The sequence below is a fragment of the Porites lutea genome, chromosome 14 (assembly GCF_958299795.1).
Source record: "Porites lutea chromosome 14, jaPorLute2.1, whole genome shotgun sequence".
NCBI lineage: Eukaryota > Metazoa > Cnidaria > Anthozoa > Scleractinia > Poritidae > Porites > Porites lutea.
The window spans coordinates 382,694-453,248 of NC_133214.1; the positions used below are offsets into that span (position 1 = coordinate 382,694).

At 38.4% G+C, this 70,555-nt stretch overlaps 6 protein-coding genes across 11 annotated transcripts; 4 read left to right on the forward strand and 2 right to left on the reverse strand.

The window, feature by feature from the left end:
- Positions 1-780: 780 nt before the first annotated feature.
- On the forward strand, positions 781-7,103 carry LOC140925186 (uncharacterized). Its single transcript, XM_073375149.1, has 11 exons — positions 781-1,025; positions 1,730-1,798; positions 2,601-2,672; positions 3,142-3,216; positions 3,753-3,904; positions 4,309-4,431; positions 4,709-4,837; positions 5,438-5,557; positions 6,198-6,350; positions 6,618-6,726; positions 6,839-7,103. Exons 1-11 carry the CDS (start codon positions 829-831, stop codon positions 7,011-7,013), a joined length of 1,374 nt encoding a protein of 457 aa, XP_073231250.1. The 5' UTR covers positions 781-828; the 3' UTR covers positions 7,014-7,103.
- A 7,621-nt stretch (positions 7,104-14,724) lies between these two features.
- Positions 14,725-29,303, forward strand: LOC140924409 (hypoxia-inducible factor 1-alpha-like). Of its 4 annotated transcripts, none has more exons than XM_073374441.1 (11): positions 14,725-14,851; positions 18,231-18,470; positions 22,256-22,452; positions 23,024-23,088; positions 23,414-23,503; positions 23,914-24,186; positions 24,465-24,658; positions 25,221-25,327; positions 25,538-25,685; positions 26,026-26,329; positions 26,702-29,303. In XM_073374441.1, the coding sequence occupies exons 2-11, from the start codon at positions 18,445-18,447 to the stop codon at positions 27,338-27,340; spliced, it is 2,043 nt and encodes a 680-aa protein (XP_073230542.1). In that variant the 5' UTR covers positions 14,725-14,851; positions 18,231-18,444; the 3' UTR covers positions 27,341-29,303. The 4 variants fall into 4 exon arrangements, with proteins under 4 accessions (XP_073230542.1, XP_073230544.1, XP_073230543.1 ...); XM_073374443.1 differs by having other exon boundaries at positions 14,841-14,859; XM_073374440.1 differs by lacking the exon at positions 14,725-14,851 and adding an exon at positions 17,719-18,065.
- LOC140924411 (methenyltetrahydrofolate synthase domain-containing protein-like) lies at positions 28,745-33,594 on the reverse strand. Its single transcript, XM_073374444.1, has 3 exons — positions 33,064-33,594; positions 31,436-31,593; positions 28,745-30,551 (listed from the first exon to the last, which is right to left on the reverse strand). The coding sequence occupies exons 1-3, from the start codon at positions 33,506-33,508 to the stop codon at positions 30,375-30,377; spliced, it is 780 nt and encodes a 259-aa protein (XP_073230545.1). The 5' UTR covers positions 33,509-33,594; the 3' UTR covers positions 28,745-30,374.
- A 1,647-nt stretch (positions 33,595-35,241) lies between these two features.
- Positions 35,242-37,126, reverse strand: LOC140924575 (G-protein coupled receptor 135-like). Its single transcript, XM_073374595.1, has one exon. It carries the CDS (start codon positions 36,806-36,808, stop codon positions 35,720-35,722), a length of 1,089 nt encoding a protein of 362 aa, XP_073230696.1. The 5' UTR covers positions 36,809-37,126; the 3' UTR covers positions 35,242-35,719.
- A 2,431-nt stretch (positions 37,127-39,557) lies between these two features.
- On the forward strand, positions 39,558-51,723 carry LOC140924506 (kelch domain-containing protein 3-like). The gene is made up of 12 exons (XM_073374527.1): positions 39,558-39,863; positions 40,778-40,945; positions 42,472-42,587; positions 43,248-43,319; positions 45,989-46,064; positions 46,273-46,341; positions 46,778-46,846; positions 47,147-47,233; positions 48,122-48,230; positions 48,858-48,931; positions 49,754-49,832; positions 50,205-51,723. Exons 1-12 carry the CDS (start codon positions 39,704-39,706, stop codon positions 50,260-50,262), a joined length of 1,137 nt encoding a protein of 378 aa, XP_073230628.1. The 5' UTR covers positions 39,558-39,703; the 3' UTR covers positions 50,263-51,723.
- Positions 51,724-54,157: 2,434 nt separating this feature from the next.
- On the forward strand, positions 54,158-66,925 carry LOC140924325 (NFX1-type zinc finger-containing protein 1-like). 3 transcript variants are annotated; one of them, XM_073374354.1, is made up of 6 exons: positions 54,158-54,268; positions 55,693-57,985; positions 58,811-61,433; positions 61,997-62,406; positions 64,059-64,332; positions 65,510-66,925. In XM_073374354.1, the coding sequence occupies exons 2-6, from the start codon at positions 55,732-55,734 to the stop codon at positions 65,805-65,807; spliced, it is 5,859 nt and encodes a 1,952-aa protein (XP_073230455.1). In that variant the 5' UTR covers positions 54,158-54,268; positions 55,693-55,731; the 3' UTR covers positions 65,808-66,925. The 3 variants fall into 3 exon arrangements, with proteins under 3 accessions (XP_073230455.1, XP_073230454.1, XP_073230453.1); XM_073374353.1 differs by having other exon boundaries at positions 54,171-54,268; positions 55,667-57,985; XM_073374352.1 differs by lacking the exon at positions 54,158-54,268 and having other exon boundaries at positions 55,479-57,985.
- The last annotated feature ends 3,630 nt before the right edge of the window (positions 66,926-70,555 follow it).

Consider the following 70,555-nt stretch of genomic DNA (forward strand, 5'->3'; position numbering starts at 1 on the left):
TGAGAAAAAAACCGACTGTTTTGCAGTCTACCCATTTCCAGACAAATGATTTGGCGTTTGTTAGGCCTTCTCACTGCAGCTAGCTTGTGCAGTATTTTTAGTGCAATGGTATTACATCTTGTTGCTACCTTGAGCTGCTGATGAATACCGGCATTACTGTCGTGTGATCTACTGTAGCTTATCAGTTACATTACATTATCGTATATTATGTGATCTTCTCTCATGCGCCGTGTACAAATGGCAGATCTAGTTTCTTGACGAACAGTACCTCTTCGATCAAGCTAGACTGCTCACAGTCCACGGTCAAGCTGGTGTTTGTCCTTGTGATTATCTGTTGTCAGTACTTTAGCATCTTTGAGTCTGATTTGATGTTATTTGTCCAAACAAAGGCCTTGCAAAAGACCTTACAAAAATAAACACTTGCACACAAGCTGAGCGAGAAGCGCGAAAATACTAGCCGTAACAGAATACAAAGCGCGCGGTGAGCCGTGAATTAAAGAGAGACGCTGCTTGCAGTAGCGGATCTATGGGAGGGGTCCGGCCGTCCGGGGAGCTCAGGCCCACACCTTATTGTTAGGCCAAACGGGGACCCACAGAACTAAGAAAGTTATGTCCGATTCTGGGCATCCCTCTTAGGGCTTTGGATCTGGATATGGGGTCCTCCACAGAACTGAATCCGCCATTGGCTTCCAAATTTTCCATTGCGCGCGAGTCCTCACGAGTTCGTCACATGACTATTCATTTATCTAATTCACTTCCATTCATTACGTCACAAGCCAAAGTAGCACTCACCGCGTCATCTACCATGATAGACTCAAAGTTAGAACGATGAAGAAATTCCTTTTCCTACTGTACTTTTTGCCTCTGTTTTGTTCGGTTTGCTTTTCAAAGCCAGGGAGGAAATTGAGCTGTTTTGAAAAACAGAATTCCAGGCAAAATTTTAAATGCACTTCAACTAAATACCTCGACAGACGCTATTCTATTAAGAAAATCGTCGGTTTAGTCTCAACGAAAGCTACAAAACTGTAAGTATCTTGTGAAGCAAAACCGCTAAAAAAATTGTTGGGGAAATATGGCAGCACGTCGATAACATATAGCTACGTCGACTGTCTACAGTGATAGTGAATCATTGTAACACGAACCTGAAGAGCATGTTACCACGGCTAGCATGAAGTATTCTTACCGTTCTTAATAGGGCCATTTAAAAGAGGAAAAATATGATGCGTACTCAATATGAAGCAAACCGTCCCGTATAAACGACACATTTCGTCTAAAGTAAAACGCAACCTAGCAGAGACGCATCTTCCCTAAGAACAGGTGTGAAGGGTGTTCGTCGTGTAAATGGCCTTAATGTTACCTTGTACTGATGTCAGTGGTGATAATTTAGTGTACACCTTCATTTCATGTTGTTTCTCAGGACAAGGATAATTATTTTGAAACAAAAATCAACGATATAAATGAAAATTGATGTTGATAACTTGATATTTTACAAGCGGAGTTAATATCCATAGCTTCAATACTGTGGTAAATGAAAATTAAATTATTTCGTATATTTTAGGGCCTTAAAGGTGTACTGATTTATAAGCTCCTTACCTTGTGCCCAAAATACTTCGAAACAGTTGGATTCGCTTAATCTTTAAACAAGGCAACTTATTTAATAAAGTATCTGAATTTCTTGCTGTGCTTTAAAAAGAATATCTTAAGTATTGTTTTGTCTCTTCATTTCAAGGGACCTCAGCAAACTCAAACTAAATCTTACAAGGGGGACCTTCAGTAATTTGACACATTTAGAACTGCTGTGAGTATCGCCTTTATATGTTACTGTTGTCACACTTTACCTTATCACGCCCTAGGCAGAAAAAACTAGGGCAAGATAAATCGTTGCGAGATACTTAAATCAAGGGGCATGCATACACCAACCCACGGCCCGGCCGCGCCAGTAACTCACGCATGCACACAGCTGTATCATATATCGCTCGGTTGTCTTGCGCGCTTACCAAAAGTCAGAGTGGGAAGGAAGGCTGTGCCTTCCAAAATATTGATAAAAATAGATATATATTCCAAACTGTAAAATCAGCCTTGCTTCTTTTGATTTATATTTTCACTTATTGCTGATTAGATTCTTCATTAGGATTCGGTACTTCTTTTTTATAACCTGGTCCTTGCTTAGCCTACGAACAGCAGACATTTCCGGTCGTCGCTTCTCTCCCTCCGGAGGGAGAGAAGCGACGACCGGAAATGCGTCTGCTGTTCGCGGGCTAGTCCTTGCTTTGAAAATTGAAGAATGGAGGAACACTTGCGAAGATTCCGATACTCAACCGAACTGAACTCCACAGAACTTCTGTTAATCCATTTCAAAAAGCTTGTTTCAGATATTTATAGCGATAAACAAGCAATGGAAGGACAAACTTGGTAAAATATAATATAAAATAAATCATTAAGCTTATATGGAGGGACCCTTGCTAAGGTCGAATGTGATTTTAAGACCGATTTTAGTAAAAGGGTTATAACCTCTCTCCATCATGTGTATTTATTTCTTCGTGACCTCTACTTGAAAATTTCAGTTTACCTTAATCCTACCTGTTCTACTTTTCTTTTAGGAACCTCTCAGTTGCACATATATCTGAGATACCAGCGAACACCTTCAAAGGTCTCACATCTCTAAAAACTCTGTAAGTATTTAGCTTATGAAGCAGAGCTAGAATTTTTTTTTCCACTTTTTCTTTACTGAAACTTAGTAGGCCAGCCCCAAATGAGCTCTCCACATGAATTAAATCGATGAGCAATATTCAAATGGGGGATAAACAATGGCAAAGAGCGGCAAAGCAGACCACGAGGGTAAACCTCTGTGGCAATGAGACAAATGCGCATCCGCAAGGCGATCTTCCGCTGAGCAACAGAAAATCTCTCAGTTAACTATGATTATTGATCATCTCATTAAAACTTTTCTTGGGCGGCACTGTTATTAAACTTGGACTTTCAAAATCAGCCCGAGGTCTGCGCTCCAGAGTTTGAATTATGGTCTGAGAACTACTGACAAATAAGTAAATGGATTTGTAAAAGGTCATAAGAACTGTTCTAAACGATGTTACAAGGAACCTTTGATTTGACAAGTATCTATTCTCTCGTTATCACTGACAGGGATTTGTCTAATAATCAACTTGTGATGCTGTCACCGTCTTTCTTTGATGACCTGAAATTTAATAACATAACCCTGTAAGTATGAAGTCATTTTCCTTCAGTATCAGTGCAATAGATTAGGAGTTGATACACATCCTCAAAGTTCATACTCAGGTGAATATAAAGTATATGAAAAGTAAAGAACACTCGTTGTAGTCTGCGTTAAATCTGATTTAACTTAACTTATTTATTAGCTTAGCCAATACCGGTTGCGACAACGTAACACGTATAGACCCCTATCAGTCCCAATACCCACACCACCCATGAGAGATGAGGTTAACTTGTCTGCAAACACTCCATCAAATTAAAGCAAATCAACTCACAAGTGTAAAAGTGATTTTCTACAAGGTACTTTGGCTAATATGAAACGATTGCGATTGACACTGGGTCGGTGTTGGGTCCATTGCATTATGGGTTATTTTTGGACGAATTTTAACCCAGTTTCCTGCGCATCCTCGCAACAGCCCATAAAAGAAGCGAAAGCAATCCCATAGTGCAATTCAACACAAAATCATCCCAGTCTCCCTCGTATTTCTTAAACTAGTATCAATATTCCTTTGTTATTTCCGTAGTTACTTACACAACAATAGGTGGGACTGCAAATGCAGTAACCGCGGTCTTTTGACGCTGCTGAAGAAACATAAGAACATTAAATTGGGATCTGCACCAGCCATATGCCATACACCATATCCACTCAAAGGCAAAAGAATTGATCAGGAATGTGGTAAGCTTCAAATCATACCTAGTGTGAACTTTTAGTTTAGTTGTCTTACCGAGTGAATATAGCTCTTAGTAGATTTCTTGACTGTTAAGGTTTGGTTTGCAAAAAGTAAACAATTGAAACAGCAGGAACAGAGATCCTTACGTTTGTGCCTAATATATTTCTTTCTTACATGAGAAAATGTAACTAAGTGAATTTTTTAGACAGTTACCGAGTATCTAAAATACATCTATTTCTCCCTTTCGTTGCTGGCCTACAAATGAACAGCCGTTGCCTCCTGAGAGTGTGTTAGGGGAGTGCTTGCAGATGTCTTGACAAACACATTGACAATCACGCTCGACCTTGGCGATGGTTAAAAGAAAAAACAACAAGAGAAGCAAATAAAGTCACATACTTTCTCTTTACAGACCGAGACGAGTGCATGGAAGAAAACGATTGTGATGATATGGCAAGGTGTGAAAACACCTATGAAGGCTACAAGTGTTCTTGTGCGGCCAGAGGTTTTAAAGGAACAGGGACAGAATGTACTGGTATGATGACTAACTACCAACTACTATTTCCACTACTAATTTACTAAGAATGCGAGGACGACGCTCACACGCGTAATGACTGGCAACTTTCACCCTTTAACTTACTGTGACGTGAGAAAGAACTCTATACAACAGCTTTCATATGAACTGTCACTCAGACTGTTTAGATAGAAATATATTTTTCTCTCTGTTCATGAAACATTGCAAGTTTTCGTAAATAAGTTTTCAATTTTTCTTTAAGATCAGAGTTTTATCGGCTTTTAACGTCTTTAAACAGATATCGACGAATGTGCTGATAAGAGCACGTCACAGTGTTCGAAGATTGGAGGAAAATGTATCAACACACTGGGCAGTTACAAATGTGAATGCAAAACTGGATATACTGGGGATGGTAAACTATGCAAAGGTAAACACGCGCAACAGAAAAAGAGAGGAAATTTATTTGTATTCTCGTCTTCACTTCTAATCAAATGACTAAATGAATATTGATAGCAGCTATCGTCCAAGTACCATTGACGCAAAGTTGGGAAGAGGTTGGCTGCTTTTGCAGTCTGAACAAAAAGGTCTGAACACTTATTTTACCCGAGTCAACTTTGTGACTTACCGAAAAATTATCACTCTCGCCAAAGGCGGAGTTTCAATTCACCACAGACGGGAACTGGAGTCGAAAGAAATTTGTTCCGCAATGTTTTCTGGGATCGCTACTGGGGACGCGCCTGTCAGCTAGGGCCTGTCTCCAGTAACAAATCCCAGAAGTCTTTGCAAAAGTTGACTCGACCCAGTTTCCATGTCGTTACTGAAGGTCTCACCCTTCTTGCAGTCACGTGATGTGTTCTAGACGGTTTCCATCCTCTTTCGTGTGGTCGACTTGAATGTAACCAGGGAACGAAGTTACGTCGCACCTATCTCACGTCGTTAACGTATTGCCGCAAAACAATATCACCTTTTGTGTGGCGTTTATAAAATTTCTATTAATACTTGAGTTTTTTTCTCTTCTTGATGATAGACGTTGATGAGTGCATGTCTATCGATTGTGGAATGGATGGTGAATGTACCAACACCTTGGGAAGTTTCACATGTGACTGTGATCCGGGATACGTGGCCAATAAAAGCAACATTTGTGTTGGTAGGTGTAACAGTGAAATCTTTAATGGTGTTGCTTGGCAAGGCAATTCTTTCTCTGTTTTCCGGACAAAAATAATCATGCAACGTCCAATGTCCTTCGTTACTCTATGTAAATTGCTCAACAGACATTCTGCGTTAAGCCCAGGGGGTCACGCACCTTTGACTGGAGCGAGTATTGATTGGTTTATCATTATAGGCCCCTTCCGCAAATGTCAATGGCCGTTTCTTAGCTTTCCGTTTAACGGGACACGTTTAAAAGTATTATTAGGCTGATTTAGCAATAGAACGGAAACGTCAGTTGACGACGGCGCGCGCAAATCAAACAACGGGCTTGACCAATGGCAGAGCGGCAAATTGGGTACCGGAAGTCGAGTTTAGTCCTTTCCGCGCGCTTTCCCGTCGTCAAATGACGTTCCCGTTCTGTTGCTAAAGCAAACTATTGTCAAAATCTGGAAGATGTTTAGTTTCAAAGTAGAGAAATACAGTGAGAACGTAATGCTGTTAAGTTCAAGGAGCACCTCTTAAAGAAATTCATCAGGCTAGAAATTGTTTAAAAATGCATAGATACTTAGAATTTGAAAGAATTTAGTTCTGATAAAAACTTAGAAACAAATTTGATAGCCTTCTTCTTTTCTTATTAGACATCGATGAATGCGAGATGAAGACTCACACATGTGACGCTATTGCAAACAGTTATTGCGTCAACGTTAAGACTATTTTACCTTCCGACACCGGCTACACCTGCGAGTGCCAATCAGGATTCAGGAAAGTCGGAAAAAGCTGCATTCATGAAGGTCAGCGGATAATCTTTCAACTAGATATTAACTGGGTCAGTTTTGAGTTGGGTCATTTTTAAGCTCGTCAGGCTATTTAATATTAGAGACGTACTGCTGGAAGACGGAGTGGAGAGAATTTTTGAACATGTTTGCAACTATCCAAGGGAAAGTACAGAGAAAAAAACTGTTGGTTTCTCAATCGTGGCTAAACTTAGACAGATGAGAGGCCTTTGAAAAAAAAGGTTTAAGGAAAGAGTTGTAGATGAATTTTTTAAATTATTATAGGTAGCACAGGAGAGCTAATAAAGATCTTGGCAATGATTATTGGTGGATTTCTTGGGATTCTTTTTCTTATCATAATTGTCGCACTGGTGTACAGAAAAACAAGAAGCAGGTAAGTGAATAGTTCTCTAGTTTCACAACCACTGACATTCCTTTGTTTTGTCACCACCACCACCACCACCACAGTTCTATTAACAACGTCAAATAAAATTTGACTGTTACAGTGAGCCAGAAGAAGAAGAAGAAGAAGAAGAGAAGACAGAGGAGAGCCCTGTAGTAGTGGCTCCTGTCGTTGGTATGCCTCCCCCTGTGGACTTTGCTTACCTGGAGATGCCTCAAAACGATCAAGGACAACAGGAGGAGGAATGGGGCGAAGATGACGAAGAAGACACTGAGTAGCTGCTGACCAGCTGCGGTGGCTCAGATCTGTTTGCTTTGTTCAAAATAAGTTGTCTTTGGTTGTTAATAAAGCCAACGTCTAAGAACTCATGTATTCGAGAATGTCTCAAACGCAAAGGATAGAGTTTAAAACACACCCAGTTTCTTTACATATCCTACTGCCGACTCTTCTGGTTTTTGCTCAGCTATACTGGAATAGTTGGATACCGTTGTCATAAAAATTGTCGCCTGTGATTGAATAGCACGACTGCAATTACTTCTTTGAATGGTTTCAGTCGGAGTCCGCAATATATTGCCGTACTCTTAGTTCATTCTAGTCTCATCGTGAACTGCAATGCTGAAAGTGCCGGAAAACCTTTTGATCAATTCCGTTTTCATTTTTATTTGTATCAGCTTAATTTCATTGAGTTATGTCGGCCTCGACTCACAGCATGCTGCTATACCTTTATAGTCCTTAGGGTGGATTGAACACCCCTTGAAAGTCTCTGGTATCTTGGAGTTGTTCTCATGCTCATATCTCGACCTCGGTTGAATTTTACAGGGCTGATATTCATACATAAGATCACACTTGGATCACGGCTCAATTCTACGTTCATATCAATCTGGTATGATAAGCTGTCAGACTCAGAAAGTCTCAGAGAATGGAAAGGAAATGGCCAAGCCAGTAAAATCAATGCATCCCTGCCTCGTAAAATTGAAATCCCAGGTTAATTGAGATTGCTCCTTTTAACCTTTATTAACATATTCAACAGCCTCTGAGATAAAACAGTGAAATTCCTTGAGTGAATTTCTATTAGGGACAATACTCTACTGACCTATGATATACAACAGCTGTATACAATCACAGATTAATAGTAGACCACCCGATCCAGATCCTCGCGGACATGTATGACTTAACCAATCAAGTTCATCTGCAAGTGCTCTTATAGCGTGGGTGAACAGTTTCGTCTTGTTTACGAAAAAGTGTCCAAGATTGAGAAAATCTCAACGCTGAAACCCGTGTCACTTTACACTGGATGTCCTCTGTGAGGATACTGTAAGTACTGGCTCTGATATCGGCAGAACATTATAAGTGCTTATGTCGGTCAAAAATTGTTGTGAATTGAATAAGAAGTTTAAAAATATTTTTGCCGCTTTTAAATTATCTACCGTTTGAAAACTCCGGTAGCAAAAACATGCATCACCAGAAAAAAGTTTCAGTAAGGTATACTGAAGCAAAGCGCTTTCCCAAAATAATGGATTTGAATTTCTTCTTTTATTCCGACATGCAAATTACACGGCAAAGTTGTTTTGTTTTTCTTTTCAAGCGCCGGCTTAATACGCCTTAAGGGCAAAATATTTCCCACAATATATCTTTTAACGCTTCCCTGTATAGAGGTTTCTAAAATCCTTTCAGTTTGACAGGAAAACTCTCAATGATTACAACCTCCAACAAATTCAGAAAATGAAAACTAAGAAGCATATAAAATAAAATATGTGAAAGAGCAGCAGTCAAATTCAAGAACTGTTTGCTATTGCTTAAATAAGAGTTAATCGAAGTGTTTGCCTCTACACTGTATTACCTCTAATTAATAATAAAGGCCAAATTGTTGAATTTTTTTAAAATTCACAGAGTCGCTAAACGTTTAACGAACAGGCCAGAAACTGATTGCGTTTAGTTTTTAGAGTACTGCCATTAGGAAGAAATTAAACCAAAAAAAGGAATCATATTGTTTGATTCATATCACTTTTTTGGCGGCATTTTAATCAAGGAAATGGTTTCGTCTTTTAATTTCTTCCACGAGCCGCCTTGATGCGTCTTGGGAGAAATGGTTTCCAGAAACATTGTCAAGTACTTATTAATGTATCTGTCCACCATCAGCAATCTACATGCATGTTTTAAAACTTGGGAGACAAAACCAAATTCTGCTTTGCCCACAAAATTAGCATTTTTATTCAGTATTTTTAACCTTTTCATTCCCACACTGAGTCAATTACGAAGAGATGTGATGTGGTTGACTGGATAAAAAAACCTATTGATTTGAAGCCTCTTCTGTAGTTTTTTTTTTTACATGGTCTTATTTTTTTGAGTCCTTTACAAAGTAAAAGTCGTTTTTCTTTAATTGTGAACGAGATAATCAAGCTTCACAACACACGACAAAAGATGTTCTTGATGTAGAATTTTCAAAAAAAGAAAGACTGATGCGGACCTACTGCAAATGGGGCCAAATAGGGCAGAGATGGAAGTAGCTGAGCCTGTGCCTCAAAACAGAAAGAAAGTTTGTTTTTCACCTGTTTATGCATACAGTTTTCAGTTGTTATCTCCTAAGATTGATTTCATGTTGTCTTGAAAATAGACCGCAGGCAAAAAGCTTCAAAACCAAAGAATATGAAAAGATTTGCAAACTGAATAGCATGCAGAAGCCGATATATTGTGCATTTTGCTGCCTATTTTAACCCTTTAAGCCCCAATATCCACATACAAATTCTCCAAACTGATCTCTATACATTTTCTTTAAGAATTAGTCAAGAGAATTTGATAAAAGATCAAAGTATATTCTCTTAGGTGATCATTTTATTAATTCTCATAACCTAATCTCATGATAACGTATGGATATCGTTAGGAGAAATTTGCTGTTGGTCACTATTGGGACTTAAAGGGTTAATAGGTATTGACATGAAGTGTCAGTTAGCCTTAATTGTGTATAAAATTTATTTATGAGAGCTTTATTTGTATGACCATACTATATAATGATATGGGTTACAGGAGATGTGAAGTTTTGAATCGATAGACCTCAGCTGGCCATTGATCTTTCAAGAGGTAATGTAACAGTCGCTTAGCAACACTGTTCATATTTCCTGTGTTGCAAAACATACTCTGTTCATCTGCGTCTAATTGTTCGTAGAGACCTAAAGGCTGGTTTCAAGTGTAGTTATTGATACGCAAGTCACCTTTGTCTCTATAGTTCCATATAAATGTTTATTTTTGCCCCCGGGCATTTCTCATTTCTCAGGTGGGCTGCCAAGTCAACAAATCACTTATAAAGTCTCGAGAGGAGGGCTCTTCGTGGTTCAGGGCGAAAATCAGAGCTGTTAAAATGTAGACGAGAAAATGTTTCTCCGTTTTGTGCCGGAACAATCTCTTGATTGTCATTCGACTAGAGTAAGGGTCATTCACTCCCAAAAGAGCCGAGGGGGAGTACATAAATTAGTCTCAAACAAGCTGTATCCAATTCTGTGTTTTGTGCTAAAATGGGCCCTAAAAGAAAGAGACAGATTGAACCACACAAATGTGGTTTTATCCGTCCCTGAAGGGGCAGCTGCTTCATTCTTGTTGGAACTCTTTAGCATTGCGTATCAAATGTTAAAATAAAGCCAGCAAAAACAAGTAAATCTCACAATAAGCCGTAAATATACATTTATTATACAAAGTCAGTCTTATTACGGATGTAAGCTTTTTTGTCTTGCTCGTTATATTCTTGGATGATGAGATCTTTTCTAAATCCTACGTTTGCTGTCCTTTGCCTTTTACTCTCAAATCTAAGAAATCCGGCTTCGCTTGCTTCTTCTCAACCGCGAGTTGAGAGGCTATTGTTACATGTGCCATGATGCAATGCAATGAATTAAACCTGCCACAGTTGAACGCATACTATCCAATACCAAAACAAGTCTTTTTGTTTAAGGTTACTTTCCAATGTCATCTTTTACCACATAACGAAGTTTATTTTGACCTCACTTCCTTCTACACATTTCTAATAACGAGGAGAGAAGACCTGGGGAGAGCCATGAGGGGGACTGGGTGCGGGCGTAAGGAGACACCTTTCAAGTTTGACTTAGAGAAATGCCCAAAGAAGCTGTTTCTTTAATAGCAGTTGTAGATGCTAATATCATAGAAAAACCAGTTTTCAAACTTAGAAGGATTTTAACAGGCAGTATGACTCCGACAGACCTGCCGACAGCTCAGTCAGTCCTGCTAAGAATACATTCAATTCTCATGGTAGTTCTGATTACCGTTCGTGATAGCAAACTCTTTCCACGCTGTAATTTGACTAATTTGCTCTGACGGGATCTGATATCGACTCTCTGTAAGAAGCTTTTATTTGTGCAGTCACCCTTCTCGTCCAATCGTCTAAACGACATAACGAAAGAATCGAGACCAATCGAAGTATACACAGCTGGAAATAACGATCATATTTAGTCATTCAAATCGTCATATCCTCTTTTGACAAAACCATCTAGGAACTGACACGTTTCTACTCGTCTTTCTTTTCACACGGCACAAAAGCAAGAGGTGGGAAGCTAGATAATCTTTTTATTCAAAATAATTTACTCTTAAGCCTGTTGTATTTAACTGCACGTGTGGTTAACTGAACTGGGCACGTGCGAGAGCATCTATTTCGTGAGTGGGAGCTTCTGGCATCTATTCAGAAGAATCGTTTTTGGTTTGGTAGAACTTGCGTAAGGTATCATTAGCTGTCAGTATTTTTATATTTAAACTACATGTATTGGTGATGGTGAAAAGGATTTCTTTGATTTTTGGAACCTATATAAGGGTTGTCTTCTATGACGCTCACCATAGTTGGAAAATTTAAACCAAAGGCCGTCAGCCCCCCGGGGGGGGGGGAACTCGGCATATGAAAGGGGTGGGGATGCTCGTCGTCTCGCTTATAGGTGTAAATTTCGGATTTTGGTCTCACTTAGGGTGTTCTGGGCAAAACGCCATCATATTAAGCCGTGAAGGTCTCGTTTAGGGTTGCACGCGAAAAAATATAAAAAGACATATTTGATATGTATATTTTTTGGTCTCTTTTAGGGGTTAAAAGAAGCTTGGGCCACACCCAGGTGGGTCTCCTTTAGGGGTTTAATTCAAAATTTCCGAAGAGCATCCCCACCCCTTTAATATGCGGAGTCCCCCCCGGGAGTCATCCATGCAACAACATTTGCCTCCAAACTGACGAAATAGAAAATTTTTAACACAACTATTTCAACTTTTTCTGTGTAAACTATTCAAAAATATATCTTTGATCCAAAGAGATGAGATGCATATAATTACCAACCAAGGAGCATATTATAATAATTGATTAGAGATAATTAATAATTAGAAATAACTCGAAAACCCCTACGTGCTTTATGGTAATTCCACAGGTCTCCTGATCGGTGATCTTTACTCATGAGGGTACATCAACTCAGGAGTATCGAATTGTCGAGTGCTGTATAAAAGATAAAAAAAAATCAATATTGCTTCCTGTATCATGTCAGCGAATTATACGTATATAACAAAGTTAACAAGGTATTTATAGTAGTGTGACGTTTGGTGTGTATTTTTTGTGTGTCATTTTTGCAGCTGAGCTATAAAAGTACAGTATTGCGCAATTCCATTGCGACTGTGAAAAAAAGCGCATATCAGCAAATTTCATTAGATTGAGAGGTAATAATGTACGTGTAGGTATTACTATTGTGACTTGACCTTGAACCAGACTGAATTGACCTTAAATTATCAAACCATCCGGAAATAAAGATAATAAAAAATGGTTCGTTTAAAAACGCGCGTACTAGCTTTTGCGGGGGAGTATAAAATTATTTTTTTAAAAGTTTAAATACTTGTTGCCAAAATCCCAAAACAAAAAGCGACCCCCGAGACCCTGTCAGCAGATATAACCGTCTGAATTTAAGTGAATCACGTAGGCAAATACTACATGAAATAGGAGCTTAAGAAAACAAACGTAACAACAGCTTAGAATGTGGGTTTATCGACTGAATTTTAAAAGAGTAATTGATCATCGTTCTTTTTCTGAAGATTCGCCCTACCAGCGAAAAAATAACGGTGAAATCCAGTTTTGGTGTTAAGCGATCTACTTGCACAGCCGACTGACCACAATTTCTGCACAAGTTTTTTTTCTATTATAAATTATTATTAGCAATTACTGAAAGTTAACGGCAATAATTTTTAATGAGCTGATGTTTATTGTTCATGTGGTTTTCCTTCTAGTTTTAGCACACCATCAATTGTTCATTCTCTCTCCCGAATGAGTCAAGTGCTTAAAAGGGACTTCACAGCAATTTTTGAGGTGAAGCAAATATCACCACAGGAAAATGCTGCTAATAAGCTTTTATCCCATTAAGCAATACCACTGAAACTTGTCAATTACAAACCGTAGTATGAAATATGAAAAAAATTGTTCAAAGCCCTGGAGTCTGTAGACAAAATTATATGGCGTGACCCCATTCGAAATGAAATCATGTCTTCAATATTTATTTCATATCCATGAACTTGATTTTTGGTAGTAATTTCTGACCCCTGGAAGCCTTTGATGGCCACGCCCGACAAAATGTCATTTTCAAACTGTCACACGTTTGCTAGCGGTGAGGACGTGTTTGAAGGAGGCGTAAGAGGGTAGGGGTTCGAAAACCTCAAAACCACAAAGAAAATGTGAAATTTAGCAAAACTGATAAAAACTCTAAACTCCCAAACAATGGAAACATTTTAACTGCTGGTGATTATAATTGTCTATTACTTGTTATAATTGACTAGTTCTGTACTGACATGAGCCATTAATGAGCTCCTGGTACAGACTGCATAGTGAATACCATACCGGAAAGTTATCCTTTACCAGAATTTTTTCTTCAAACTGTTCTGAGGCAAGAGTCACTCAGTGGTTATAAAGTGTTCGGTTATTCCGTACCGGAAACGTCAATTGTTGTCCACGTATTTCTAGTAATAATGACGTTTTTCTTTTTCCTTGGCCAGATTTAGAGCTGAGCTTGAGTTAATCACTGCACTATGTTAATTATCCTTATCGCCAGTAATATTACTGGAGTGCATTGGTATTCTTTTCAAATTACTGCGTACTCAATTGAAACTCGTAACGTTTGTAGTCATTTGTTTGAGTAAAAGGGTGAAAAGATCAAAATACACCGGAAGCGGAGAGCATCAGTAAGTATGAACAAGTTAGCCTATGAACAGGCTCTCTGTTTGGGGAAAGGGTGAAAAAATCCCGAGTTCCCCTCCTCGACCGAAGGTCTGTTCACAGGCTACAAGTGCGCATGCAGTGTTTCATCATCATAACTGAAGGCGAAGTGCGTTAGTTATCTGGTAATGAAAGGGCGTAATCATTCGTTGAACGCATTGATTTCTCGTGATCAAATACAGTTCTGCTGTTCCAAAATGGATTCGATATGCCTTGTTCATTCCTATCCGTTTTCTGACCCTGGCTCCACCAGGAGTTGATTCTACAGTAACCAGAGTAGGTTCAAAGTGAGATCTTCTTTTTAACGAGAGCTATTTAACCTCAGGTTATCCTGCGTAGGTGGCCTAATCAGCTCAGTCTATTGTTTAGCTGGGTTCAATTTTTGTGAGAAACTAGTCACCACACTTCTCGTGGCTGTACGGCTAGCTAGAAGATATTTGTTGTCTCTGAACATTATGAGTACTTGTCTTTGGCTTTCTCTAATAAATCATGAAGGGTTCCTACGAAAATTTCTTGACAAAAAAGCAAGAAATTAAACGAAAAATTCCAACCTGCGTCTGCATAAACATAAACTCAGAGTTAGAGCGAACCCTGAATGTAATGATCCCTACGATCGCGCGAAATATTATAAAGAACAGCGACAATGTTGCTGCCCCTGAAAATATTTCTGGGGTGGCCACTAGGTTATAACTTGTTTCATTGTCCAGCCTTTGATAAAACGCAGGGTCGCGTGACAAAGCGCTTGTAAGCACGTTTATGTAGAGGAAGCAGTAAGGGGAAATACATTACATTGAGGAACTAAACCCTCCATCTAAACCTGCGTAACTGCTGCAGAAAAAGACCCCTAGCGCAATTACGACAACGGAGCTCTTTGAAAGTCATTTGGAACAGGTGAGGAGGTAAGGTTATTTCTCAAGTGATTATAAAATAGGTAACAAGATTTTGACACTTAAAGCAGAGCTTAGATTGTGCTGCTTTACAATATCCAGGGGTTAAAAGTCATCTTTAAAACGTAGCGGAAAGTGGCAGAGTCTAGCTAAGTATGGATTCGTCTGCAACGCAAGAGTTGCATTTGCCTTTCGGAATTTTATTGCGTTCAACTTAAAAACTATAAAATAGCTATTTATACGCGTACACTTCAGTTGAAAACCACGCGAAAAGTCTATAGTGACTTGTTTTCTTATGAAACAGGTGCAACAGTTTTAGGACCGTTTAGTACGTTTTGTCAGTTCACATCTGCTCAATCTAATTCCATTGGTAATACTTATGCTCTATAACTTGATAAGTTTCTAAACATAAAATGCGCCTCCAATTATTTGAACTTAATCGATGCTTCTTCCCCTATTATGAACATAAATACTTCATATTTTATTCTCTTGTTTTTATGGTAGCATTGCTACCCATTCGTTGGAGCTTCTCGGAAAATAAAATATAATCCGAAAAAAAAGTACAAACAGATAAATTTACACAATGTTATATGGGATCAAATTCGAGTAGCCGCCGGGCAGAAATCTAGAGGTTAGATGATCCGATCTTATGTTACTTTAATTATAATGCATAGTTTTCCCACACGTTTACGCGTACGACTGTAAAACTGCAGAGCTTTAACTCCTATAGTTATAAATAAAGACTGTCTGTCTGCCCGTTCAAGTCAAGGGTGGTGCCATTCAGGATTTGGCTGTTAAAAGAATAAGCGAGGTCAGAAGTTGTAGATACAGATGCAGGCAAGCGTCAACTGTCAGTTCATCTCGAAGAGTAAGTGCTGCAACCTTGCTGCAGCAAGGGTCTTGTTTATCTGAAGTATTTTGGTTATTTTGACTATTCAGTTTTTTTTTAAATTTAACGCCCTTAATAAAAAACAGTGAGAAACGCATTTTGTATGTCTTGTTAGTGATGTCCTTTATAATACTTTGCTACACTCGGAATTCCAACTGTAGTTTATATTGGCTCTCCTTTATTTGTTTGGACATCCGAAACTTTGAAAATCTACATAGTAATACTGTGGCAAATGGTGAAAAGAGAAAAAAAGTATTTCGAATCACTCTCTTCTATCGCCGAAATTCTCCAGTTCACTAGTTGTTGCAATTTCAGCGGTTTCTTGTGTAAAGCCGTGCGATTCCCTTGTTACCGAAGCGCAGATTTCTTTTGAGCATGTGTGTGAGTGTTAAATACATCAGCGTTCTGATTTCCAGTTTCCGGTGTCTAGAACAGTTCAGCAAGTTCCTACAAAAAGGTTGTTTTTTCCGCTTAGTTTTCCTGTCATTCCAGAGAAACGTTTGTGCGGGCCAAGTTTGATTAACTCCCAGACCTGTGAGCTAAGCATGAAATGAATGGCAAGGATTCGCTCTGCCTCGTTGCAACAAAGAAATTGATCTGGAAAAATGTATTAGAAAAATACAACACAATCTATCACAAAAAAGCGATCACTTAGAAATAAGGCGTACGGGAACGGGAAAACAGCTCTTTATCCAGTTTCAGGAAATCAGTTTCAAACATTAGTAGTACTTTGGATGAAAAAGAGGCTAATTCATGGTCATAATTATGTTAGTACACATGGCACGTGGCACGTGTGGGCCTGAGGTAAGCGAGTGACAAAGCGCACGAAATGTTGTTGTTGAGGTCGTTGCACGTGATGATAAAAAGAGTTCCTCACGTGCTCATAAAAAAAAAAAAACTGTAAAAGACTAATTGGTTTAACCGTAATAGAAAGTTGTGATGCGCCTTCAATAATTTAATGATATATTCCTAAGTCCTAGGCAGAATGCCTAAATCGTTTATAGTCAGAGGACTAAGGAAGTGGCCGGAGTAGAAAATATGCTCCCTAAATTTAAATATCAATTCTTCAAGAAGAAACTTCAAAACTTACATTTTTGCCCCATGTCGAGTCTGGGCTCACTACGAACACATTCAGCAGCAAAACTGCTTCTCCGTCCTGGATTCTCGGAAAATTAAGTGTTTCCGGGGCTATGTTCACTCGAATCTGTAATACAATCTGTAATTACAGATTTGTAATAAAAACTATTTTTTAAAAAGTCTACTGGAAAACTCACATGAATAAACGACAATAGTCTTTTATGTATAACAGCCCCAATTTCATGTGCTTGCAATTAAAGCCGTAAACATAGCCTAAGGAACTTTTCTCGTAGAAGCAATTTGCTCCTTGAACAAATATTATTGACATCCCAAACCCTAACCTACATAATTTGTTACGGCCAGTGTTTTGAGTGTTGCTTAAAGTCATGTTAAATCAATAGGAGTGCGTATGTGTGATCTAGTTTGACATTAATATTTTGCATAAAAATAGAAGTGCATTAATGTTAGCTTTCTAAAACTATGGGGTGTTGATTCCCGAATCTTCACATACCGGTTAAAACCGCCTTTAGGTAGCCTCCCTAACCTTGGCTTTAAAAATAAACGCCTTGTAAACAAAACTCCGTGACGTAGTGAATATACCAAAGACTGTGCACTCATTGGATGAGAGCTGTGGACCTTGCCGCCAAAGGAGGTAAACATTGATTCTAGAACTTCGAGAGATGCATTCATTTCTTCGATCTAAATATTTTTTCCTTCGAAATAGTTTGACTTTTGGAGAAACAAAGACTGTACCGATAAAAACTCTTGAAATTGCATGTAGAAAGAGATGCAAACTGTGTAAATGTCAGTGAAAAATACATTGTGTATATTTGTGCCAAAGGCAGGGTTCAGCGTGACGTCATAATCGCCTTTGCAATCTAAGGATTGCAGTAACAAATAATTTGTTTCGACTGTTTTAACAAAGTAACTTGGAAATAGAAAATGTTTTCCAGAATATCGAGAAGTTTGTGTTCTCAGGCTCCATGAATCAGCGATAATGTATCAGAAATTGCCCCGTGTTAACTCCGCGATGCAAATACCACGAATGCCTTGCAATATGGAACATTCAATAATTTGATCCGGAAACAATAGAACTGATTATGATAATTTATGAAAATTTATTCTACGCACGTTTCATGGTGTTGAAGTCACGGGAAATGAACCTCGTCGTTCATTAGAAACCATCACGCGAAGAAAGGATAAACGAGCCATAGAGCGATAAGAGTTTACTTTTACAAAAAGAAGCCATTTTGTAAGTGTGGACATACTTTCTTTATGTTAAAGATTTGTTTATATCGCCTGGCGAAGGAAAAAAGAAAAAGTTTGTTTTTCAACGATGGATGGGTGATTTTACAAATGAAAATCAATCTGCAACCTGCATTTAACATGGCGTCTGTGTGTCTTCTTCGCTCCATAGGAATCGCTGCAAATTGATTTCCAAAGGAACGGATTCCACGAGCAGTTTTAACTCGTCGTTATTGAATCCTTTAGCTCTACCAAGTGAAGAAGGTTTATTGTGCATTCCTCGGCAGGGCTTCGAGATTGTGCGGCAACTTTCCAAACGGGATACAAGAACGACTTCTAATCAGAGACACGACAAGGAGAAAGAGAAGTTATCAACATTTGGTAAAATGGCTTCCAAGACCCTCAGAAACAGGTACCAAACATTTCATTTTACACTTTAAGTGTTAATTTTCTAATTGTGTCTATTGAATGGTGCTTCTCAAGGGATTTAACCCGCCTTGAAAATCACCAAACAAAGGTTCGAGACACATTCGAGAGCGGAAGGATTATAACCCCCTTGTCACAGCTGACTTCTTTTGCCTTTTGCGCAATCCAAAATTCGAAAATAAAATCTAGTTTAGCGGCCATTTTCAGCCGCTCTAGGACATTTAATCGCACGCTTGTCGCATTGCTGGGTTCGTTCTGTCTTTGCAAAAGGTGTTTTTACCAATGGAGTCCTAAACCACATTATCCAAAGTCTTTCGTGACTTCAGCGTACGTAGCACCTAATTTACCTGTTTGATGCACAAGTTTCTCGACTAAACAGGAAAAAAAAGATAAATCGCAATATTATATTTAGCACTAAAGTACTGATTTAAAAATAATTGTAGGTTAAGCTTTGCTAACGAAAGATTTCTCAATGGGAGAAATGGAGTGCAAACGTTTTTGAAGAACATATGCCTCAGTAGAGTAGTTGCATCAGCGACTTAAGGATTAATGGCGAGCATGAAAAGATCTCCGTGATCGAGCTACTGGCTAGAAACTGTTAATTATTCCTAACCTCTTTAAATGGCTTAGATATAGAGTACATACCAGTCGTACAATATGTACTGTTTTTGAGGCCTTTAGTTAGAGTTATCTTTCATTATTGCATGAAGGCAAATGACACTTAACATCAAGCTTTACTAGAAATATTCGTTTGATTTTCACAAGAATACTTCTAGCTGTTCTGAAAAAAAGGTTAAAAAGTCTTTTCCAACGTGTGAAAGTGGTTCTTGAAGCACAAATGTTATGCGCAAGAATAACAAATCTTGAAAACGCGAAATAAAGCATTTGATCCTTTTGTAAGGTTATCCTTTTATTGTAATATTATCTGGAATGCCGTGTTGCTTTCACAAAGATCCATTTCATACATTTTGAAAAGCTTCTGTTGAACTGCTGAATGTCATACACTGATTGTATGGTTATGCAAGCAGCCCTTTTGTCATCATTTTTTGCAAAACCGTGTTTACATATACAAAAGGAAATTTGTCTCCTCTTGCTGTATTTTTTTTTCTAATATAATGATGTGTAATAATGCACATTTGAAAGGGGGATTCAACCTCACTTCTGTAAAATATGTAAACTGATCTTGTCAGCCCTGGAAAGTGACAATAAATTACTTTTTATGACATCATGCAAACAAAGTTGATCCGTTTTTTGACCATTTTTTTTTTCAATTAATTTTTGGTGAATTTTTAGAGCAAATGATAAAAATATCAGTGTTCTTTTTACCAATGAAGCCGCTTAATGTTCAGTCCTTAGTGCAAGGTGCTGCACAGAATTGTCCTCCATTAATAACTGATTTAGAGTGCCACAAACTGTGAGTAAACAATAGCCGCAATTTTAGCAAATAATTTGTTGTCAGTAATTTTAACATGTTATTTGTGGTTACAACATCCAATTTTATTTCCTTACTTGTCTCAATTATTGTTTTTTGCAAAAAATGTCATGAAAGTAGTATGTTTTTTTTCTTGTGTTCTTATTTTGTCAACTGAATTTTTTGATGCTTTTTCAATTTTTAAGTAACTATTCAAAATTGATATGCCCAAAATTTTACTGAAATGTTGAATTATTCAACAATTATTCATGATAAATACCAGGTGTAATCATAAAAAAAATATGACTGCTATTTAAAGGACTACTTTTTGTGTCAGTATCTGTATCTAAAGGATAAAAAACAGCATAGTCAAAGTGCATTTGCTGATTTACATCATTGTTTTGTACTTTGAATATTTTGCATTTTTGCATGACTATTTCAGGGGTGCCCACTTGGAAATAATGCAGATCTTGGGGCCTTTAATGTGAAATGTTTAGTGCTGGCATTGAAGGCACGTCATTTTTTCCACAACAGATTTTTTATTTTAAGAATTTCTGGATAAATAGTCATTTTTTGTTGATGGTCAGTTATTTACTGCAGTTTACTACTGGAGTTTTCTAGAAGGAGAATTATGAACCATGAGACCATAAAATGATATGCCATTTGGAAAGTACTGCTTCAATTGTAGCTTTAGTTGCAACTTTCAGTAGCTTTCCGAGAAGCTAGTAGAACAGTGGTTGTTGTGAGAGAGCACTTCAAAAAACAAACTAAGACAGAGAAAGTTTCAGTTGGTGTAAGATTGATTGATCAAGTCTGGTTAAGGAAGGAAAGGTGAGAAGATTTTATGCCTTCAATGAGCAAACCTGAAAATCTTTTGGTTTTGAAAATTTCAGACAATTAGATGAGATATTGAGCATGTAACAGCAACTTGTACTGGGAAGCTATACCAGCCACTGCTGGATGCATTAACGTTAATACTTTTGAGATTTCACCGATAAAAGCATTAGTATATTGATCACTGGCTGGTAGCTGTACAGTCATTAGTACTGTCACCAAAAAGCTCTTAGTCATACTTGTGTTATATAACATGAATATTGTAATGTAATATAACATCCAAATCGCTTGTGTGTAAATATTTATATATAAAATGACAAACTAAATGACAGTTGTGGAGGAAATGTTTGTTATGAATAGTAATGGTTACTGAACAATGATGATAGGAGGTGAACTCTATAATTCTATTGGAAAGACAAAGCTAGGGTTGTCTGTCAAAGCTGACAGAATCTCAAGTGTGAGCATTTTCATGTTAATAAGTATTTATTGTTATTCAAAGAAAATGGCTCTTCTGCTGCTGACATTCATTACATTATTTTATTCTTGTGGTAAAAATCTGCCCGTATTTAATCATTGAATGTTAGAAGGGTACTTTTGAGGGAATTTTTTTGGGTAAAAAAAAAGCCTTTTTTGTATTTTTGGTTAAGTTGTTGTACAGATTACAAGTGTGTTAGCTTATCAAAACCAGAATATCCAGCTGAATAGTAGCAGAACTTTACTACTGCTACTACTACTGCTACATAATAGGACTGACTGAGGTCCAATTCAGTCTTTTACAGACTGTGAAAGTTCTGTTACTAATTAATCATACCAAACAAGGTTTAAGATAATAATGTGTAACAATTTCAATTTTTAATGAAAAGACAAGAACTTCTGAGAGTTTTTTGGCAAAAGAACTCATTCAAGACCAATTGATCTATATATTGTAGGATGCACAATGGTGCGAACTGTCCAATCACTAAGGCATGATATGTGCTGTACTATTGCACTGTCCTACCCATGCTAAAATAGCAGGGTTGCCAATAACCAATCAGATTGGAGAATTCTGTTATTGTTATGATTATATAATTTTATAACATTTGAGGTGTGGTCTAGTGATTAACATTCAGACTTCTAGGATATGTCAGGCCGTGCAGATTCAATCCTTTCTTTTATGTTATTTCATTAGAAAAGAAACTTTGTTCTCATTAATCTTTCTCCCCCAAGGTCTATAAATGAGTGCCTATGATATATTTCTAGGGGGTAACCCTGCGAAAGACTAGCTTCCCATGTGGGGGTGGGGAGGGTGGGTAGTGATTCTTGTAGGTGCTTCATGGTATTGAAGTGGGATAAACCAGTCATATGGGCCTCACTGGCTTTAGGTATGCCTTTACCTTACCCTCTTCTCTTGGTAATATTTTAATTAAGATTCTCATAGTCTTTGATCTGAGCTGAGCAACTTCTATAAACTGTACATTAGTAGTAGAATGTAGTTCTTTTCATAGTGTAAGAGCTAATCAGGTTTCCTTAATTAACTTCATTGACAGTGAATTTCAAAAGAAGAGACGATCACGAGATGCTGCGAGATCAAGAAGAGGACAACAAAATGATGAGTTTGTTGAGCTGGCCAATCAGCTTCCGTTACCACCTGGCTTGTCATCTCAGCTTGACAGGCTCTGCATCATGCGACTTGTTAACAGCTACATTAAAGTAAAAAACCTTCTTCACTCATATGTCTCAGAAGGTGAGAGGTTTTCCTGGCTTAATGTTACACTTGATTCTTGGTACTTCCAGAGTTATTAACAAAAGCATTAATTGGAACAATTTTGCAGTTGTATTATTGTCTCTGAACATAATCCTCTGGGTAGAGCAATAAGATTCACGTTTTAGCATGGCAGTGTTCTAGCAGTGCACGGCGACCCCTGGGGATTAACAGTTGCCTTTAGGTAACAAGGAAACTTAATCTTTCCAGAAAAAGTATAAGACAACCTAGACTTACTTTATGGCTTTAGGGCTTTTGCAGTTCTTACACCATTTCTTTTGATACATTGGATCCCTGTGGCAGTATTTGTTTTTTTAGTATTATTACAGCTGTAGATAAAGAGTCTGAGATTAGTCTGCCATTTAGCTATAGATAAAGAGTCTGAGATTAGTCTGCTATTTATCAATCTAAAAAGGGTTAAGATAACATGAAATTCTTTAGTTTTGAATTCAATTGCCTTCAAGAGATAACACTGTAAAAAAAATTAATGAATAATATTTTTATTATAAACACTCATAGTAAAATTGCCAATTAATCTTTGTTATGTTTTCAGACATGAAGAAGATTGTTTCTTTCAATGTGGCTGACAGTCCACAATATGAGAAATCTGCACTTCAGGTTAGCTGGACTTAATACTTGTTAATGTGCAATTTCTTGTTAATGTATTTGTATTTCATTGTTGCTCAGGTATTTTCAAAATCAAGCAGCAAATCTTGAGAATTTAGAAACCAATCTTCGACAAAGAGGAATTACAATTCAAAGAAATGTTTCTGCCAAAAAATACAGTTGTTCTGTACAGCCTGGGTGGGGAATTAAATTGGAATAGGGTGGAGATTTTCGGAGTAAATTAAACCAGGATTTTCATGGCAAACTGCCACTGATTGCAGTCTGGTAATAATGAAGGGTTTTAAGGCTTAAAGCTGTTTGTTGTTCTTTATTTTAGGCGCTAGATGGCTTTGTTTTTGTTGTCACTCCTGATGGTCAGTGCATTTATGTATCTGATAACATCACTCATTACATGGGACTCTCTCAGGTAAACACCTACTTTTGAAATGATTTTTAAGCTTTTTATGTTTTGATCCCCAAGTTAGAAGAATGTGTTATGTCACAGTCTTTGTAACACTTTGTTTACCCTAGAGCTCTTTAAAAGTGAAAGGCTTTGAAACACGCTTTAAATAGCTGAAACTATGACAGCATTATTGCCCTTTAAGTCCTTCTTGATCAAGGAACCCCCAGTGTTAGAAACGTTTAAGAAGAAAGAGAGAAAAATCAAGTAGACATCAGTAGATAAGTTGTGGAGGTAGGTTTGGAAGTGGGTGGGGGGTTATCCACCCTCCTTCAGGGGTGAAATAAGCATACTTAGCAAGGAAGAAAAGTTTGAAAATTATTGTGTGCAAAATGTTCATCCATAAATGGTCTGAGCCCAATTTTATTTTCAAACAGATTGAGGTGACTGGAAACAGTTTCTACAAATACATCCACCCATGTGATCATGAAGAACTAGCCAATCAGCTCGGAGGACAGATTCCACTTGAAGACATGGAAATTTTTGATGGATTGTTTTGCTCAGATTCAGTTTTCATGATGAGCAATCACTTGAAAGGAGGATCAAAGAACGTCCTTCATCAGAGTCCTCATAAGTCATTCTTCCTGCGCATGAAAAGCACTTTGACAAGCAGGGGGAAAAGTGTCAACCTTAGAGCATCCACTTATAGGGTAAATATGAAATCCAGATTTACAACATGTAGTTCTTTCCTTTAAGTATTCTGAGTTCAGGATCGTGACCCTGTTGATAAACAGTAATGCCTTCCCTGTGGTACTGTATACATGTGTATATTAGTACTTTATGTAGGGTACTCAGAAGTTAAAGTCTTATATATCAGAAATCACAAGATATTTCTGTGGCAGTAGATTATTTTTTGTAATTACAGTGGACAGTTAGAATCCTCCAGAATAAAATAATGTTAAGTACTGCATTTTTTATTTTTTTAAAGGTTGTTCATTGTACTGGTTGCATGAAGATGACACTCAGAGTATCTGAATCAGGAGAGGAGGAACAAGTTCCATTGTTCATGGTAGCCATTGGTGTTCCTCTTATGTTTTCATCAACATTTGAGGTTCCACTGGATAGAGCAACCTTCACCAGTCGTCACAACCTTGACATGAATTTCCTGTCCTGCGATGAAAGGTTTGTTGTTGCCATATTATATTATCATATTATATTATTATCATGCCTTACTTTGGTTCCATATTTTTCTGCTAATATAAACTATTTATATATGTACTAGTGTTACGCTTTTGTTTCTGTTATTGAGTAAAAGATGAAATAAAAAAAATTCGTAAAAAATTATGAAATTTTGTATCTGATAGAGAGCAGCTGTACTGCTTTTACCTTTGGTGGATGGTCTGTAAATACTTCAATACATTTGGATGTCATTTCTCTAGCATCAAATAAAGGGGTGGAAAGTAGCTCTTAGTAATGTCTGAGTAACTGCTAAGGTTCCCTGACATTAAATTGCCTCATGTTTGCTTGCTAGGCAAGGGAAAAATATCATATAAGAATGAAACTCAGTTGGGACTTTTTTTCTATGCACCCTGTCATTTAAGATAACGACATTGAAATATCATTTTATTTAAGACCTTACTTATAAACTTATAAATTAGTACCTTAAGAAGGGGGTATTAAAGAGGAGGCTAAGAGGATTTTCAATAAGATATTAAAAAGTATGATATTATTGTTCTGTTAATAGTGTTGCCAGCCTGTTGGGATTCAATCCTGCAGAGATTGTTGGCAAGTCTTGGTACCATTTCCAACATGCCTGTGACTTGGACTCTACCCTGACCTGTCACAAAACATGTAAGTTAAAAAACCTTGAGGTCATTACAGCCAACTCTTTTCTTCTGAAGAAAGTTTAGACCACTTCTGTACATTTTATCTATCCATAAAAATAATTATTGACTCTTGAGCAGAAAAGGGTAAAACCCTATAATCTTAAAGTTCAACAGTAGGTTTTCTACTTTTATTTCAAGTGTTAATGTCCTTTATTTTACGTTTTTTTTTTTACAGTGTTGACCAAGGGACAGTCAGTAAGCAAGTATTACCGGTTCCTGGTGCGCACTGGAGGCTGGGTGTGGTTACAAACAAAGGCCAATATAGTGTATGACAGCAAGACTTGCCAGCCGCAGTTTGTACTCTGCACAAACTACATCATCTCGTACGTGTTGCCTACTTTTGTGTATAACTTGACTTGTTTTCTTAAACTTTGTATGTAACCAGCACTGCTTAAAAAGTACATTTTCTTCAATATTTAACATTTTTTGCTGAATGAATCCTCGTTGGATTAAGAAGTTAGAAAACTGTGACCGAGAACAGCATGAAAAGTGGGATGACTTTGAGTGAATATGCATAGTGGTTTTCTTACACAAGCTCAAGAGAGGGAACAATGTAGTACCGTTGTATTCCTTTTTTCATGGACAAGAGTCAGTATTGATTTAAATATGATCCTGCTTGGTACAAAAACTCTCTTTAACATTCTTTTTGTGGGGATTTTGTAGGAGGGCAGACCAACCGCAGCACATCCTCTCCACTGAACAAGTAAACCCTGTTCCAGCTCCTCTGGGACTGGACTTGGTAGTGAAGAAGGAACAACCCCAAAAACATGGAACAAGGAGAAAGCATTCTATTGTTCTGGAAGAACGAACCAAGGTACTGAAGGCTGCAGCACATGAGCAGCGAGATGTTGTAGCTAAACAGGAGGTGGACTTGAGCAGCTGTTGTGTGAAGAAAGCTCCCACAAGGATTGCAAAGAAAACGTGTAAATGTTTGGAAGATGTTGATTGTGAACACATGAATTTCCAGGTGAGAAGATGTGAAGTTTAATATTATAGTTATAATCATCAATAAAAACAGTAATATTTTTATTCATAACAATAAAACAAAGCTAAAAAGAGGATTTTAAATATGGATTATTAGGATTCAATGTTCTTGTTGTGGTCAAAGTAACTGGTGCTTAAAGCTGGTAAATTACCGCCTTTTCCCAAACAGTGTTATAACAAGGTTATTTGTCACCCTAAGTTTTGAATCAGGACAAAATCCCATGGAACCTCTTTTGCAGAACTTTAGACATACAAGTGAATAAGGATATTTTAAGATTAAAACTGTACTTTGTTTCTTTTTACCTGCTAGAACCTTTATCCAACATAATAATATGTTTTTTTTTTGGCTCTATAGGATTGCCTACCAGTAGCATGGGACACCAATGATGACCTCATTGAACAACAGGAGAAGTACGAACAGATGCTACGTACTCACTATGGTAACAAGCCTGGTACCCCTCCAGGAAGTAGTGGTGGAGAAAACAGAACGCCATTTATTCCGTCACCAAGTGCCGACCAGAACATCAGTTCTGATAAAGACAAGGATGATGATGAGGTGGAAAACTACGATGAACGAGCGCCATTCATCCCACTCACAATTGACTCGGAACTGGATTGTGATGATGAACTACTAGTTGAAATACCATTCATTGATTCACCCATGACGCCATCACCCTCATCCTGGCTTCTTAATGCAGATGAGAGTATTCCATCCCCAGGTAGTGCATCCACATTTTTGCCACCAATTTTATCGAGCAAAGCTATCAGACCAACAAGCCTTTCTGCATCATCTTCACCAGAGACTGCACGAAAAGGAGTTCCCACAGCTGTGAAGAAAAATAGTTATGTCACAAATGAAATTCCATCAAAAGGAAAAGCTTGTTTCCCCTACGTTTCGTCATGGGATGCTGAGGTGAATGCACCTGTTCAGCACTGTGGACTCCTGCAGGGTGATGAACTTATTAGAGCTCTTGAGTGTGGAAATTTCCTGTGAACTGCACACTTAAAACAGGAATGTTTCAGTGGGTGATTTCATTGACACCAGTAGTGGTGATTGGACTTTATAACAAAGTTGCAGTTGTCTTGAAGACATTGTAGATAGGTTCATTGTTTACTTGCACTTAGTCATAAAATGACTAGAAAAATTTAGTCATAAACTGACTATAATCTTGTCAGGGAGGACCTAAGAGGGGCCCTGTTGCATTGTATAATAATTTCCATACCTATATACCATACTTACCGTTTAGTTTTGAAGTCAGTCTGGAACGAGTTTTCTTCAGTTGTCAATGTTAACATAGTTTATGGTGTTAAATTGTTTGCAGTAAAAACTCATGTACCAGAACCTATATTTTCCGAGGTTATCCTCATAAGACTTTTTTTTGTATTTTGTTTCTTGTCTATTGAGATTCAAGGCTCCTTATGCCAAACTTTAGAAAAGGTGCTTGCTGCTGGTTCAAACATGTTCCAGGTGTCCTTCTAAGTTAAGAGAAACTTAATATTATGTCTAAAAGTAAATCCTACTAAATATGAGGCTACATCACCATTTACATTTTTCAAGTTTTCCAAATAGAACCTTTTTGGTGGAACTCGCTCTCATTTACATAGGGTTTTGCCTACAGTTTCTTAATCACAAGGTTCTCATAGGTGGGTTTTTACTGCATTGTTGATTTGCATGGAGATGCATTTCAATGTTTAACATTTACAGCTATATCCCAATGTCAAAGGTTTTAAATTCTTCTTTGTTATCTCCATTCTTTCAACGTACAGTACAAATACATGTATCAAGAGAATCCAGCTGTTGATTCATGATTCACAATACAACGAGGAGAAGATTGGTTTGATCCCTGTTGAGATTGAAATAGGGTCAGGCACTTGTTTGTTATTAATATTAAAATCCAGCAAAAGCAGTCAAGTACAACAGACAAAGAGGGGACCTAGCAAAGGTTCATGACAAAGAACATTAACTTTCCATGTTTTTAAGGTTGATTGGAAGTTTTTTCTTAGTATGACTTTAAATCAGTATTTCAAACAGTATTTCATTAAACAGTGGAACCTCCTATGGACAACCGCTCCAAAAATGTGACAATTTGCTAGTCACCTTGCAGAAATTTCGTACAAATTATATTAATTTTGTAGATTTGACTGGGAATAAAAATTGGGAGTGTTTTGGGTAATTGGTGGCTAAATAGAAGTGACTCTACCTTGTGATGTGTCATTGTGTAGTCATCAAAATTAATACTTGTAGGTAGTAATGACAAAAGTTTTGCATCTGGTTTTATGTAAAATTATTTTTTGTCATTTCATGGGTATGTGTAAGGGAGTTAAATTTATTTGGTTGTTGTAGGATCATGCTGACATGAGAACATTTATTTTTTAGCTTTTAATAACTGTAAGAGAGTGTTAATGTGCACAAAATATGCTATTTTTACTCTGTGCTCTTTATCTTGAGAATAGGAAGTTCTACTGCCATAAAACAGGTTTTCTGTTAGTTTATCAGTAGGCTTATCTTCTCTTTGTGTTTTTTTTTTTTCAAAAGTTAGTCTTGATTACTCTTAAGAGTTACCATTATAAAGCATTTTTTACAAACATACACCACACAGTTGCTTTTATCCTGAAAAAAAAATATTATTACCGCCATGCGCTATAAACAGAAGTATATTTGACTCGTATTTAACCTCATACAGATTTGTTTTGTAAGGATGTTCTGTTCCATGGCTGTTTAGTATACACCTATTTTGTTATAATCGTGTTCCTCTAGGGCTTTTTATTAAGATTTCACTTTGATAACAGAAAATTACATTAATGGTCTACTAGCAGTTAATACTATTAATTGAGGTTTTAGCTTTTACTATGTGTTGTAATAACATAATGCCCAACCGTATAATTCAGTGTTCACATTATAAGGTTATGTTGTATTTGAATGTACTCAAAGTGATATTAAATACATCAGTGATAAATTCTGCTATCTTACTGGGTATAATAAAATATATTTAAGCCTACAGTGCTAGTTTACCCATTACCCTGTTTTTTTTAATTATTTCACCAGTGGAAAGTAGGTAAAAGTGAAGAGGAGCTCCCCTAAAAGTCTGTCGGCCGACAGTATACCAACAGTTTACCGACACTGAAAAAAAAAAAGTGTTGTCGTCACTCGACGCTTACTATGCATTCTCTTAGAATCAGTCTCATCAAGTCTCCCAAGAATTGAGTAGGGGTAGGTAAATTTGATTCTCTTTGTAATGGCGACGAACGATTTTGATTCCCTCCTCCTGGGGGATGTCAGTGCAGAGAGAACACACGTCTAATGTAGCTAAAATTCTTCATCGTAACCGGTAAACGACAGTCGACTGTTGGCCAACAGTTTTTTCGGGGAGCTGTTCTTCACTTTTTCTGGAAAGTACAGCACATGTGGTTTAAGTTATAGGAATTGCCTATGTGTGTAGTAGCCACTACATGAATGATTTGTGTGTTAGTTAACTTTGAATACACTAAGGCTCTTAATTCAAATTCAGAACCCAGTTCTCAATTTAAGAGATATCATGTCATGCGTGAAGGGCCTGCAAAAGGAGAACTTTATCTTTAGGCTTTCTTCACTTGTAACTTGAAAAGGAAAGCTTGCTCTCACGCAACCCAAACTCTTCCAAAAACCTTGTGAGCTAATTTTTACCCAAGAGTTATGGCTTATGTTTTCACCTAGAAGGTGCTTGTTTTGTACCAAAGGTTTGTTATTGCCATTTCTAAGAGCTAAAACCTGGACATTCCTCCAAACAAAAACCACAAAGAGAGTAGACTTGAATTGGATTGACTTTGCTTTTCCATCTGCTATACTCTGACCCATTTCTTCAGGTAAAAAATTTATTTTCCTATGTTCACTAATAATATTATTGTTTAAAGGTACGGTGCATTAATGGTGCCAGTTTCCCCTCTCTTGCAGCCAGTGGCCTCTAAACAATAATTATTAATTTCGCATTGGAAATGCTAAAACTTCAATAAATGCTGCAGCATTCAAACCGGTTAATAGGGCAGTCAAACTATTCCTTTAAAGAAATGTCTCTTCCAAGCTTCCTCTCTCTTTCTCTAAGATCTCTTAAGATGGGGATGTCCTTTAACTTTTGTGGTGTGATTCTTGACCATTGTATTCCAGTTGGCCTCAGCTGTCTTTCCACTTTACATTGGATTACTCTTGTTGGTGTTATGATGTAATCCACCTGTAAACAGCAGGAAAAGAACAATGTGTGACCAAATGCCACTAGCTAGCCTGGTACTGTTATTTTGAATTTTCATTCTTAAACACTGCTTTGCACCATAATGATGAGGACAGGCCCTCGTGCTTTATGCTGACAGGTGCCTGCTTAATGTCACAAGGATATTGCTGTTTAAGGTTAATTCTGTACTGAATGCGTGACATATCCCCTTCAAGTGCAGATTCATTATTGGCCCTGATGTTGTTGTGTACATGTGCCAGGGTTGTTCAAAATCATCTAACCTCTGCTTAAATGTAATTTATTGAGGGATTAAAGGATCATTCGTTTTTCATGTTACCTTAGCTTGGTGATTTGACTTTCATACATTTTTTTTTCACATCCTTGTTGCAAAGTGGCAAACTACTTTGTCAGTTAGTAGTCTCCAACAGAGTTATTCAATCCTAAAAACCCTGAAGAAAATATTCTTCAATTATTCCAATGACTTTCCCCAGCTTCCCCATCTCAATTTTGAACATACCCTCTAATTTGTGTCCTAAGATTCCCTCATGAAGAGAGCCATGGCCATAGTTGGGTAGGAAAAGTGCCATAGACATTACTGCTGTGTGTGTTTAATCAAAATTTCCTACCAGACATTTTAAGGAAATGCATCTCACTTTCCTTGTGTCTTGCCTCTATGAAATGGATCCCAAAGCATGAAAATTGCTAAATTGCTAAATTTTACATCCTGTTCATATTTTCCAAATCTTTCTCCCCTCTTCCTCTTGATCTACAGCAGATGCCAGAAGCCTTTATGTAACCCCATTCCCACGGTCATTTATGGAGACTTGTGAGGGAGTTCTCCCTCAGCTTATGATCTAATGGACATCAGTTGATAAATTTTGATTTACCATCAAATCATGATCATCTGTCAGCTCATCTGGAATATCCACTATTTGACAATCATGGACAGTTGTAATAACAACAGTGTGATGATTGACAGCTCCCATGGTAACCATCATTGCATATTCCATATCAGCATATCCTTCACCTTTACCAATGCGATACCCTGTAAGTTGGAACAGAAAAGCTAAGGGATAGTTGACTGTTTAAGTTACAAGAGTGACCAACATCAATTTTCTCCAAACAATATTTATACGTTATCAAGATGAAAGCTTATGAGAATTAATAAAATAAAATACAATAAAATACAATGCAATACTTTATTCAAGAGATAAAAACTAAAATTACAAAATATCTCTTGAAAGGGGAAATCTAGAGGTTAGTCCTATGTAAAAGATTCCCCAAAATAAAAGATGACAAGGTAAAATCTAGAATCTAAACTATTATATACAGAGAGAAATACCCAAAACCTAAAAACTAGAACATCATTTGCATATCATAATTTTGAAACTATTTACCGTTGTATTAATCAGTATTCATATAAATCCTTAATGTGCTGCAAAATAAAATCAGTGACCCAGCGTGTAAAACATCTTTAGGCAAGTTATTCTACGCATTAACGATCCGTACAAAGAAAGAATATTTGTGGCAGTGGTCAAATGGTCAAATGCAATGATCAAATGAATTATAAAAATAGTTAATGCTTTGATCTTTTATCATATTCCCTGAACTTATCCTTTAAGATAATGCATGGAGATCAGTTCTTAGAATATTGTATTTGGATATGGGCTTAATTAAAGGGTTTAGAAAACAAAAAAGAGAAACATAATGGGAAAAAGCATTTAGGGATTGTCTATTACATAGAAAGAATGGAAAATATGAGAGTAGAGTTGAACTTCTTCATTCCTGCCTCAAAAATGTTTCATTCTTTTGCATATATTGGTCAAATCAAAATAAATCCATTGACGAAGCTCATTTGGTCAAGATAGCTAGACATGTTTGCATGTTTTTTTAGAAGGGGTAAAGACTTTTCCTTACTCCTCGGGGTAGAATAATCCCCTAAATTTCTCATGGGGCCTGACTGGTTCTAGACAAGACACCTCTGTTCTGAAGAAAATATGCTATCTTCACTTGACTGTGAAAAAAAAATTACTTAATGTGTCAGGGAGAAATCTTGAATGGTGCTCCTGGAGTGTCAGGGAGAGAAAACCATACCCTGTCATTTGGCACATCCCCATATAGCCCATAATGGGAGTACCCCCGGCAGAGTACTCTCCCTGGAGCACCCTGGCGGAGTACCCCCTTTCAGGTCCCTATTTTTCCTCATAAAGTAAGCAGTTTTCATACGCGCTAGTGTATTTTCCCTGCAAAATATAGGAAGCTAATAATTAGAAAAAATGAAAGCTAGTCTACATATTATTATGGTCTAGCTTTCATTTTTTCCTGCCCAAAATACAAATTGTCAAATGAATTTCTAGCCATGATCTAAGACTGTAACTCCCTTCTTTCCATCAGACCATTTGAGAGTGACACTACATCTGAGTTATTTTGCATGGCCAGCAATGCTTCCACATGCATGCATGCATGCACAATAATTCTTAGAAAGAGCTATAACTGTCTGCGAACAGTACTTTACCTTTTGTTGACACTGCAACAGACCCTATAACAATAAGATCAATGTTGACTTTATGATCCAGACCAACAGGAGTACTATGGTTTGTAATACCCTCTTTAGTTGCACACTTCTTAAGTGTGGCAGTGTTACCATCAAAAGGTGGAATAATGCGATTGAACAAACCATTTTTTAATCTTGGCGTAGGAACCAATAAGACTTTATTTTCCTCTAATGCCTTGTATCTCACAAATTCTTGCGGTTTATCTGGGTTAACCTTCACAGTTTTAGCATTTTTGAATGTTTCCATAGCAACAACCTTTTCTCCAGCTGCGTTTGCACCCTCAAAATTCGGGATTCGGTGGTGAACAGGTCGAGGATAGTTGGCAAGATCGTTCCTTTCAATATGATCCCATATACGCTGACGAATGGCAGCTTTTGTTGTTGTATTTGCTGCCTTATCGTTCATTTTGAATAACAAAAATAATAAAGAAACACTTTCTATGGCTAGAAATGAAGTTTTTTTCTTCAAAATTTTAGAGGAGCGGCGCCATATTGCGGATGTGAAAAGTACAAAAGAAGAAGTACTGGGTTCCAGCGCTTGGTCGTGCCTAGGTCTCCGCGGGGCTGAGCTGGGTTCAAAGTTTAATGAAATCAATGCGTTTCAAGGAAGCTGACCCCGAATTTTTTTTAACAGTTCACCATTTTCACACATAGTAAACATTGTAAAATACTCAGTTACACCTGAACATCTGTACTTATACTCCTCCCATTCTATAAAATTGCTATAAAAATTATCAAATGAGAAGTTCTGTATTTGACGGATTATCAAACTGTAAGTAAATAATTAAAACGAAGCATCGAAAAAAGCAAAACAAGACCTATCTCAAATGTGTTCAGGCGGTTTCAGTTTGACCCCTTCGTGAGTGAAAAAAAAAAAAAAAAAAGACAGAAAAGGCCTTTGGGGGCCGAAAGGTTTTCTGGACTTGAAAACAGGCTCTCGTGTTTGGGTTTTGTACTGGCTATGGTGCGAGGAGTTTTCACCTGGAAAGGTATTTTGGGTGTCTCGGGATAAACACAGGAGACAATTATAGACAGACATTAAGAGCTTTAGCAAAGGCGTTTTTGAGCGACGTCCGTCAACAGGAAGTAAGACCTTTTTTGTTTTGACCCGACAATTTGGGCAAAACCAGAAGTGCAAAGAGTATACCACATGCGTCGCTTAAAAACGCCTTTGCTTATCTAGGCTTCCATGTGTCGGCCGGCGAAGCTATGATCATGGAAAAAAGTCCCCTTGCTGTTCTCGGATAGAAACGCCGGTTACTAACCCACCAGGTTTAGCATGAAAAATTTTCAACTCTCTTTCGAAACCAACTTTTTTCGAATCTCCGAAGAAAAACCGAGCAAGAACTGTCCGAACTGTGGCAATATTGTCACCTAGTTTAGTGCCTAAAAATTGTTTCTCGAATTTTGAGATATGTCCAGCTTAAAATTGATATTTAACTGAGAAATTTGGCTTTGAACAATTTTCCATCTCCTTGCTGTTTCTGATCTTCTTCGTATTTGTCATATAACGCATTTCTTGACCTGTCAGGTGATCAAACTTCGAGGTAAAAAAAAATTGATATGAGACTTAAATCAAGTAGATTTTGGGACAAATTTTTAACGCGGCAGGGCCTTCAATTAATCTGATTAATTGGGAAATGAAATGCAATTGAGTTTTTAACTTGACTGATAAAGACGTAACGTGAAAAAAGCAACCTTGTATTGCACCTATTTCTTGGTTCATTTTTTAAATATCAATAGCATGATTTCACTGATCATTCCCTCTTTTATCTCAAAGAGGAATTCCCATATCTCTCAATTATTTCTTTAAAAGCCCAAAATCTGAAGAAGATAACGCCAGTCCGTAAAATCAGTTATCTCTCATCGCAAGATCAGTTATTACTGGATATGGCAAAACTTCTCGTCTGATAGACCGCGGCAGTGTGAGGGACAAGTCACCAAAGGGAAAAAATATCTTTTTAAAAAAAATGGAAAACACTAACTTTGACCTATCTAAATCAAGTCATAGTAATTATGATCAGACTAAAACGCAGTAAATTTCAAAACAGATCTAATTATTTTTCGTGTTAACGTTCTTTATTACTTGAGTGGACCTTTTTTAAATCGATGTTTTTTGCTAATTTAAATTAAATAAACTTTTAAAGCCGACTAACAATTTATATCAGGATAATTTCTCTCGGTTCCTGACTGAGAACTAACGCCCCGTAACAATGAATTAACCTGTCAGCCAAAACAAAATTATCGATAAATACTGATCACAATGGATTGAGGAAAGATTTTTTGCGGAACACCTGTCTCGCATAAAACGTTCCGGATACGCGCAACCGATCAGCATCGACAAGGCGAACGAATAAACCCTTTAAACACCTCTAAAACCGGCAAGTTTATAGAATCACTAGTAAATGCATTATCTGTGTTTCGTAAAAAATTACTCCCAGAGATCGACGGAATTATGTAGGAACATTAAATATGATAACTGATTTAAACGCAAGCCATTAAGCGGAAGTGTTGTTTTCTTCTAGCGTTGTTTGTTTATTAGTAATTTTACTGTTCAAGATACAAAACTTTACCCTAGAACATTGTTTTATCTAGAGTTGAAGTCCTTAGCGATAATTTAACACGAAGATGTGGTAGTCGTTAAGGTTTCCTCGCTTTTGAAAATGTTTGTCGCTTTAACTGTTTTTCCGCCAAGCTTTTCTTGATTGCTGTGAAAGTGAACTCTCTTTTTCCTGCGTCGCTTTATCTGTCTAAATATGATGCTCAAACGGGGATTTCGTAACGCGTATATCAGCGGATTAACACATGAAGACGCGAAGGCGAGACATACGATTAATACTTTTGCCTTCGTCATTTTGCGGCCAGCTGGTTCAGCCTGTCGATGTAACGAGATGTATAACGACACTACACAAATTGGCAACCAGCAACAAAGGTGAAGAACCGATATAAAAAATATAGTGCGCGCAGTTTTAAGTTCCGCGAAAAAGCGAATCGTTCGCTGATTGCCAACACCTAAAGGTCGTATGCTGTGAGAACCTCTTCCAAGCGTCCTGGACATTTTTAAGAATAATGAAACCATTAAGGCCGTCGGAAATAAAAGGCAAATGATCACATAGATTATGTTGAAAATCCTTAATGTTTCTTTGCCTCGATAGCTGAATAAAGGAAAACAAAAAAGTGCATAAGAAACATTTAGAGCTGTTGAACATTGATCCTTAGCTGGTTTTTCTCCTAATACAGCCCACACAACAGCAAAACCAAGGGCCCATAAAGATGCAATAAATATAACCGTCCCCGTTGTTTTTGCAGAAATTTTTTTACTGCCTGAATGTTTTACCACGTAGTACCGTTCAATGGTCATAAGTGTGAGAGCAAGGTTCGAAAGTGCGGCGAACCACTCGAAGAAAAATCCAATAAAAACGCAGATCCATTGATTGGACAAAAGGGATCCATTGCTCAGTGACACGGCTCTTAGATACGGTGGTATTGAAAACAATGCAAAGAGGAACTGAACTACTGCAGTATTCACAAAATAAGCGTTGGTCACCGTGTGTAATTGATAGTGTCGTGAAACTATTATACAGACAGCACTATTACCCAAAACACTCAAAATCAAGATGACGAGCAAGAAAGCGTTCACGGCCCTCTCCGAGATTTCTTGCGGCACATCGTCGCATAGTGAAGTGTTTGTGTCCAATGCGACCATCACTGAGCTGTTAATCTCCGTAATAAAGCGAGCCACGCTAAAATGTTGAGAAATGCTTTTGAAGGTGAAGAATATAATACGAGTGGATTCGCGTTTTGAAGCCACCAAAAGAGGATACTCAAAAATGACACTGAAGACTTTGACTTCGCCGGGAGGCGTTCAGCTACAACAGTCTTGCGTCGTGAACAGGTTCATGTACGGTGTGATTTACGCGATGCGGGTAAAAATAGTGCTTTAAAATTTATATTAATCGAAGGAAGTTAGCTAGCTTGGGTGTTTTTTGTAAATTCAAAGCACGATGCACAAAAAATAAGGAGGCAAAATTTGAATATTGAGCTGTCAATGAATAATAAAAAGTGACGTCAAAAATGGAAAAAAAAAACATTAGAAAATTATTGGTGGATAAACATACGCAGCTCGCATGTGTACTTTTTCATTGAAAAAGGATTTTATTATAATGTGAACAGATGTTAGCAAACAGGAAACTGTCAGGCGAAAACTAATTACACCTAATACCTTTAAAAAGCTCTTAAAAATATACATATGGCGAAATAAAAAGTAAAATCAGAACCCCTTTCGAATTTTCTTGCTTAACCAATTTAACTTAGACCAATTAACCATATAAAGACAAGAGGTTATAGAAATGTGGATGCAAAATTTTCCCACGCTGAAAATTGATTTTGTATTAACAATATTTCATAAATTATTTACTGAATTTTAATTTCGCCTTTTCCTTTCTTCTCTTTGAAATTCAAAAGGGACATATGGCTAAATGCAGCCTCTTTTGGCCTTTGAAGTTTCCCACCATGCAAATTTGGTTCTCTTAATGTTTGCTTGGATGATTACTCACTATACTGTTTATGAAAACGAATGCTTCGGCGTATATCTTTTGGCGTATATGGTAAAAAAAACTGAAGGCCTATAGATAAAAGAATCGTAGATAAAAAACAAATAAATAAATGAATGAAAATCATATTTTCCACCTCCTATGTAAGCAATTGTGTTTCCCTGTTTTGTGATATTTATTAAGGTTGCCAGGGAGTGTTATCATGGCCAAAGCAGCGATTTAACTGCTTCCCAGTTCCCGAGCTGTTCGTTTTTGCGGGCAAGCGGGACCGAAGGGAGACACGGGAAGGGGAGAAACCCGCTCGTGCCTCCTCGTGCCTCCTCGTGCTCGTCCGAGGAAACAAGCGACATTTCACGACGCCACTACTGGTTTCCCCGCGCGAAATGACCTTTGAGAAACGAGCGCAATACTGATGACGTGTCACTACGCAGATCTGGGTAGTGCTTCTGACTGGCAACGTTTTTGTTAGTCTGACTGGTTGAAGCAAATTTACCATGCGGCTTGACCAAAAAAAAAATCTTTCTTCCGTTTCTTTGAGTGTCAATGCATTTAGCACGAAAGCACTAATTGGGGACACTATTTTTACGTCTCCTACTGGAGACGAGACCGCCATTTTACGTGGTCATCCAAGCCACGCGAAGGTCCAGCCATTTGCAGAGCAAAGGCAGTACCTTCATTTCTCAGTTATTTTAAGACCCTGAGTATTGATCCGGTCCCGGGAATCGAACTCGCGACCTCCTGCTCTGCCGTCAAGCGCTCTACCGACTGAGCTAGTCCTGCCGCGGTTGATCAATCAGAAGTACTACCCAGATCTCGGCAGTTCACCAGTATTGAATTCTCAGACGTCATTTCACGGGAAAACCAGTGGTAGCTTCGTGAATTTTGGCTGTTTTTCTAGGCTACGCGCTCGTTCCTTGGAACGGATGATTGGTACCATCTAACTTGTCACTGTTTTGTTTTTACATTCCTTTGTTTGTTTGTTTTTTTTTTTCCGCCACAGACGGGACTCGCGATAGCCTGCAAACCACAGACGTATTTCCGGTCGTCGCTTCTCTCCCTGCGAAAAAATAATTTTTCGGACGGAGAGAAGCGACGACCGGAAATACGTCTCCGGTTCGCAGGCTAGACTCGCCACGGAGCGTGGGTAAAACTATGACGAGCGGTGTCACCCAACTTTACAGTTTGGTATAGTATTTGATAGAGCCGAAACTAATTGTGGAATTGCACACCATATGTGACATATAGATATTTCAAGCAGCAAAAATGTGCTGACCTTCCCCTTTGAACATGAGATGTTTTTACCTTTCTACATCTACCGTAATTTTATTGAAAATTTGCAAGCTAAAAATACATTGTTAGTGTGTAGGAAGAAAAAAGAACAATAATAAATAAGTAAATAAATAGAATAAAAACTGAAGTCCCCTTTGAATTGAGTCATTGAGAAGTCGAAACTTTTTGGAGCATAATATGAGGCAAACAGGTATTCAACGGTGGCGGACAAAACACTGACCCCCAGTCCATGGACTGCCCCCACGGACTACCCTAAAATGGACTATGCCTGCTGAAGTTTAGTGAATCACGTTTCAGGTCCGTTTTCCCCCTATAATGATCCTAAATGGATACTGATGCACTTAGTTTCCTAACCCTAATCACCAAACTTCAGCAGCGTAGTCAATTTTGGGTGGTCCATATGGGTAGTCCAACAGGTTAGTCCATGGACTAGTGGTCAGTGTCTCGTTCACCACTAATTTGCTGGTTATCAAACTTCGGAACTGTAGGCCTGGATTCAATCCCCCAAGAGAAAACGTTTTGATATTGGTCAACCTTGTTGGACACCTTACCACGATTTACTTGCGGTAAATATTGTTCCCCAAAATCAACGGCTTCCGCTGACCACAAATGCCTAATGGCTTTGCAAAGGAGGCACACCACCACTGCAATAAGTGCAATACAGCGGCTCCAAAGTAAAACGTTTTGGTTGTATTTATTTTAGCCAAACATTTTTAACAGTTTGTAAGAACTAAGCTCATAATTAGCGTTAGTCAATTATGGCAATAAGATGGACGCAAGAAGTCGATGGAGGCCCTCGAAGAGTAAATCATGCTGCGGTGGCAATTCGGAATCGTTTTATTTTTAGCTTTGGAGGTTATTGTACTGGAGAGGAATATAACCAAATTGTCAAGATAGATGTGCACGTTTTCGATACAGGTAAGGCTGTATAATTACAATTTATACAGCGGAGACAGCGCCTGAAAATTGATGACGAGTGTTGGCTAAGTGTTTTGCGGAACGTGTTGGTTTACATCTTAATATTGAGGAGGGTCGAAAACGTACCGGAAATGTATTGTTTTCGGACTATGCACGACAAATATTTGCATAAAATCACTGCTTTGTGTTTCCAGAGGTTTTAACAGGTTGTTGATAATTTTCAAGCATACATTCGTATCCTATTTAGGTATTTAGAATTTTCCTAAACGTCCATTTTGACATGTGAGATGCACTTGAGCGAGCGTGTTTATTTCGGATTCGAATGCTCTCAACTTATTAGTTTGTGATTAATAAATTATGCCACCACAAGCAAGTGGGCAGATTGTGTTATTTTTGTTCTTAAAAGAATAGCACACAGTAGGTAAGATAAAACACCGCAATTATTCGAGGCATAAAAAATGTTCAGACTAGCTATTTCATTAAGTTGTTGGAACATTTGTTAATCTGTTTGTCACTAAACATTTTTTCTCATGAGTGCAATACTCGTCTTATTACGGATGTGAATCAAATCGTTTATGCCAAAGCTGGATAGTTTTTTACTTGCTCTATTCACAGCTTTGTGTCTTTAAGTTCTTTTGTAAAGGTTATTTTTGCTTGAAACATTGATTTTATGATGTGAATCTTAGAAAAAACTTAAATCAGTGAACTTTCAATCAGATTGTCCCATGCATCTCCAAATTTGTCATGCATCAACAAAGTTAGTAACAGCAGCATGTACCTGTATATAAAAAATGTGCCATTATTATTTACTGATGGCATTCTTTTGCTAATCTCCACGTCTGAACTCATTAGTGCTTTCTCTGATTTACAAGTACTCATAGTAAACATATACATTCCCTTAAATTTCTAAACAGTACCATGCCGATGGATGAAGATCTCTGCTTCTTCTCCAGAAGGTCACGAGTCCATTCCATACATGAGATATGGTCACAGTGCGTCAGCTATTGGGGACTTAGTTTATATATTTGGTGGAAGGAATGACACCTATGGAGCCTGTAATACTCTCTTCTGCTTTGACACAGGTGATCCTTTTGACTGAGGGCCTGTTTACATGGAGGTGGAGGACCCCAGATAGGTGCGGTAACATGTGATGGGTCACACCACCTATCATGTTAACGTGATCAAAGTAAAATGAGGGATTACATGGACACGCAGGTTACCCCACTTCACCCTTTAAGTCCCAATAGTGACCAACAGGAATTTTCTCCCAACAATGTCCATACATTGTCAAGAGATAAGGTTGTGAGAATATAAAAAAATGATCAGGAAAGAGAAAATGCCTTGATTTCTATTAAATTCTCTCAGCTAATTTTTAAAGGAAATGTATGGAGATCAGTTTGGAGAATTTGTATGTGGATATTGGGGCTTAAAGGGTTAAGCAGGTTACCTCACCTACCTGGGCTCCCCCACCTCCATGCAAACAGGCCCTAACTGTTAAACAGTACTATGGTTCTATGTCTAGTGGACTTAGGTTATGTTCACACTAAAGCAAATAGTTTTGCACTGCCACAAAAATCATAGCGGAAAGGGCTTGTGCTCACTCACAAGAACGATTGTGGTGGCGCGATTTCTGTGATGGAACAAAGCTGCGCAGTGCTAATCTCGAGAGTAGACGGTACATATTGGATAGGTTTTGTGCCATACTTTGGTACAGTGTGAACACATATCCGGCCCATCACAGAAGTAAATAAGAAGCAGTGAGGACTGGAACCCATTTTGATGGAAGTAAATAACTAGGAATGAGAACTGGAATTTAGTGCACCAAATGTCTTGGCCAATGCAGCAGCGCGATGTTCAATGTGTGTGAAAGACTTGTACTGTAGTGCCCCTGAGCTGTTGCTGTTTTTATTTTAACTAGATAACTTTTTGTAATGTCATGAAAAGCTTAAATGTGAACAGTGGTCCTGTTGCATCACTCTGCATGCCTGTGACAGTGGCGGCTGCTGACCAGCATTGTTTCGCATTTAACGTAGCTTAAATAACATTTAGCCACATCATAAGTTATTGTTGTTTCTGTCGTACTCAGAAAACTGTGAGCACCTGAAATATTTCAGAAATGTTTTATTGTGTTGTGACCAATCACAACAAAGATCAGGGCATGCGAGCAAGCCACAAAACAACAAACTTATTGCTGTCATTAATTGCAGTTTAGCTTAATTCTGACAACTGATTGGCTTTTTCCTTGCAACTCAATAAAATGAGAGCATGACCAAGCAGTTAGAGTAGTTAGGGCACTACATTAATTATTTGTTATTTAGAAGCCCCAACTTCAAGTTTCCAAGACTGCTAACTAGATTTGTTCTTGGTAGTCTAGAGTTCAAATCATCGGCTACGCTTGTAAAATCGCTGACTGGTTAACCTGGTACCAGTTTGAAATGTTAACCATGTTATGTTCCATTTAAATTATTTGTTTTATTTATCCCTGGAAAGCACCATAAGGGAAGTGGATAATGAACTATTTAAATTTATATTTTTAAAGATTCCAGAAATATCTCTGGTGTCCACGATTTTCTGAGTTTCACAATAAAGTTCTGTGACCTGTTTGTAGAAACTTGCAGCTGGTCCAGACCTAAAGTGAATGGAAGACCTCCAGCTGCACGTGATGGACATACAGCTTGCGTTATTGATTCAAGGATTTATATTTTTGGTGGTTACGAAGAAGAGGTATGATCCTGACCCTTTCTTGTCTACATTTTTTGCAGTTGATAGGGAAATGTGTAGATTTTAAGAGATTTCTGTTAACTCTGCCTTAACTAAGACCTCTGGCTATAAGATTTACTAATTTACTAAGGTGCACCAATTTTTGGCAGGTTTACTGCAACAGCGTCAATACTACACCGATGTACGGGCCTGTAAGAGTCCATCCCCCCATGAAAGATAGACCATACCACCGGGGACTGGTTTTTTCCCCCGTTTTTTATGAGCAATGTGTGGGTTCTTTTATTAATGTCCTACAGAATTCAAATTTACATGTGCAAGGGTTGTGAGACAGGTTTATTGTCCTTATCCAAGAAGACAAAAGACCCTGATTGTTGGTCCAGCCAGGGTTTCAACCAGCCGCCTCCCCTTCGGCAGACTGGTGCTTATCCAACTGAGGTATTAACTGGGTGGCAGTAAAGATGAACTCCTCCCTAAGATGGTCACTCAGTGCTGTTTCCAACAGGGTTAGTTTTAGGAAGAACTGAATCTCTACATGATACTAGAGCTGTGAGTTAACTGTAGTCCTTAAAGGGGGTGTGTTTCGGCTGGCTACTTCATGTTGTTTATAATTCTAGTTATACCTAATCCTTTAAAGTTATAACTGTATGACTCTATTTTTTTAAGGGGGAGTGTTTCTCCAACACTGTGGAATATCTGGACACTCAAACATTCACATGGCATGCACCCAGAGTAATGGTAAGTTAATTGTAAAATCTTTCTATTGTGGGTAATTTATTTGCAAGGATATCAGTACTTAACACCGTAATCACCATTATCAGTATTGTTATGAATAAAATGACCACAGATCTCTGTAGTGTTGCACATGTAGATATGATTTGAGTGGTTAGCATCATGTTAGGTTTAAGACAAACATATCAGTGTAATATGGCTTACTGCATAACTGTATAATGGTACCTTAAATATAACCTACAATCACAGACAAAATTAGTTGGGAAGGTTGTACAACTTAACAGTAGTCCATTTTAATCCTGAAAAAACAGAGTTTTCTCTTTTGCTAAATATCCCCCGTACCCCCTATTCAATGTTGGGATATAACAGAACAATTGCGCGCACAAACATTAACGTTTTGATCAACATTGGGCCAGGGGTGGGGGGAGGAAGAAAAAGAAGAGGTAAAAAAGGCAACCTTCCCAACACTTTTGACGATGATTGTAAGAGAATAGGAAATCAACTTTAAACGCTTATAAAACTTGTCGCATTTAACATTTGGTTGAGATATCTCGCCCTGGAACTGTACTGATAATGCACTTTCCAAACTATATAAAAAATATAATAAAGGTTATATTTCGGTAAAATCATAAATACATGTAGGAGAATTTTGCATCTGACGCGCGTGACATTTCATAGCGTGACCACAAAATCCACTGGGTGAAATCGCTTTCTTCTAAGAACGCCAGAAGAAAACATTTAAGGTCTTTAATTTTCCTCATGAAGCAAGAGGACGTTTCCTTCGCGTGGACTATGTAGAAGGAATGGCCACAGGTTGTCTGTTTCACCAGATTTAGCGAAAAGTCATGAGGGTATTTTTAAGTAAAACAATACTATACGATTGCAGTCGTTGTCATGTATACATGCATCTTTTTCATCAGCGGTATTATTCCTGGTTAACTTTTGCTGTTTCCTATCAGCCAAATGTTTTGAAAGATGTTACAAATAGAAATGGCATAAAGGCTGCCACAATAAAGTTGTTTTTTTTCATTCCGGCGGTGTTAAACTATCCTAGAAAAACATGATGTTTGTAGTTGCGAGGGAGGAGTGAGATAAGTGCTGAATTAAAATCTTCTAGACTTTATTTTCGTAAGGCCTGAAGGTAATACGGAACCTCTATAAAAGAGTTTATTCAGCCATGTTCAGAGTTCATACAGAAATTGCTGTGCTACCGTCGCCTGTCAATCATTCAGATAATTTGAGAACAGTAAACAACATGGGTTTCCACATTCCTCCACCACATTACTCCATAAGAAAATGCGAAATATATGCTCAATGAACCAACTTTCAAACAAGAAAAGGGCAAAAACATGTAAACCATGTAAGAATATAGACAGGTTTTGTCGCATTTATCTACGGGGATAAATTTAACAACTGTTTCCCAACATTACTCCATTTAAACAGTGCCCTATAAAGGTCAATTAGCAAAGTTAGTTTAATTTTAACGCTACCCATGGAGTAATGTCGTATTTTACTTAGAATTAAGCTAAAATGTCTATTAAAATTCGTTTGGTTAAGTCCTTGCAAAGCCCCGAACAAGTCAATTAGGCTATTTTGTCGTTAGCACTACTATAAAGGAATTATTTTCGGCTACGAAAATGGAGTAATGTGGTGTGTGATGACTTTGCGTGTGTTATCCTTTTTAATTAGGTTAACGAAGACAATAGACGCCTTAATCTAAATCAAGAGCGTACTTTGTTCTCGTTTTCTGAAACCAGTTTCGAAAAGCGGTGCCACAAGGGCTTAACTAGAGTTATTCAGCCAGAGAAAGTAGCCTCTAGAATTCAGCAAATTTCCACTCAGCCTCATAGTTTGCTCGCGTGGCAAATGGACATGTGCTGAATGTTGTAAAGAATGGGGAGCTGCTAAGGAATATGTCAGCTGCAATGTAGCGATCCGAATGAGTTTTTGGGGAACTGGTGAACGCACTATATCTTGCTTTAACATTTAAAACATATCAGCCTATGCTATAGTCAATAGCTTTCACCGAAAATAATCTTGCATTTGTATTTTGGCTCTTCCTGTGCCCCGGAAAGAGCAATAGTTGTACTTACCGGGTTGCAAAACATGCCGAATATAAACAGGCGTCTGCGCCAAAAATTGTCTTAACAAGGTACGGCAAATATCTTTTTTCAACAGAGTACTGTTTACGAGTGTTTTTTGAAGACGTTTCTACTGACAAAAAGTCGTCGATTTTTGACCTTTTACTGCCACACCCAGAATTTTCAGACAATCACAGACAAAATTAGTTGGGAAGGTTGTACAACTTAACAGTAGTCCATTTTAATCCTGAAAAAACAGAGTTTTCTCTTTTGCTAAATATCCCCCGTCCCCCCTATTCAATGTTGGGATATAACAGAACAATTGCGCGCACAAACATTAACGTTTTGATCAACATTGGGCCAGGGGTGGGGGGAGGAAGAAAAAGAAGAGGTAAAAAAGGCAACCTTCCCAACACTTTTGACGATGATTGTAGGTTAAAAAAATCAAGCTAGGTTATCAAAATTAACCTGAAATCAAATTAGACCTGTAACATATATTCAGGGCAAAAATGATGTACTGGTGTTTGTACAAAATAACTTGAATAACAAAAGCTTGAATAAATATTGGAGAAATTCTTTGTTTCTGTTCTTCAGGGTAAACCAGCCAAATGGCGTGACTTTCACTCAGCAACTGCTGTTGGAACAAACATGTACATTTTTGGAGGAAGAGGTAAGATTGTATTCCTTGTTCAATGTACTGTTTACAACTGAGTATACAATCACACACCCTTGTAAACCACCCACCTGTACCTAAAATACAAAAATCAGAAATTGTTGTCAGAACCTCTTAGGATGTAAGATTTTGGCAGTTTGGGCGGTCAATATTAATTTAGGGAATGTTTCTTATTCATAGAGATCACTGCTTTTTTTTGTTACAGGGGACAGAAGAGGGCATGAACACAGTGGTGAAGAAGTTTATTCCAATTCTGTCAGAGTGTTTGACACAGGTTTGTTGGGTCTGCTTGGTTCCGTGTTATTAGCCAGTTCCTGGTACAAACTGTCTACTTTGGACAACTAGAGAAAAAAATCTGACTAGTAGGAATTAAATGGCACAACGCGTCTCTGGGCGGCACTTTTCCTTCTAGACATAATTTGTATAGCCAACAAAAAAGATTTACATGTGCTGGTAATGTCATTGACACCCAGGGAATAAAGACTTACATGTATGAGTAATGAACCCATCTGTAGAAGAAAAACTGCTCGGAGAACCATTACACAGTAGAAGATCCAGGAAACACCCAACTGTGGTGTTTATTGACCAGTTACAATGTAGAATGAGACACTTGACTACAAAGACTGCTTCCTCATTCAGCACATGTGGTAATGCTACACAATGTACATTATTTGTGTGAAAACACTGTATTCTTGGTTTCATCTTTGCAGTAAAAAACTGTTGGTTTAAACTGAAAACATCTGGAGAGGTACCAGTTGGACGACGCAGTCACTCGGCAGGTTGGTTAATTTACACAAAGTGGTTTCTTGGGAAAAAATTGCTTGCCCTTCTGGAAAGCTGTTGAGGAAGTTTACTTGCCCAGAGGAGTCACACTGGCCCCAAACTGCATTTTGCACTAACATTCACTTATCCCTGCAAATGTTGCTTGCCTATTGAACAACTTTTTAGTAATTAAAACAAGTTAGCCTTATAGGGCAAGCCATTAATCCAGAACTATGACACAGCACTTTTATCCCACCCTGCAAACTAAATACCGGGTAGTAATTTTTATTTATATTTGTTTTATTGTTTGTTTACAGTCGCCTATGGCAAACACATTTTTGTCTTTGGTGGTTACAATGGACTTGAAAGGAAACATCATGGAGAGGTGTATAGTTTAGATGCAGGTGTGAATTCAGTGAAGCAAATATAGATAAGAGTGCTTTTTTTTAGAAAATCAGTGTTTGTTGACATATTTTGGATATTTATACTACGCTGTAGCTGGAATAAAGAACAAAGGACGTTTGACCAAGGAAAGATTTGTTATCATATTTACCCACATTCCTATGCAAAGGTCATCTGTCTGTTTGTGTGACCTTTTATTAAAGATCCATCAGTGTTATTTATGATGTTTATTATTATTGTTAATTTATCAGGCCCTTAAGATACTTTCATAAATACAGTATTAATAGTAAATAATATAATATATTCTATAGAATAATGTATCATTAGGATATCTGATATTCTCTGTGAAGAAGTTATTCTATTGACTGCAGGTGTACAACAGCAATTAAAAGTCTTAATCTGCAATGAGAGACAAAATATTGTTGTCCAGGGTGTGTTGTGTAACATAGAAATCTTTGAACTCCTCTCCACCACAGGCCACCTGACCAGCAGTGTAGCATTACATGATGGATTTTAGGGGGGGGGGGGGGGGGGAGGGAAGGGAGTTACACTTTTGATTACTTGGGGAGCCAATGTGGCTTAGCGGTTACAGCATTGGATTTGTAATCTGGAGGCTCTGAGTTCAAGTCGCTCCCTGACTGCTAGCTGGTTTTGTTGTTGGTAGTTCTCAGTTCAAATCCTCATCCATGCTTGTAACAAAGCCAACTGGTTTGCCCCCCACCAGTTGGGATTCTTAACCACGTCATTTTCCATTTGAATAATAATATTTCTTTCATTATCCCTGATAAGCACCAGGGGAGAGGATAGTCAGTATTTAACTTTTAGTTTACTTTGTGGCAAGTTTGAATGATTGTAAATAATGATTTCTCTTTTTTGCTGTTTTGTGTTAGAAACCAAAGTGTGGGTTAAGCGGAACGTCTCAGGCCATGGTCCGTGTCCACGCCGAAGACACTGCTGTTGTCTCATAGGATCAAAGCTCATGATATTTGGAGGCACAAGGTAAGAGTTTAGCCTGATTATCATCAGTAACATAAGGAAAGGGATTGTACACTTGAACACCCAACATCAATCACCTCCTTACTATCAGGTGCCCCCCCTTACAACCCCTTCACTGACCTGCAATGCATGATGAGTTTGTGTTTTTACAATTCGCGACTTTTTGTAGGTTGAGAATTAAACTTAAGTAGGCCATAATATTTATTTTTCAATTTGTGGTTAATGCTTTAATTCAATATTACCTGTCTCAGTTTTTGTCCACTGCAAAATCATGCATATACAGCTGTAGTATGAAATGATGGATGGCCCCAAGGAGGATTTCCATGGTTTTAATAAAATAAGTGAAGCTCTTGTGAGCACTGTAATGCAAAATTCTTTGTTGAGCCTGGTTTTCTTACTGTTGCTTGTATTCATAGAATGGCCTCCTGTTCTTTTGCATGTTTCCTTAATTTAAACTCTTTCATGTGGAACACTTGTTAGCTTAAAAAAGAGAGAGTGGAATGCTATGTTGTCTGTGGCTTTTGGTACAAGTACAGCGCAAGTACTGTTTATTGTTACTATGTTGCAACATATAAATAATGCAGTTTTTGTTTATGGAAATTTATTTTACTGGTTTTGTTTATGTTATAGTCCTGTTTCTGGAGCTCCAATTGATGATGAGTACAATCTTCAAGATCACTCAGATCTCTACATCCTAGATCTTGGTAAGCAAGGGTTTCATCTTAATAAATTATGATTTTTTTGCTAAATCCGGTTTTGAAGACACTAGAAAAAGAGTTATTGAGATTTTAGGCTGCTTTGGTCTCAAGATTGGATCAAAATAGAGTAATTAATCTCAAATATGTATTGTAGTTGGCCACAGAAGAAAATACCATAATATTCTTTAAACTGTTGTTTGGATGGTGCTTCATGTGAACCTGATGTTTGCATGATGGTTTATACTTTGTATGGCCTGCATGTGCAGCGCATATGCCTTTTTACAAGAAGCTGATGCATTGCACATGCAAACCATGCGAAGAACAAAATAACGTTATTGCAAAAGTGGCTTTGCATGAAGCACCATCCAAATGGAAATTTTAATTAAATGATACTATGGTATTTTACATCTTAGCCAATTTGTAGCAGTGCCAAGTAATTTACTATACCTTTGATATCTCAAGTTGACAGAACTATTAAGCTTGGATGATTTTCCAACAATTTCTGATTTTTTACAATTATGTACTTTTAAGTTGACCAAAAATTAATGTTTCCATCGTAAAAGAAGTGTGAAGACGTTTGAGTGAAACTGACTCAAAGACTTCTGATGATTGCTAGAATGTAACTGAAGAGCACAAGATCATGCTCACAGTATCTTTCCTAACTGCTGACAGCTACGAAAGTGGATATGTAAAGTTATGTTGTTGTTGTTAGTGTTAGCGATATTTGGAATAAAATAGGGGTTTTAAAGGTAAAATCTGATGTCTTTTCTTATCCCGTTTTGCCAGCTGTTGTAAATGCATCTAAACATAGCATGTTCTTCTTCCCAGAGCCATCTCTTCGAACATTGTGCAAACTGGCAGTTATTCAGTATAGACTAGATCAGACACCATTACCCAAAGTGCTCAAGTAAGACGATAATTAAAATACATTATATAGGATTGTAAACAGCTACACTGGAAATTACTGTTCAGTGACTTTGATTTAAATAGTCACACCATACGATTTCATCCACAGAACAAACATTTCATCCTCAGACTCAAACGTTAGAACCACCTTGTACAGCATAATAAACAGTACCACAGGACAGTACTGCTCAGTAGCTTTCATGAAATGTATCACATTTAAGTACTTTCCAGTCAGTCGTCCAGAAACTTTCATTTGAATGGTTACATTTTAGAAAACTGTCAATTCTCCTTTTGGTTTGAAACCCACAATGCCTCTTATCAAGCTACAAAGGTAAACCATTGTCTATAATAAGTTTGTTTCTTTTAATAACAGGATGGAACTGAGTATTATGGAGGCTGGTAGGAGTTCAGTGAGGTCTTCACAGGGATAAATTGCAGCGCAGAAGAGGTTCATTCAACAAGGATCTAAATAGATTCACACTCCACTGGCTTCATCAGTCACCGTAAGAGGCGCACAATTCCCGGAAAATGCCATTTGGGATTGTTTTAGGAATCTTGTAAGGGGCAAATTTATAGTCAATTACTATGAGGAGTTCTTCAGTCACTTTCCAAAGTCTTAATCTAAAACGAGTTGATCATAACCTGTCAACTCAATTTTTAGGGAATGTTCATCCTAGGTTTTGTTTAGAAACCAGGAAATGGAACTAATGTATGGCGTGAAACACTCTACAAGGCAGTTTTATTGCCTTATCGTAGTTTATTAAAGAAGAGCTGGGATTTTTAAAATAAATTTATAAATAATAATATTATTACAGGATGCTATATGCTTTGTACATAGTATTTTCTTACGAAAGAAGAGCTATAAAATTTGTTGTTCAGCTGCACCAAAAATTTAACAATGAGTTTTCTTCTATTTTTACTTCATTTTCTGTTTAAAATCAGTAGTTTTTTATACTTGATTCTCACTGTCAACGTCATGACTTTGTATGCACTTGCTGACGTCACTAAGTTCATAGTGACATCACTGTTGAGATGATGTGTCATTGACGTTTGTACTGACTTCATTGTTCATCTTTACTGTGATATTGCCAGATTCACATTTCAAATAAATGGTCTCCTTAATTGGCTTTAACTCTTTGACATCATAACATTCAGCCTTGTTACGTCACTATGACATGCCCTTTTTCTAGAAAAAAATACTTCAAAGCAAACTTTTGTATTTTGCACGAAGTCTGTCTTAACTATTTAGGCATTACTATAGACGTAGTGAATACCGTAACTTAAGTGTTTGTTATGGGAAAATTAGTGGTAATCATTCACTTGGGGATTTTTTTACTATAGGTGAAGCAGGGCTTGATTTTTCTTTCAAATTCCCCAAATTTCCATAGGCCCTGAAATTTAAATAAATTAAAATATAAATGGCAGTAATAAATAGTTTTAGGTTCTGTTTGCTTGAGATCTGTGACACAGATGTTTTTGAAAGTCCAAAGTGGACTGCGCTACATGCCGTTGAAAGTTTTTTTTTTACATTTGCACAACTGTATTTGCTGAAATAATAAAATATATTGTATTATAACTTACTCAGAAATGTGCATGTAATGGGAAATTTAATTGGGGGGGGGGATTGACCTCTAAAAATTAAACTTGTATTATACGTTTGTTTATAGTCTGTATACGTTTCTTAGGTAAATAATATCTTTAAAAGTCATAAGGAAATATTAGTGGATTAGCTGAAAGTGTAATGTAGAACAAAGTATCATGTGCCATTTTTTTAAAAATATGTAAAATTCTAGCCTCGTCTGATGCATTTTTTAAAGTTGTTTCATAGTTTGTAAAAGGTCCAAAGGTTATATACAAGAGGTGGGAAAATAAAGTAACATAACTCAGTCATAGCTGTGTGTATTATTTGCTATAACCTGTGAGAGAAACACATGTCCAGCCTCTTTACCATGTTACCAGAAAGAAAGGGCCTTGCCTGTCACTTTTAAGTGTGGTCTCAGGAAGAAAGTCGTCCATGGAGTCTTCGCTTCTCTTCAAGACGGAAACAAAGGTGAGTCATAGTGCACGGACAAATAGAGGTTTATCTGGAAATTAGGTTGTAAATAAGCCAATATAGATAGATAGATAGATAGATAGATAGATAGATAGATAGATAGATAGATAGCTTTATTAAAAATCCATTGCAGCCCAAGGGCTGGATTACGGACTGTACAATACGTTGAATACTAAGACTAACTATTATAAATAAATAACAGTAAATAAATAAAACAAAGGAACAAAATACTACGTCATGAAATTTAAGAAAATAGCCGCGAATTTACAATAAAACCATTAGAAAATAGCCGCGTTATGCAAAGTCAATTGTCAGCATCATTATGATCGCCATCATCTTCATCCACATCAATTATGGGCAACATGATTATCACCATGACCATCATCCCGAAGGACCTCTTAGCTGCTACCAGTAGGTGTCATGTCGCCATTAGATGTTTCGTGTATTTTTAGTTGCTGTTTTGTTTTTTCCCCAAAACTTGCTGTGTTCGTTTCTGGAATCGCGTGCTTCCCTAGTTTTTGATCTGATAACTCTTGACTTGAGGAGGAAGTTGAACAATTAATAACCGATGATGGGTTAAACTACACGTACCTTTGTTGGACACTTCTCCACCCGCCATTGCTCTTTATCATCGTTATCATCACAATGATCATGCTCATCATCCATCATCATCCCCATCATCATCATTGTCGTCATCATCATCATCATTATCACCATCAGCAGCACCATCATCATTATCATCACCGTCATCATCATCATCATCATTATCACCATCAGCATCACCATCATCATTATCATCATCATAATCACCGTCATCATCATCGTCACCATTATCATCACCATCATCATCGTAATCATCATCATCACCACCGTCATCAACATCATCATCGTCATCATTATTATCATCATCATCATTATCCCCATTATCATCATTGTCGTCATCATCATTATCGTTATCACCATCATCATCATCATCATCATCATCATCACCATCATCATCACCGTCATCATCATCGTCATCATCAACATCATCATCGTCATCATTATTATCATCATCATCATTATCCCCATTATCATCATTGTCGTCATCATCATTATCGTTATCACCATCATCATCATCATCATCATCACCATCATCATCACCGTCATCATCATCGTCATCATCACCATCATCATCGTCATCATCATCGTCATCATTATTATCATCATTATCATCATCGTCGTTGTCGGCGTCGTCGTGGTCACCATAAACATCAAGGTGGTTGCATCATTACCAAGATAAAAAAATCATCATCGTCATCAACATCATTATTTAAATCCGCGTCGTTATAACTAGAGAGTTAACTGTAGTTAAGAATTCACTTTCAAGGAACGTGGTCAGCGGATAGTTTTCGCTGCAGATCCTGAAAGACGTTAATGTAACATGACCCATCATGGGAAGGAAACGAAAGGCGAGATTCTCCCCATTTTCACCGTCTCACCTTTCTTTGCGCCGAAATTTGCATACTGAGAAGACGTTCCGTGGAGATGATCTGAATATTGTTTTGTTTAGGATTTCTAATCAATCAATCAATCAACCAACCAACAGCAGTAGAGGAACCACTAAATGCAGACACTGTTAATTAAAATAAGCAACTATTGTAGCATTCTTGACCAGAGACCGAAGTGTAAGATTTAATAAAGGTTATTCACACGTGCGTATGAGCTTAGTAAAAATACTAGTGTGTTCATTACGCACCACATGGAGTGCAATTTGGGTACTGAGCGTCAGCAGGCAAGGAATTTAGGTCAAGCTGTAGAAGATATGCTATTTGGACACAGATAGTGTAGGGAGATCCCTGATCTTTTTAGGCAGTAGATTTCATAACTTAAGGCCAATATACCTAATAGAAAACTTCCCATATGTATTAAATCTAGGTACATGTATGACAAATTCCTTGTTCCTCAGTGGATATTTAATACGTCAGGTGTTTTTAGGAGCTGGAAATGTATCACACCATTCTATAAAACGTTGATGTCGATTCGCCTAAAAACTTCTTGATTTTGTCATCTTAGAATGATACATCTCTCTTTTAAAAACTAAAAATCGATGGAAATGCTGTACATATATAATCGTTTTCCAAGACCGAAAAGTTATTGTTGAACTTTCGAGAAACAGGCAGTGACGTCAGTTTCCCAGATTGATTCTTTTCGGTCAGCCAATCAGAAAGAAGCCTTCCTTCTAGGAATTTCTGAAAACCTTCTGAGAAAGGATTTACATTTAAGGTTCTTCACTTAAAACAAAGCACGATCATATCTAATGAAGGTATCGTTGTTTTCGATTGATTCGTTGGATTTCAGGGCAAAAGAACCGTCGATCTTGATAAGACAGGCGTGGAACCAAGGTAGGCGGAAATTTTTTAATTTTATTTTGGTCTATCTAAGGAAACTATTAATACCAAGAGACGCCGTTGAAACTTTGATCTGTTTCTTCGTCATTGTGAGGAAGTGAGCTCTATTTGCTTTTCTTTGATGCTATACGAAATATTGCGTAGTCAAAACATGTGACGAGCATGAAATAAATACGTCTCCGATAAAATCTAGTTATTGCTGCAAGCTTTGTACGAAGAAACGGGAAGGTTTAAGACTTGCTTCCTCAGTAACAAGAAAAAACTTGTTTGACCGGCGTATGATCAGGAAAGTTTCCTCTATTAAAGGTCCCGTTAGCTGGCTTCACTTAAGCACAACCCTAGTACAACTTGGTTTCAGACGTCGCATTTAATTCAGGCGAATAAAAGTGCTATTTCCGCCGGGAAGCAAAACTTCAAAATAGACAACAGGCATAGCTCATGTGATAGCATTAGCTACGCCGTTATTATGTATGCTATTAAATGCATACATAATTTTATAACTGAGTTCAGCACTTGTGTTCCTGATTGTTTATTTCATGGGGAATAACAGGTTTTATAGCTCAGTTAAAATGAAATTGACAGTTTTTTTCGGCAAGAACACCTGCTTTGGTTCAATGATTATGTTACTGGTACTGCAGTCACTTCTTCGTCGTAACTTCTTCTCTTCTGCATCTGTAGTCTTTAATGATCATAAATATTATATTGCAGAGGTTACGTAACAATACCGATGGTTATCAGGCCTGGATGGTTATAGACGGTTTTCACAGTGACGTCATCACATTGTAAAGTCAAAACAGCGAGCTTTAAGAACTTTTATTTACACTAGGTTGAAGATAAAATGTACAAGTTTCCATTCCCGTCGCATGTTTCATTTCGAATTTCGCAGTCCGTGACACCAAAATAGGAATGCTGTCTCGTTGAAAAAAAGTTTCTCCTCTTGATTTTCAAAAGTTTAACCATTTCAAGTATTAGAAGATATGTTTATGCGCACGTAGGCTAGTTCTCGAGTGGAAAGAAAGAGCTTTTATAGAAAAAGGGAACTCCAGATGTTTTTGTTGATTTCCGGCGGCCATATTGGTGGACCAAAACTGTACACCAATATGGCGTCTCCATACAAAGCTCTGCAAAGTTGCGTGAAACGTTTCGGCAAATAACTCAGAAACTGTGGCCGACAAAGACCTGAGACTTGGAAAAACTGTTTATAACATATCATTTTCTTGGCTTCTTTCACTGGACGGCTTCCGATTTATTTTTTTGTTGCGTGACAGTGAAAACGATCTATATTTTCGAGTTTGGGCCACCTGTGTACAAGAGTGCTTCGAATCCCTTAAAAGCCCCGAAATTTACAACCGCTACATACAATATCTTTCATACATATTTATATTTGGACAGTTCAAACCATCTTCTTTTCAATACAGAGTGGTTCGTGCATGCCTGGTATACTTACAGGGTAAAGGATGGCATCAACTAGAAAAAGAAGATACAGTCAAGTCAACGACTCCAGCGAACCAAAGTGGGGAAATCAAGGAGGAGGTTCATGCGAACAAGATACAAATAATCCGAGGACAGGTGGTCGAGAGCCGCGTCACTGGAGCCGTGCACGAGGTAGAAGAGCACGTGGTCGGAGCAGACATGTTCCAGCACTTGCCCCGCCAAAACGAAGAAGGACGGAAAGTGAGCGTAGAGAGACTTTTCAAGAAAAAGAAACCCATCCTCTTGGGTATATGGCCTTGAAAGAGATTTGCGACTCAAACTGTCCTGAAGATGGGATTTTGGAACTCGCAAACAAATCAAAACGATTCGAAGCTTTGCTGAACTGTACGGAAATCCGTCCAGATCTCATGAAGCTAATCATTAGAGCAGTTCATCTTTGCGCTTTATCCGATCAGGTAACGCAACACGCTGAGAAGATACTGCGAATTGTGATAAGAACAAAGTTCCTGCTTTTGCATCTTTCTAGTTTTGTTAGGAAGATTCCACTTCATTCTATAACCGACGACAAGTTTCAACCCAATGATGTGATCCTACAACTGGCGGAAACCTTCCTTGTTCTGTTGCAAAGATTTCGACACGACATAGTGGACACCACCCCTATTGCCGAGCTCAGTGAAGCACTGGAAAAGTTGAAAAGTGATGTTTCATTGCAGGTGGATACAGAAATGTTGGAGAAGAAAGTCATTCGCGTGAAAGAGTTAAGGGACGAAATCATTCGTCGAAGAATTGAATCTTTAAGAAAGCAAGATGATGAATCTGCCCTTGAACCACCAGACGATTTTAGGAAAGTTCGTGTAATTCCTCAGGCAGATGATCTGAAAGTTCATGACAAACCGTTTCTTCGAGCCAACATCGTGGGTGGAAGTTACATTGACCTGGAGCATTACTTAGACGTACAGTTTCGGCTCATGAGAGAGGACTTCATCATTCCTCTCCGCCAGGGTATAAAGGAACTTCGCCGGAAGGACAATAATTGCGGAGCGAGCATTGACAGTGGCCGTAAACACTCTAAAGACGTAAGCGTCTACCGTGACGTGACAGTTCTGTATCCCGTCTGCAGTGGCAAAGGGATGGTTTACAGAATTCGTTTTGACTGGCTTCATCGAAGTGTTAGGCACGTGAAGTGGGAAAAGAGTAAACAGCTCAAGTTTGGCTCACTTCTTTGTCTTTCAGCAGACGATTTTTACAATCTTCTATTTGCGACAGTGGAAAATCGTAATCCAGGTGACCTTCGCTGCGGTGAGCTTGAAGTACGCTTTGAAGGTGTCCAGCTGGAGAAGCTAAATGAGTTTATCAAGGAAAAGAAAAAATTTGACATGGTGGAGTCTCCGGCATTCTTTGAAACATACAGGCACGTGTTGGAGGGTTTGCAGAAAATACAACCTGGTGAGCTTCCCTTCCAAGAACACATCGTCAAATGCAATCCAAATGTGGGACCACCTGGGTACGAAAGCAAAACGAATGGTTTTTTTGTAATGAGTGACATAACAGACAAGGAGGTCGAGGAGAACAATATCGGGCTACTGCTTCATAACAACATGGAAGGAGATAACGACGACAACCAGTCTGCCTCTACCGAAGACAGTTTTCGTGGCTGGGTTCTCCGAACATGGGATTCCGACTCAGATGGCAGCGAGTGGCTTCCAGTTGACCCTGATGTTTTACCAGAAGGTGATTCTGCCTCGCTTGATAGCGACGTTTTCAGCATGGGGGAATCGGAGGACAGCCCATTGACCTCTTCAGAAGACAGTCTGTTTGAATTGGCATTGTGTAAATCTAATTTGGACTTTGAGGATAACGTTTTGCGTTCGGTTGACAGCAACGCAACATTAAATAGCGATTCTTCTCCCTCATTTGTTCAGGCCGCCCCCTCTTCGAGTAATTTCGCCTCTGATGATGCCAGTGAAGCATCAGAAGAAAGTGATGCGTTCGATCCTGGACCCGAGGTTTTAAATATTTATGACCTGGAACTTCATCACGAGAGCTTGGGCTTCAATGCGTCACAGATGCGCGCCTTCAAAATTGCACTGGCGAAAAAGATAGCTGTCATTCAAGGGCCACCTGGAACGGGAAAGACGTATGTTGGACAGAAGATTGCCCGTGTTCTTTTACAGAGTGCCTCTCTTTGGCAAGACGAAGAAAAACTTTCGCCGATTTTGATGGTTTCATATACTAACCATGCTTTGGACGAGTTTCTGGAAGGTCTTCCAAAGGAAGGTAAGATTACAATAAGATCTCGCTGGTTTGCTAAGTTGGCAGAACAGTAACCTTGGCCTTATGCATGTTTACGACAGACAAGCAAATCGTCACCACCAAGCCTCGTTTTGCAGTTGCTAAGGAGCGTAGTTTTGACCGTAGAGCGTAGAGAGTTTTGCAAAAATGAATTTCCAAGGCAGTAGAGATGAAAAGAAAACCTACGTGCAAAGAGTGCAAATGCAAAATTTTTTGCTTACAAAAGAGGTTGCTCGTCTGACGAAGTCATGCACAAGGGCCACTACCTGCGAAATGGCTAAGCAGTTTGAGGCAGTTACGACAATCTTTTCCATATTTGGATAGTATCGTGAAACTTTGACCCTGTCTTCGATACCTTCGCCCAACAAAAAGGATGAACATATTGACAACCTTTGCTAATAGACTGAAGGAGGTTTACTAGTCTTAACACGGTAGCGGTTTTGATGTTTCCGCTCAAACTGTTGAATCTGATCTTAATCATAATTGACATTTCACTCCATAGTCTCTAAAAATAATAACTTTGTTCGATAATTTTGGAAGAACTAATAAGTTGTTGCCTAATGGTCTGAATAAGCGGTGAGGTTTTCAACTGACCTATTTTGAATGTTTTTGCTGGTAAGAAGTTTATTTACGTTTGAAAAGAATTGGTCATTATCCGAGCCAAGTCGAGCCAGTTTGCTTAGATTACAAAAACAATCTTGCAGAGTTGATGGGAACTGTTGTTACAGTATTTCTTTTCGGATTCAAATAACAAAGTTCTGTTTAATTATTCAAAGTTTAATGGAAGTATTCTTCAATCTTTCTTACCAGGAATTGTTCGTGTCGGTGGCCGTTGCAGCGAGAAAATGAAGTGTTGCTCATTGAAATGTCGACGAGATGACGCTAGAGAGAAAAGATCAGTTCCAAAAAAAATTACAAAAGCAAGATTAAGAGCTCGAGATGAACTTAGAGAGCTTCAAAAGGACTTGGATTTTCAGCGTTCAGTAGTAGTGCTGAAATTTTCCCGAAGAGGAATACTCTCTTTTCAAGTGCTGAAGCAGTTTATGAGTGGTTCTCATGTTGGGTGGTTTAGAGATAAAGCGATCGGAAGCATCGAGAGTCTTCTGTTGGATTGGCTGGCGGTTAAAATGGTTGCTAGCAAAGAGTCAGACAAGAAAGTGTATCATGATGTGACAAATAACGCCGACTTTAAGATGCAAGTATCGTTTCGCGAATTTGCAAATGAAGAAGATTTTGAAGATGAAAATCAGGATTTTGAATTAAACCCTTCCAAACTGGTCCTTTACAGAACAGAAGAAACCAATAGGCCGATTGGACTGTGTAAGGATCTACAGCGTAATGAAATCATGTCTGCGTACGAAGAACAGCGTACTCACGACCTCTGGAAGTTGCCGTCCGATCGACGCTGGAAACTTTATAGGTTATGGCTTCAAAGAGCAGAGGAACACTACTTAAATAACCTTCAGAGCGTACAGCCAGATTATGAAAGGGTGTTGGCTCGTAAATATGAGGTTATGCAGGAAGAAGACTTTTATGTTCTTAGAAACGCACGTGTAATTGGCATGACAACTACCTGCGCCGCCAGATACCGTAAAATTCTCCAGCGGATTTCCCCTAAGATAGTTCTGGTGGAAGAAGCTGCTGAAGTACTGGAGGCCCACATAATAACATCATTGACAAAAGGGTGTCAGCACTTGATTTTGATTGGAAATCATCAGCAACTCAGACCCAATCCTGCCGTCTATGAATTGGCAAAGAAGTATAATCTGGATGTGTCTTTATTTGAGAGAATGGTGACCGTTGGGATTCCATGCGAGAGGCTCTCTGTGCAACATCGTATGAGGCCTGAAATTGCTGCCGTGATGAAGCACATCTACGACAATCTTGAGAATCACGAATCTGTGCAAAACTACGAAGATATCAAGGGGATGAAGAAGAACATGTTCTTTCTCAACCACAATCATTTGGAAAACAATAATGATGAATCACACAGTCACACTAACAAACACGAGGCTAAATTTCTGGTTGCTCTGTGTCGCTACCTACTTCAACAAACCTACAGTGCCAGGCAAATTACAATATTGACCACCTACACTGGACAGATGTTTGCAATCAGAGACTTTATCAAACAGCAAAATAGCGAGGACCTCGAAAGTGTTCGCCTGACAACCGTTGACAACTTTCAAGGCGAAGAAAATGACATCATCCTTCTGTCCCTGGTGCGCAGTAACAAGAGCGAAAAAGTTGGTTTCATCAAGATTGTGAACCGCGCATGCGTGGCTCTTTCTCGTGCCAAGAAAGGATTTTATTGCATTGGAAACTTTGATCTTCTTTCTAAGTACAGTGAGTTCTGGAGAAAGGTTGTGAATGATTTGAAAGGGAGTGAGAGCATCGGGAATGCTATGTCTCTTGTTTGTCAAATCCATGACAAAGAAGTAACGGTTGCAACGGCAGAAGAATTCCTTGAGAAAGTCCCTAACGGGGGATGCTTACGGCCCTGCCAGGTGCGTCTTTCCTGCGGTCATACGTGCAGACTCACTTGTCATCCTAAAGACCAAGATCACGAGGAGTACCTCTGTGAAAAGGAGTGTCCCAGAATCATTAAAGGTTGCTCTCACCTTTGCCCTAAACGTTGCTACCAGGAGTGTGAAACTGATTGCCCTGAGGTTGTGGAAAAGAAACTACCATCTTGTGGTCACAGGAAGGAAGTACGATGTGGCCAGGACGTGACCAGGGTAAAGTGCAAATTGCGGTGTGAAAAAATCCTTTCAAAATGTGGACATCGTTGCCAAGCACTTTGTGGTGAACGTTGCACAACTAAATGCAAGGAGATTGGTGAAAGACGTGTTTTGCCATGTGGACATGAAGTCTCCATTTGCTCGGCTTCACCATCAGATTGCAGAATTTTATGTGAGGAAAACTTGGAATGTGGTCACCGTTGCAAGGGCACTTGTGGCGAGTGTCGAATGGGTCGGGTACACAAGCGGTGTAGTGAGAAGTGTGGACGGTTGTTGGTTTGTTCCCATGTCTGTAAAGTGCCCTGCACCAACTCTTGTCCATCATGTTTCGTAAAGTGTGAAAACCGCTGCGTTCATAACTATTGTCGTGCGAAATGTGGAGAGCTATGCGTCCCGTGTAACGAGAAATGTGAGTGGAAGTGTCGCCATTACAAATGCACCAAACTATGCGGCCAGTTGTGCAATCGGCCGAGATGTGATCAGCCCTGCAAGAAACGTCTCTCGTGTGGAGAGAGGAATAATCGTCATCGATGTCGTGGTTTGTGTGGAGAGCCTTGTATTTGCGCTTTATGCGAGAAAAACGACAAAACAATTCCCATCACCAAATTTTTCCTAGGAAGCGAAGACGAGAAGGACGCGCTGTTTATTCAGCTTCCTGACTGTAAACATATTTTCGCGGTCAAAGATCTTGACAGGTATTATAGACTTACTTATTTAGATAATGTTGTACCTCTACAATACAGACCCCAAAGGAACAAACCCAACTGTTCGCATTAGAGAGGTCACCATATCATATAGGTAGGAAATGTATAAACCTTCCTGCATCTGGAATGCACAGAACTGTTCGAAATAGAGAGGTTGTCCATCATACGGGGTCGTTGGCTTGCACTTCTTTATTCAGTAGCTTTCAGGACATCTGTTGAGCACTTCATTATCTCCATCAAGAGATTAGAGTAGGCACCGATGCTTGAAAATGTTCGTTTAGAAGACAAAGAACAAAGTTTTCCTTAGTTGACGGAATGAAATAATCCGATTTCTTTTTCTCCCCAACAAAAATCGTTACGACGAGAAAGAAAACTGAAAAATTACGGAAAAATCTCTGCAATCTAGACCGTACACTTTGTTTTGCATCTTCCATCCACAATGTCTAAAACTGCCCATGAAATGAAAACTGTTTCATGGTAACTTCATCTTGTTTTAGGGAACCAGCCTATTAACTTCTCAATTAATGTCAGTTTTATCTTTAATCGTTTCTTAGGCACATGGACACGTCTCCTGACAATTCGATCCAACTAAAATCTTGCCCGCGATGTACGACTCCAATTCGTCGAAGCCTGCGATACGGCAATGTGATTAAACAGCAGCTTCAAAATATAGAGGAAGTCAAAAAGAAGGTGATTGGTCATTCTTCCGAATTAGAGGAAGCGAAAGGAAAATTGAAAAAGCGTTTGAATGACCTGAAAAACCAATTTAGCGAGGAAAGAAACATGGTGGAGTGGAAGAGGTTGGAATGGAGGGTGGAGAGAATGTCAAAGGGAATCATGGCAGCTGTTACTGAAAACCAAGTAACTTTGATGGAGCGTTATTACCATATGAGCGACAAACTTAAAAAAGGTCTTCTTAATGATGTTGCTCACCGTGAAGCCAGTTCAGAGAGTCGTTTGGAAGGTATAACATTTTTTTTGCAGTATTTTAACATATAATAGTGAGAAATATAAGCTGGTTGGCTTGTGAAATGCCACTGTTAGTGTGGACGTAATCGCGGCCACTGAGTTCCTTTTGCACGTCCTACTGGGATGGTGTTTCATTTCAGTATTACCCTTCAATTGATTTCCAGGGTAAGTTCTTTACTAGCCTGTTCAAGGCTCCAAGATGGTAGTGCAGTCGTCCATCTCCTAAAAAGCGCGCGGGGATTGGGGAGAGAGGCAACCGCCTCCTTCCTGAAATCGCGCGCGTATTATTTTCGCTTGGCTTGTTTTATTTTTGCGACGTTCCTTCCATCTGAGAGCCTGGCACAGCCCAGCTCTTTACTTCGTTCCAAGGCTTTCGATCGAGTGTCCCATGTAAACCTATCATTTAATCTAGAATACCTTGGTGGTAAGGGTTCTTTGTTGGCCTGTTTCAGATCATACTTATCTGGCAAAGGACATAGGGTCGTGATAGATAATGAGCCGTCCGATTTCCTTGTATTTACATCTGGGTCCCTCAAGTGTCGATTCTCGGACCTTTACTCTTCTCAAACTTTATTAATGACATGCCTAAAGTTATCGCACGTGCTTTCGTTCCTGGGTGGGACTCCCATATTAAAGGGGCGGGGATGCTCGTCGTCTCGCTTAGGATTTTGGTATCGCTTAGGGTGGTCTGGGCAAAACACCATTATATTTAGCCGTAAAGGTCTCTTTTAGGGTTGCACTCGAAGAAATATTAAAAAAATTAAATATTTTCAATTCGTTTTATTTACTCGATCCTTGTAATCAAAGTTTAAAATGATCGCTTTTAGGGGTCAAAAAAAAGGTTGGGCCATGCCCAGTTTGGTCTCCTTTAGGGGTTTAGTTCAAAATTTTGTGACGAGCATGCCCGCCCCTTTCATATGGGAGTCCTCCCGGGATTTCGTTTAATGCTTGGGCATGATGATTGTGATAAATTACAGGATGACTTAAATGAGTTATTTAAGTGGTCTCAAACTTGGGGAATGAAGTTCAATGTTAAAAAGGTTTTGAGGGTGGCACGTGTTACATCCATTGTTGATAACGACGATTTTTAGCGCAACACAGCGTTGCAGGGATTATTTCCTTGGGGGAATTAAGTTAGACCGTGTTGCTGTTGAGAAAGACTTGGGGATTTTGATCAGTCACCTCCAAAGGTGAAACGATGCTCAGTCTTCTTTATCTTACATGTAAAGAAATAACTGATATTAGAACAAAGAAATTACTTCATATAACTTGGGTTCGATCGCGCCTTGAATAGGCTAGCGTGGTATGGTAGCTGCATACTAAAAGAACATTACTAGCTTAGAACAGGTGCAACACAGGGCGACGAGATTCATTCTTGGTAAGGATTACTCTTAGCACGAGCGCCTTAGTATCTCTAACAGTATCGTAGAAAAATTAATGATCTGGTATTCTTTTTTAAGTGTTATATGAATATGTGTAATTTAAATATTATGGATTATGTGTCTTTTAATTTTAAGGAATCCTTTAAGGGATTGTCGCGTGCACTTTTTCCAACAACCTCTCTCGTTTTCCACCACATGAACCTTAACCTTTGATTAACTGAAAAGTACATTATTGTTTGTGTGAAAAGTTACATTTTTGATGCAGGTTGCCTACTTCAGGAGGAACTTGATCACTTTAAAAAGCGTTTCATGCCTGAATTAGCCACAGAAAAGGAACTACAAGACATAAATCTGGAGTTCACGCGACTTTATCTGCAACTGGAATTGTGTTTGTTGAAACACGATGTGATGAGGTTAAACCTTACACTAGATGAAACCTTCCGTCACGTGGTGCAAGAAATCCGCGATGATTTGTCGAGTGGTAAGCTGATAGAAGCCGAGAAGCTTGATAAACTCTTGGAGAAGCTGGTGGAGATCAGGTAAATAGCTTACATGTAATAACAGCTCCCTTGCAGACTCATTTGCTGTGGTAACTAAACTCAGTGGGGGATCCAGGGGAGGGGCCCGGGGAGCCTGGCCGCTCCCCTTTTTTTAAGACCAAACTGAGGCCCGAAGGGCCAAAAAAAATGTTTTTGAGACCGGGCTCCCCCTTATCTCAGAGTCTGGATGACCGGGCTTCTCCCTTTTCTGAAGGTCTGGATCCCCCACTGAAACTGTAGTTAACCCTTTAAGTCCCAATAGTGACCAACAGCAATTTTCTCCTAACAATGTCCATACATCGTCAAGAGATAAGGTTGTGAGAATATAAAAAATGATCAGGAAAGAGAAAATACCTCGATGTTTTATTAATTCCCTCAACTAATTCTTAAAGGAATGTATGGAGATCAGTTTGGAGAATTTGTATGTGGATATTGGGGCTTAAAGGGTTAAAGGAGCTGTGTCACGAAATCAGCCAAATTAGGAAATTACAAAATGCCCGTTAAATTAAGAGAAACATAAAAATAACCGCTTAAAACTTTAAAGGAAGGTTAAAATAACATAACAGATATAACAGATGTCACGGATGGGCAAAACTGAAGAAGATTGAAACGGATTGAAACTAGGATTTTTGAAAACTGTTCAGCCTAACAGTTTTTCAAAGTTGATTCGTGCTGTTTGCAACTTCAAAAATAATGCTCAGGAGTCATATTTGTTTGTCTCAGATCTCTGATTTTGTCATTTACATGTAATTTCTTTACTTACTTTAAATTCCTTCGCGATTGAGGGCGAGTAATTGGCAAAATTAAACAAAATGAACTGGACTGCCCTGACACAGCCCCTTTAAGTTGTGCCAGTTTTCATAACATCAATCTCGAATAAGCTTTTCATGCGATGATTTTTCTAGACACACTTCTCCTTCGTTTACTGACCTTTACTGTTATGACTAAGCACGAAGACAGCATAATTTATCCTGCTGTTATCCTTTTGCCTGTTGTAAATAACTGTTATTGTCATTTTACGAAAAGTGGTGATTTTCCAAGGCTACCCCCTAATAAAATCCATGATGCCGACCTTTACTTCGCTAGTAAAGTCAGTTTGATCAGTATGGCGAGGAGAATTTGAATATTAAAGAACATCTCTTTTTTGGGCCAGTGAGACAGTTTGTTTTGGTTTCAGGAATGCATATCCCGCCCTTGTTCCACTGACCCCAGAGGAAAGGAAACAGATCGTTTCAGCAGTTGGTTTAAAACAAGGTCACTGGTTCAAATGTCCCAAGGGACACGTCTACGCCATCGGTGAGTGCGGTGGTGCTATGGAGAGAGGCAAGTGTCCTGATTGCGGGGCTGTGATTGGTGGAGCGAATCATGCACTTGAAGAGGGAAATGAATTGGCACCTGAAATGGACGGTGCAAGACACGCAGCCTGGTCTGAACAGGCAAACTTAGAAAATTACCTCATTGTTGATGAAGCATAAAAACGATTTTGAGAAGGTTCTCCTTTTACTTTGCTTCAAAAGTTGCTATGGTCCCAATTACATTTTTCTTAAAGAAAGATATGTTCGTCACAGTAGTGATTGCAATTTAAGCAATTGCGAATTAATCCAAATTAAAAAAAACTGGGACTTAAACGAGATTCTAACCCATGGCCTCTGCGTTAGCGCTACAGCTGCTCCCAATGTATTGGTCTTCTTTGCTCAGTGGATAGAGCATTGCAGCGCCAACGCAGAATCCGTTGAAGTTCCGATTTTTTTTTCGGGTTAATTTGCAATTGCTTAAACTTTTTGTCCACGAAAAGTTAAAGCAAAAAAGATAATTTCTATGTTCAGTTATTAAAACATCATAATCGGCGCCAGTCCGCTCTACTAATTTCCTAGGGTTTTAGTAACGACGTTATTGATAAAATGAATTCGCGTTATGATCAAACATTCCCGCGTTTATTCTAGCTCGCTTTAATGTAGGTAAATGTCTAGAAAGGAAAAGAAAAATTAGTTGTCGTGTGTTTACGTCCTCCATGAACGTCGACAAGGTAAATTTTTTTTTTGCTCACTGTCTATAGAGCGTTTTCACATGACGTCACGGCGGCTTTATTGCTGTTCTCGAAAACAAAGAAACGGCCGCCATGTTTGGCTATGTTGGTGTACCAAGAAAATCTTTTGGGAGTTGAACGGCTGTTCTTATGTTCCAAAGCGTTCTTTTGTTCCAATAAATTTGCATAGATGCTGGTCACGTGAGTGAAAACGTTCTATTGATATTTTGACGTTCTCGTTGACGCTCCCATAGTGGTTGCAGAAGTTACTTCTGTGCATTTAAGATAACTGGGGCCGATTCGGCTGCCACATTAGAATCCATTAGAATGTTTAGAACTATGATAAGTAAAGACGATCATTAATTGTGAGTGGTGAACGTATACCTGGAAAGGATAGTTGGCGAGTTTTTTTTAAAAATAACAAACAACAGTTTATCAAGGTATCTCATTTTGTGGTCTGGAGGGCCTTTCTTTCTTTCATTGCATGCCCATATCAGTTTTTGTATAATATAAAACTAAAGTGATCATAACTTGTTGAGGATACGAGGGGGTTTGTTGATATACAGAATAAATTTTAGAAAGAAACGCATAACTTTTGGTTCTTGTTAACATTTTCTATTGATTAGTTTAACTACGTCAGTCACTAAGGAATGGTTGGTTTGATTGCATGATGAAATTAGCCAAATTGATAGATTGCCAGATTGATTAATTAGGAGCAAAAAAAACTGGCCAAGGATCCATCTTTCTCGCCATGTAAGGGAATACGGGAAATTTTTGCTCGTGAAATCTGGAATCCGGAATACAGCAGCAGGAATCCGGAATCTAAGTTCCACTAAAAAAGATCCGGACTCCAGTGATTGGAATCCGGAATCCACCGCCGGAGTCCAGAATCTAAGATTGTTTTGGATTCCCTTATATGGGGTGATATCTTGTGAAACGAATTACAACGAAAGGAGTGAGGAATATAACTGCCAGTATAACAAAAGACACTACCTTTCTTCTTCCATTCTTCGGGGTCTTACAAATGACTAAGTAAACTAGATAAGACGTTACAATTTGAAACTGGAAGGATAGTGTGGAATATGAGACATTTTTAAAGTATTAAAATAACATGACTGCTGCATGAGTGCTTCTATAGTTGATTAGGTTCTCCTTTAGGATCCGGTGCTTCAATTTAGTCACCGTCGGTCCTTGCGGCTTCCTAACGTGAAACGCATTAGGGTAGTTAGTAATCATACATGGTTTGACTAGTTCACAACCAAAAACTGAAACGCATTTAAGAAATTTTCGTTGTGAAGGTAAGTTGATCAAAACTGTAGTAAACGGGCCCTTACTGAAATTTCTTCGAAACCAAACGGAGACGTCTGCTACGCAGGCTATGCGAGCGGAGACAGTCGAGACATTATATTTCTCGTTTTTGGGTGAGTAAAATTTCACGCCTTTTTATGAGTGGTCCTCAGTCAACAGCTTCCGCTTCAAGAAAGGTGAAAAAAACGCTGTCATGATCATTATATTCATCGTGACTGGAATGTAGAAAACTCCACGCTTGCACCCACCGGCCGCGCCCTATCCTGCCACGAACTCATGCGCACACGTGCACCGCCAGTTGAAAGGCTGAGCTACCGCGCATGTGATTCAGTGTAATTTCTTGTTCGGGGACGTGCGCGTCTTTCGCAGATTCTGGGCCTTTTTACAACTTAAAAGGTAAGAATGCACACGGAATGTTTTGCCGAACATTTTACAAGTATTTTGCTGGATGTTGTGATGAAGTGCATTTTCCCTTTAATTTGTTTTAAACAGATATTTGACAGTGACATCGACATGAAACCGGACAACCCCATGTGTGAAGATGACACTAGAGGTCAGGCACAATCCTACTGTTTATACACTGTTAGGTGGTTAAATTTATAAATATGAGCTTTAAAACAAGACCATGGCCCTAAATAAGCTTACCTAATCTACTGCAGAGCCTCGGATACATATGTAAAACTGGAGGGAGCCTTTAGGATAACTTATTGACATTAAGCTTGCTGAAATGCCTTTTCTTTCCAACAGAAGTACGTGATGAAATATCCATTGATATATGTTCAAGGCAAAGAACTACTACCTTATCAAAATACCCTATGGCTTCTTATACGGTACCCGTGCACCGATCATAATGATAAGGGTTAAGCCCCAGTGAGAATAGTGATTAGGGTAAAGCCCTGAGAATGGTGGTTAGCGTTAAAGGAGCTGTGTCACGAAATTCAGCCAAAGTAGGTAATTACACAGTGCCCGTTAATAACAAACATTAAAGGAAGGTTAAAATAACACAACAGATACAACGTATGCCACCGATGGGCAAAACTGAAGAAGATGGAAACGGATTAAAATTAGGGTTTTTGAAAACTGTTCAGTCTAACAATTTTTCAAAGTTGATCTCTGTTGTTTGCAACTTCAAAAATAATGATCAAGAGACGTATTTATTTGTCTTGAATCTCTGATTTTGTCATTTACATGTAATTTCTTTGCCTAGTTTAAGTTCCATAGCAATTGAGGGCGGGTAATTGCCAAAATATAACAGAATGAACTGGACTGCCGTGACACAGCCCCTTTGAGCACTGACCACACTGGTTAGGGTTAAGACCTGAGAATTCGTTGAGAGAATGCTGAATAATGTATCGGTCAAATCGAAGCTTCAACATGCCCCCCCCCCCCCCCCCGGGCATACCCCGGGCATTTGACACCTTTGCCGTCCCGGGGAGGAGGGAATTTGATTATCAGAGTCTTCCAGTTGGTGGGGAATTTGATCCCCATGCTTTAGGGGTGGGGAATTTGAACTGCACCCTCGATTTCATGTAAAATCTTTGGCATGGTGAGCTATGGGGGACGCGGTGTTAGAGGATTTTCGTGGAAAAGATTGTGCCTTTGTGGCCAATTGGTTACGAGGAAAGGGCTTAAACAAGCTTTGTGGCGTATTTGAAGTATTTAAATTTAAAATTTTTAATATTGGATTCAGGCTTTGAATGTATGAATGTATTTTACTGTTGTGTAGCGGCGATTCAATACAACAACATAAAATAAAATAAAATAAAAAGCTCAGGTCAACTACTTAATGACCTACTGCAAGTATGTTGATTAATAAGGTGAGCGATGATGCATGTAAGTGAAATGGTCATGATGTAGTAATCTCAATAGGTGGGACCTTTTTTATAGAACGCTTTGTATGTTGCATGAGAAAGAAAAGCTGCGCATTCAGTGACCTTGTAGCAGCGATTTCCGCCGCTTTGCACGAGACTTTTGTTCGTAGTAAATACGCTAACAGTGTTTCTCAGTTTTTGCTATATTTATAAAGATTTTGTTCGACAACTGAAGGCGTTTCTGCCGTCCTTCTGTCATTTTTGTGCCTGTGAAATGTCCCGGGGGTGGGGGCATTTGATCACCTGAATTGACCCCAGTGTGGGGCATTTGAACAGCATTTTGGCCCGGGTAGGGGGGAATTTGAACAATAATTTTCAAAAAAGTCAAATGCCCGGGGGGTTGCCCGGGGGGGGGGGGCATGTTCAAGCTTCGATTTGACCGATACATAAGGTTATGCAGTGACTTGAAATGGTTAGCTTCTTTTTATGGTTACGGTTGTTGCTATACAGCTTCAATTCAAAAGGTCCTTCATCAGCAGTGAATCCTGAGTAGTGTAATGGGTTAGGTAGTAGACAGCAAACCCTAGCTTTGGGTTTGAGTCCTCCTCATGCTACTCTAAATGTTTTTCCTTAAAAATTGAAGAGACTAACACTTTCACAAGCATTTGTTGAGCAGAAATTGAAAAAAAAAAGACATCTTAAGATGCTGGAACACATTAAGTTGAAAATGGAACAAAACCAGCCCATAAGATATGGCCACAAATATAATTCCATAGAAAGAATCCTGTATAAATGGCAAATACAAGTTGGTGTGTGGATACTGTGTGAATAGCTACTGGGTATTAAATACAGGAGCTATTTACAGTCAAGGAAAACAAAGTGTGACAGGATACATTTTTGCCAAAGAGTTGAGTTGTTGATCGATTAGTGTTTTGCTGCAAATTGAGGTGACCTCAAGGTACAGAACTTTCAGCAAGAGGAAGTTTGAATTTAAGTGTTGAACAGACATTCATAATGAAGTGCAATGTTATGACGTGTAAATCTGTTTATTCAGGTGTGAAAGCTCATATTTGTAAGC

Coding starts and splice junctions, on each gene's coding strand:
- LOC140924575 (XM_073374595.1), bottom strand. CDS start 36,808: ATGGTCGCATTGGACACAAACACTTCACTATGCGACGATGTGCCGCAA.
- LOC140924409 (XM_073374441.1), top strand. CDS start 18,445: ATGGCTTCCAAGACCCTCAGAAACAG. Junction 23,089..23,413: donor ATGAGAAATCTGCACTTCAG/GTTAGCTGGACT, acceptor TCTTTATTTTAG/GCGCTAGATGGCTTTGTTTT. Junction 25,328..25,537: donor CCTGACCTGTCACAAAACAT/GTAAGTTAAAAA, acceptor TTTTTTTTACAG/TGTTGACCAAGGGACAGTCA.
- LOC140925186 (XM_073375149.1), top strand. CDS start 829: ATGAAGAAATTCCTTTTCCTACTGTACTTTTTGCCTCTGTTTTGTTCG. Junction 4,838..5,437: donor GGATGGTAAACTATGCAAAG/GTAAACACGCGC, acceptor TCTTGATGATAG/ACGTTGATGAGTGCATGTCT. Junction 6,351..6,617: donor AAAAAGCTGCATTCATGAAG/GTCAGCGGATAA, acceptor AAATTATTATAG/GTAGCACAGGAGAGCTAATA.
- LOC140924325 (XM_073374354.1), top strand. CDS start 55,732: ATGGCATCAACTAGAAAAAGAAGATACAGTCAAGTCAACGACTCCAGC. Junction 62,407..64,058: donor TTCAGAGAGTCGTTTGGAAG/GTATAACATTTT, acceptor TTTTTGATGCAG/GTTGCCTACTTCAGGAGGAA. Junction 64,333..65,509: donor GAGAAGCTGGTGGAGATCAG/GTAAATAGCTTA, acceptor TTTTGGTTTCAG/GAATGCATATCCCGCCCTTG.
- LOC140924506 (XM_073374527.1), top strand. CDS start 39,704: ATGGCAATAAGATGGACGCAAGAAGTCGATGGAGGCCCTCGAAGAGTA. Junction 47,234..48,121: donor GGTGTATAGTTTAGATGCAG/GTGTGAATTCAG, acceptor GTTTTGTGTTAG/AAACCAAAGTGTGGGTTAAG. Junction 49,833..50,204: donor CCATTACCCAAAGTGCTCAA/GTAAGACGATAA, acceptor TTTTAATAACAG/GATGGAACTGAGTATTATGG.
- LOC140924411 (XM_073374444.1), bottom strand. CDS start 33,508: ATGAACGATAAGGCAGCAAATACAACAACAAAAGCTGCCATTCGTCAG. Junction 31,594..33,063: donor TGTTGCAGTGTCAACAAAAG/GTAAAGTACTGT, acceptor TCCAACTTACAG/GGTATCGCATTGGTAAAGGT. Junction 30,552..31,435: donor CAGATGATCATGATTTGATG/GTAAATCAAAAT, acceptor TGCTGTTTACAG/GTGGATTACATCATAACACC.